Source organism: Pristiophorus japonicus, chromosome 4, assembly GCF_044704955.1.
Source record: "Pristiophorus japonicus isolate sPriJap1 chromosome 4, sPriJap1.hap1, whole genome shotgun sequence".
In the NCBI taxonomy this organism is placed as follows: Eukaryota; Metazoa; Chordata; class Chondrichthyes; family Pristiophoridae; genus Pristiophorus; species Pristiophorus japonicus.
In genome coordinates, this window is record NC_091980.1 from 124,579,840 (window position 1) to 124,651,928 (window position 72,089).

Consider the following 72,089-nt stretch of genomic DNA (forward strand, 5'->3'; position numbering starts at 1 on the left):
CAAGGCCACCTCCTTAAGTACTCTGGGATGCAGTCCATCAGGCCCTGGGGATTTATCAGCCTTCAATCCCATCAATTTACCCAACACAATTTCCCGACTAATAAGGATTTCCCTCAGTTCCTCCTCCTTACTAGACCCTCCGACCCCTTTTATATCCGGAAGGTTGTTTGTGTCCTCCTCAGTGAATACCGAACCAAAGTACTTGTTCAATTGGTCCGCCATTTCTTTATTCCCCGTTATGACTTACCCTGATTCTGACTGCAGGGGACCTACGTTTGTCTTTACTAACCTTTTTCTCTTTACATATCTATAGAAACTTTTGCAATCCTTCTTAATGTTCCCTGCAAGCTTCTTCTCGTACTCCATTTTCCCTGCCCTAATCAAACCCTTTGTCCTCCTCTGCTGAGTTCTAAATTTCTCCCAGTCCCCGGGTTCGCTGCTATTTCTGGCCAATTTGTATGCCACTTCCTTGGCTTTAATGCTATCCCTGATTTCCCTTGATAGCCACGGTTGAGCCACCTTCCCTTTTTTATTTTTACGCCAAACAGGAATGTACAATTATTGTAGTTCATCCATGCGGTCTCTAAATGTCTGCCATTGCCCATCCACAGTCAACCCCTTCAGTATCATTCACCAATCTATCCTAGCCAATTCACGCCTCATACCTTCAAAGTTACCCTTCTTTAAGTTCTGGACCATGGTCTCTGAATTAACTGTTTCATTCTCCATCCTAATGCAGAATTCCACCATATTATGGTCACTCTTCCCCAAGGGGCCTCGCACAACGAGATTGCGAATTAATCCTCTCTCATTACACAACACCCAGTCTAAGATGGCCTCCCCCCTAGTTGGTTCCTCGACATATTGGTCTAGAAAAACATCCCTTATGCACTCCAGGAAATCCTGCTCCACCGTATTGCTTCCAGTTTGGTTAACCCAATCTATGTGCATATTAAAGTCACCCATTATAACTGCTGCACCTTTATTGCACGCACCCCTAATTTCATGTTTGATGCCCTCCCCAACATCACTACTATTGTTTGGAGGTCTGTACACAACTCCCACTAACGTTTTTTGCCCTTTGGTATTCTGCAGCTCGACCCATATAGATTCCACATCATCCAAGCTAATGTCCTTCCGAACTATTGCCTTAATTTGCTCCTTAACCAGCAATGCTACCCCACCTCCTTTTCCTTTTATTCTATCTTTCCTGAATTTGAATACCCCTGGATGTTGAGTTCCCAGCCCTGATCATCCTGGAGCCACGTCTCCGTAATCCCAATCACATCATATTTGTTAACATCTATTTGCACAGTTAATTCATCCACCTTATTGTGGATACTCCTTGCATTAAGACACAAAGCTTTCAGGCTTGTTTTTTTAACTCCCTTTGTCCTTTTAGAATTTTGCTGTGCAGTGGCCCTTTTTGTTCTTTGCCTTGGGTTTCTCTGCCCTCCACTTTTCCTCATCTCCTTTCTGTCTTTTGCTTTTGCCTCCTTTTTGTTTCCCTCTGTCTCCCTGCATTGGTTCCCATCCCCCTGCCATATTAGTTTAAATCCTCCCCAACAGCACTAGCAAACACTCCCCCTAGGACATTGGTTCCGGTCCTGCCCAGGTGCAGACCGTCCGGTTTGTACTGGTTCCACCTCCCCCAGAACCAGTTCCAATGCCCCAGGAATTTGAATCCCTCCCTGCTGCACCACTGCTCAAGCCACGTATTCATCTGCGCTATCCTGCGATTCCTACTCTGACTATCACGTGGCACTGGTAGCAATCCCGAGATTACTACTTTTGAGGTCCTACTTTTTAATTTAGCTCCTAGCTCCTTAAATTCGTTTCGTAGGACCTCATCCCTTTTTTTACCTATGTCGTTGGTACCAATGTGCACCACTACAACTGGCTGTTCTCTCTCCCTTTTTAGAATGTCCTGCACCCGCTCCGAGACATCCTTGACCCTTGCACCAGGGAGGCAACATACCATCCTGGAGTCTCGGTTGCGGCCGCAGAAACGCCTATCTATTCCCCTCACCATTGAATCCCCAATCACTATTGCTCTCCCACTCTTTTTCCTGCCCTCCTGTGCAGCAGAGCCAGCCATGGTGCCGTGAACTTGGCTGCTGCTGCCCTCCCCTGATGAGTCATCCCCCTCAACAGTACCCAAAGCAGTGTATCTGTTTTGCAGGGGGATGACCACATGGGACTCCTGCACTACCTTCCTTGCACTGCTCTTCCTGTTGGTCTTCCATTCCCTATCTGGCTGTGGACCCTTTCCCTGCGGTACGACCAACTCGCTACACGTGATACTCACGTCATTCTCAGCATCGTGGATGCTCCAGAGTGAATCCACCCTCAGCTCCAACTCCGCAACGCGGACCATCAGGAGCTTGAAGTGGATACACTTCCTGCAGATATAGTCGTCAGGGACACTGGTGTCGTCCCTGAGTTCCCACATGGTACAGGAGGAGCATAACACCCGACCGAGCTCTCCTGCCATGACTTAACCCTTAGATACACTTAAATTGGCAACAACAATATTAAAAGTTACTCACTGATATAGGAGAAAAAAGAAAAACTGCTCACCAATCCAGCCAATCACTTACCCTCTTGGCTGTGACGTCACCTTTTGATTTCTTTCTACTTCTTTTTGCCTTCTCCCTGTAGCTGCACAAGTACGCCTTTTATAGGCCTCTCAACGCACCTCCTCGACGCTGCTCCCGACTGCCGCCGACGCTGATTCTCCAACCATCAACATCCTGAGGGTCACCATTGACCAGAAACTCTACTGGTCCAGCCACGTAAATACTGTTGCAACGGCGAGTGTCTCACCCCAATGTCTTTCCACCATCTACAAGGCACAAGTCTCAGGAGTGTGATGGAATGCTGTCCACTTGCCTGGATGAGTGCAGCTCCAACAACACTCAAGAAGCTCGACACCATCCAGGACAAAGCAGCCCGTTTGTTTGGCACCCCATCCATCACCTTAAATATTCACTTCCTCGACCACTGGTGCACCGTGGCTGCAGTGTGTACCATCGACGATGCACTGCAGCAACTCGCCAAGGCTTCTTCTGCAACACTTCCCAACCCCCCGATCACTACCACCTAGAAGGACAAGGACAGAAGATGCATGGGAACGCCATCACCTGCGTATTCCCCTCCAAGCTACACACCATCCTGACTTGGAAGTACATCGCAGTTCCTTCATTGTCGCTGGGTCAAAATCCTGGAACTCCCTCCCTCCCTAACAGCACTGTGGGAGTTCCTTCACCACAAGGACTGCCGAGGTTCAAGAAGGCAGCTCACCACTACCTTCTCAAAGGCAATGAGGGATGGGCAATAAATGCTGGCCTTGCCAGTGACACCCACATCCCGTGAACACATTTAAAAAAAAGGCCTTCCTTCTGAATTCAAGGGTTCTGGTCAGACTAGTTGTTCTTAGCCATGGGTGCTCGAGTTACTATCCCCTTGGCATGCCGTATGACAGGGCAATGGAGCAAAAGCAGCAAAGAAGAAAGAAAGATTTGGATTTATATAGCGCCTTTCATGATTACTGGATGTCTCAAAGCGCTTTACAGCCAATAAAAAACTTTCGGAGTGTAGTCACTGTTGTAATGTAGGAAATGTGGCAGCCAACTTGAACAAAAGCAAGCTCCCATCAACACCAATGTGATAATGACCAGATAATCTATTTTTTTGTTATGTTGTTTGAGGAATAAATATCAATTAGGACACTGGGAATAAATCCCCTGCTTTTCTTCAAGATAGTATCATGGAATCTTTTACATCCACTTGAGAGAGCAGACAGGGTTTTGGTTCAACATCTCATCTGAAAGACAGCATCTCCAACAGTGCAGCACTCCCTCAGCACTGCATTGGCACCTAGATTTTTCTTTTGTTCAAGTTCCTGGAGTGAGACTTGAACTAACAGCCTTCAGACCCAGAGAGGAGAGTGCTACCCACTGAGCCACAGCTGACACAGGAGCTGGAGCAGAAGCAGCAAAGAAGAGGACAAACTGCTCACAGAGGAAGCAGAAGGCCTCTCAGCAGGAGGCGTTACCCACCTCGGGTCTTCCAAGTGCAATTCTCCTACCTCAACCTGAGCCAGGAGCAGTGTGTGAGGCATCTGCGATTTATCAAGGAGGTGCTCACAGAACTCTGTCACCTCTTGCAACCAGACCTGCAGCCTCACACCAGGGCCAGGGCAAGGACAGTTTGATATTAATTTGGCTCCAACAGATTAAAAGAAAAGAACTCAGGCTGGAATTAGCCCCATAAAAAACGGGTGAGTTTGGAGCGTGGGGGCATTTAAATGGTTAAAAATGGGATTCCCGACCTGATCCCACTTCCAATCCGCCCACTTCTGGTTTTAACGGAGGCGGGGTGAGGGGTGGGTGAGCAACCCGCTCCCAGGGGGTGATACAATAATTTAAATTATATAATGAGACTGGAAGCCTCTTTTTTCACCTCTATTTTGAATGTAACTGCATATGAACAAGTACTTTGGTTCGGTATTCACTAAGGAGGATACAAACAACCTTCCGGATATAAAAGGGGTCAGAGGGTCTAGTAAGGAGGGGGAACTGAGGGAAATCTTTATTAGTCGGGAAATTGTTTTGGGGAAATTGATGGGATTGAAGGCCGATAAATCCCCAGGGCCTGATGGACTGCATCCTAGAGTACTTAAGGAGGTGGCCTTGGAAATAGCGGATGCATTGACAGTCATTTTCCAACATTCCATTGACTCTGGATCAGTTCCTATGGAGTGGAGGGTAGCCAATGTAACCCCACTTTTTAAAAAAGGAGGGAGAGAGAAAACAGGGAATTATAGACCGGTCAGCCTGACCTCAGTAGTGGGTAAAATGATGGAATCAATTATTAAGGATGTCATAGCAGTGCATCTGGAAAATGGTGACATGATAGGTCCAAGTCAGCATGGATTTGTGAAAGGGAAATCATGCTTGACAAATCTTCTGGAATTTTTTGAGGATGTTTCCAGTAAAGTGGACAAAGGAGAACCAGTTGATGTGGTATATTTGGACTTTCAGAAGGCTTTCGACAAGGTCCCACACAAGAGATTAATGTGCAAAGTTAAAGCACATGGGATTGGGGGTAGTGTGCTGACGTGGATTGAGAACTGGTTGTCAGACAGGAAGCAAAGAGTAGGAGTAAACGGGTACTTTTCAGAATGGCAGGCAGTGACTAGTGGAGTGCCGCAAGGTTCTGTGCTGGAGCCCCAGCTGTTTACATTGTACATTAATGATTTAGACGAGGGGATTAAATGCAGTATCTCCAAATTTGCGGATGATACTAAGTTGGGTGGCAGTGTGAGCTGCGAGGAGGATGCTATTAGGCTGCAGAGTGACTTGGATAGGTTAGGTGAGTGGGCAAATGCATGGCAGATGAAGTATAATGTGGATAAATGTGAGGTTATCCACTTTGGTGGTAAAAACAGAGAGACAGACTATTATCTGAATGGTGACAGATTAGGAAAAGGGAAGGTGCAACGAGACCTGGGTGTCATGGTACATCAGTCATTGAAGGTTGGCATGCAGGTACAGCAGGCGGTTAAGAAAGCAAATGGCATGTTGGCCTTCATAGCGAGGGGATTTGAATACAGGGGCAGGGAGGTGTTGCTACAGTTGTACAGGGCCTTGGTGAGGCCACACCTGGAGTATTGTGTACAGTTTTGGTCTCCTAACTTGAGGAAGGACATTCTTGCTATTGAGGGAGTGCAGCGAAGGTTCACCAGACTGATTCCCGGGATGGCGGGACTGACCTATCAAGAAAGATTGGATCAACTGGGCTTGTATTCACTGGAGTTCAGAAGAATGAGAGGGGACCTCATAGAAACGTTTAAAATTCTGACGGGTTTAGACAGGTTAGATGCAGAAAGAATGTTCCCAATGTTGGGGAAGTCCAGAACCAGGGGTCACAGTCTGAGGATAAGGGGTAAGCCATTTAGGACCGAGATGAGGAGAAACTTCTTCACCCAGAGAGTGGTGAACCTGTGGAATTCTCTACCACAGAAAGTAGTTGAGGCCAATTCACTAAATATATTCAAAAGGGAGTTAGATGAAGTCCTTACTACTCGGGGGATCAAGGGTTATGGTGAGAAAGCAGGAAGGGGGTACTGAAGTTTCATGTTCAGCCATGAACTCATTGAATGGCGGTGCAGGCTAAAGGGCTGAATGGCCTGCTCCTGCACCTATTTTCTATGTTTCTATGTTTCTATGAATGGATTTCACACAATTCGTGCAAACCGGCAGTTAAACCTCCCCACGAGGCCTCCGATTGTCTCCCTCGTGGTCACTGACAGAAAACAAATGAAGTGTCAATCAATCATGGGTGGTATTTGGAGGAGCTTATTGTTGAAAATTCAAAGTTAAAAAGACTTTTAAAGCTCAGCAGAAGTTAGAGTTGGGGAGAGACACAGCGCCGCCATGATTTCTTCATCTTTGCCTGTCACCTCCTGGCGGTGCTATCTCAGCTGGTTTACTTCCTGACTGCTCACTAGCTCACAGTGCCATGCCTTGATGTAGGCTTTCAGATTGTCTGTGAAACAGATGACCTGGCTACAAGAGAAAGCCATGCTTTACTCCAATGGTGTCCATCCTCATGTGGCGGGAGAAATTGGAGTCATTTGCGCCTGATCTTTGTGACCGGGCACGATGCTGCTAACAACTCCCGCTAAATCCGACGGGAGTTTAGTGACGGCGCTCAGACATTGCGCCCTGCGATCGTGACATCATCGGCGTGCGCATCGCCTTGTCAACGCCCCAGACCCCAAATTGGGTTTCGCCTCCTGAAGCTGTGCCGGGTGATGACCGCAACAGCTTCAGGAGACGCATACCATGCGGCCAGCCTCTAGCGGGGCAAAATTTAAAGGGGAGGTGGCCGACTGCTCTGGTAAAAAATGTCTGCTTTTCTTTCCCGCACCAGTGCAACTTTAGACGTGGGGTTTGTGCCGCGATCGTTCAGCCCGGCACTCTGCTTGAATGCTGGGCTGATCACGCAGCACTCCCGCTCCCTGGTGGTCCAGGTAGGAACTTTCTTATTATGCAGAGTATGCAGCTTGGACCCTTCCCTTTAATTCAGGAAAGAGCCCCTCCTACGCGACGTGGTACGCAGCCCAGTGCGTAGTGCTGCGAGCTGTGCAACCTGTTACCGTCCCAGGAAGAAAGTGGAGCGCTTGGTTTAGGGGGCGGTAAAACCCAATTTACCGTGAGAGGTGAGCCTTCAGTGCCTGGTGCAAATTCTCACGCCTCACGAGTGCTAGCGCCCCAAAATGGGAGCTCAGCCGATTTTTAGGCCTGGAAATCCTCCAGACAAGCTTGAGCCGACCATGAGTATATAACATTCATTATGGGGTTAGTCTATAGTAGACATTTGGGCTCTGATATTCAACGGGAGGCAGAGTGCGGGGGGAAACCCGGCAAGGCCTGGGACATGACGGTTAATGGCAGGATTTCGTTATAATGTTTATCTTCCGTTTCCCATCTGGCAGCCAGCCAAATTAACAGGCTGGCAAAAATAGATCCTTGGGAGAATGATGATTGGAGGCGATGACATGGGTAACGGAAGGGAAAATATTGCAGGAGGTGTGCTGTTGGAATCATGTATAGGTTGGAACCAGTCATGAAGGTGGACAACAGCGAGGAGATGGAGGAGAACCCATAGATTCTTGTTATAGAAGGAACTGTAGAATTTACCAATATCTCGCAAAGATTCCAGGTACCTTTCCCCTGCGAGGAGAAGAATCCCTTTCTGGGCTTTTAAAATGAGTTTAAAGGGGCAGACGAAGCCTGCGGGGGATAAAAGGGGATGCATTCATGGAGACTCCCCCCCCCCACCCAGTGTTTAGACTCATAGGAAAGGGAATTCAAAATGGACCTAAATTACAGAAGCTTGAGATCCCCTAAACATCTATGGGAAGGAGCATATCAATTTTAAGATTCTACAACATTTTGGCTGCAAAAAAAAAGAGTTACCAAATACAGGAGGTGGGGCCAAATTCGTGTATTAAAGACCCCAGACTGTCTGGGGGAACTATTCACCCTCTAAGAGATAATCGAATTACCCAATCAAGCACAATGGAAATCATGGTCAAGAAACTGGACAATTCTAAAACAATGCAAAACCAGTGATAGCACATTCTCACACCCTAATTGAGTTACTGCTGACAAAGGAGACATTTGAAAATCAGTGGACAGAACAGTTCAAACAGAGCCCAAGAGATTTGATGGGAGATAACGGAGCCTTTTTTTTTAGAATATATCTATCCCCCAGTTTTTACAAGGAAAGACCAGCAAGGAGCAGCACGCAGACTAGCAGAACACAGAAACTAGCAGAAGACAGGAGAGAAGCAGAGCACAGACTGGAACACAGACACAGAAACAAGCAGCTGGAGCTGGGGAGTGAAGAAATGGAGCAGTGAAGGAAACTACTAGAACTCATCAAGAACTGACCGAGCACGCGGCCCACGAAACGGAAGGTTGTCAGCAACCAAATTGACAAACCCGGGCCACCACAACCAGCGAAACGACCAACCAAAACCAACTCAGCAAAAAATGAAGAATCGACCTTTATTTCCACTCTACAATCTACTTCGGAATGACCAACGGGTGAGAAATTACCAAAAGGGACTAACTAAAACTATTCCTATCCAAAGAAAGTGGGTACTTACCCCATACATCCAAAACGCAACTTACCGCATCAACGGACGCACCCCAACCGAAGACTACGCAGTCCGAAGTCCTCTCCTTCGACCGGGGTACGGCTCGCCTAGAAGGACAAGTGCAGCGAACCCCGAAACCACGATTCACTGGCAACTGTCAAAAGGGATTGGTGAGCATGACCCCTGAACCCACAGAGCTATAACTTAGTTAGTTAGGGGAATTAGGGGAGGGAGGCTGGGATAACTTGTGTAAATGGGTATCTGCATTCTCCTCTTTACCCCAGTTAGAGTTTAAGCTGTATTCTTTTCCCCACAGGCTGCAATTTGACGTTTTATTCAATGTGTTGTACCCCTCAGTGTGTATTGGTCTGTTTGTGTTATTAAAGGTGTGTCTTTTACTTATTTTAAACACAATAAAGCCATACCTGCTTCCTACCTTGAAACCGATTGTCTGTCCAAGTCTGTCACAGTTCCTTCATAATTCCAGTGTCTAGAACCAAGGGTGTGGGAGCGATTCGGAACCGCTCATATAAGGTCAGAAGGGAAAGCTGACCCCCTGCAAACCACCCCTTACAGAACTGAGGTCGATAGGTGGTGTTAACATACAGATCAGCCATGATCTAATTGAATAACAGAACAGCCAAATTAACAGGGTGGCCTGCTGTCGGCCAGGGAAACCAATAGCAGGACACCACAGCTGGAGACCGTTGGGGACGGTCATTGGCAATCGTGAGGGAGGGAACTATCGATTGGGGCTTGTGGGAGTAGGTCGCCAATCGGGGAGGGGGGGGCGGCGCGGTGCGTGAAAGAGAGAGGCCGCGATCAACAAAAGGGAGGCCGAAGCCTTCCTTGAGTGGCCGGGGGTGAGTTTCTCCTGGCTCACAAGGGGTGCTCTAAAAAGCACTTACCTTCTGGAGCCGGCAACTTCCGCCTCCATTTCGATGCCGGGTTTCCTAAATCCTGGGAAAACCCGGCTGACAGCTATTAAATTTAAATATAGCTCCCAACTAAACTGTGGGAATCTGATTTAAATATGTTAATGAAGTGTCTTGTCTCTCGAGAGCGACACACCCCCCCGCTGGCTACTCGCCGCTGTAAAAATGGCACTGGGCACGTACACGGCAGGCTGGGCATGCCTTCCCCATTTTTAAAATTTTAACTCCCCCTCCCCTCTCATGCCCATCATGGTAGGATTAACATTGAGACTTTGATTTCCAAAAGGTTATACATTCAGAAGCAGTTGTTTTGTTGAAGGAATTCTAAATAGTGCAACAATCCAAGATGTTGTTTAATTCTAATGTCCATTTTTCTAGTCATCATCATCATAGGCAGTCCCTCGGAGTCGAGGATGACTTGCTTCCTCTCTAAAAGTGAGTTCTCAAGTGGCTGAAGAGTCCAATGCGGGACCTACAATCTCTGTCACAAGTGGGGCAAATGGTAGTTGAAGGAACAGGTGGGTGGGATGCCTGGATTGCCATGTGCTCCTTCTGCTGTTGATACTTGGCTTCAGCTTGTTCTCAGCAAAGACTCGAGGTGTTCAGCGCCTTCCCGGATGAATTTCCTCCACTTTGGGCGGTCTTGGGCCAGGGATTCCCAGGTGTTAGTGGGAATGTTACATTTTTTCAAGGAAGCTTTAAGGATGTCCTTGAAGTGTTTCCTCTGCCCACCTGGGGCTCGCTTGCCGTGTAGGAGCTCCGAATAGAGCGCTTGTTTTGGGAGTCTCGTGTCAGGCATGCGGGCGATGTGGCCCATCCAGTGGAGCTGATCGAGCATGGTCAGTGCTTCGATGCTGGGGATATTGGCCTGAGTGAGGACACTGATGTAAAGTCCTGTCCCCTCAGTACAGATTCACACGAGGCATGTAGTGAAGTCAAGGTCACTCTGGACCTGCACCTTTATTTCACAGCTCTGGAATGCCGCACTTGCCTGAGACCTGCCCTTATATACCTGTCTCTTGCAAGTGCACCCCTGGTGGTAAGGTATGCTGGTGGTTACAGGTCATATCTTATTACAGTCATGTATAGCATGTTAGGATACAGTTATATATAATAATGTAAGATACATGACATCTGACATTGATGCGCCTATCCTGCCAATGGATTTGCAGGATCTTGCGGAGGCAGCGTTGGGTATACTTCTCCAGTGTTTTGAGGTGCCTGCTGACAATAGTCTATGTCTCTGAGCCACATAGGAGGACGGGTATCATGACTGCTCTGTAGACCATGAGCTTGGTGCCGGGTTTGAGGTCCCAGTCTTCAAACACTCTCTTCCTCAGGCATCTGATGGCTGCACTGACACACTGAAGGCAGTGTTGGACCTCGTCGTCGATGTCTGCCTTTGTTGTCAGTGGGCTCCCGAGGTATGGAAAATGGTCCACGTTACCCAAGGCCTCGTCGTGGATTTTGATAACTGAGGGGCAGTGTTGTGTGCCGGGGGTAAGTTGGTCGAGGATGTTTGTCTTACGGATGTTTAGTGTAAGGCCCACGCTCTCTTACGCCTCGGTGAAGGTATTGACGATGGCTTGGAGTTCGGCCTCATATAATAAAGTGTATAATAAATGATTGTTATAAGTGAAAGAAAGATCTGGGCGTACTAGTGCATAGATCTTTAAAGGTTCATGAGCAATGCAGTGAAGCAATAGCTGGAACAAATCAGATGTTGGGGTACATTGATAGGAGAATTGAGTATAAAACAAAGCAAAGTATTTTGTCCTTATACAAGACCTTGGTCAGGCCTCAGTTAGAATACTGTGTCCATTTTGGTCTCCTCGTGTGGTGGTAATATTGAGGCTTTGGAAAGGGTGCAGAGGAGGGCCACAAAATTACTTTCCAGTTTGAAATTTCTTTTTATCAAGATAGGCTAAAAGAGCTTTAGAGAAGGGCGGACTTGGGGGTGATTAAATCGAAGTTTATAAGATGATGAAGGGTCTTGGATCTAACCATCTTCAGTTTCTTCATCAATAACTTTTTCTCCATCACAATGTCAGAAGTGGGGATGTTCGCTGATGACAGCACAGTGTTCAGTTCCATTCGCAACTCCTCAGATAATGAACCAGTCCATGCCAGCATTCAGCAAGACCTGGATGACATTCAACTTGGGCTGATAAGTGGCAAATAACATTCACGCTACACAAGTACCAGGCAATGACTATCTCCAACAAGTGGGAGTCTAACCACCTCTCCTTGATATTCACCTGCATCCCTATCACCGAATTCCCCACCATCAACATCCTGGGGGTCAAAATTGACCAGAAACTTAACTGAATCAGTCTCATAAATCATAGGCAGTCCCTCGGAATTGAGGAAGACTTGCTTCCACTCTTAGCATAAGTTCTTAGGTGGCTGTACAGTCCAATACGAGAACCACAGTCTCTGTCACAAGTTGGACAGACAGTGGTTGAAGGAATGGGTTGGCGGAGAGTCTGGTTTGCCGCACGCTCCTTCCGCTGTCTGCGCTTGATTTCTGCATGCACTCAGCGATGAGACTCGAGGAGCTCAGCGCCCTCCCGGATGCATTTCCTCCACTTAGGGCGGTCTTTGGCCAGGGACTCCCAGGTGTCAGTGGGGCACTTTACCAGGGAAGCTTTGAGGGTATCCTTGTAACGTTTCCACTGCCCACCTTTGGCTCATTTGCCGTGGACGAGTTCCAAGTAGAGCACTTGCTTTGGGAGTCTCGTGTCTGGCATGTGAACTATGTGGCCTGCCCAGCAGAGCTGATTAAGTGTGGTCAGTGCTTCAATGCTGGTGATGTTGGCCTGGACGAGGACGCTAATGTGCATCTGTCATCCCAGGGTATTTGTAGGATCTTGCGGAGACATCGTTGGTGGTATTTCTCCAGCGACTTGAGTTGTCTACTGTACAAGATCCACGTCTCTGAGCCATACAGGAGGGCGGGTATTACTACGGCCCTGTAGACCATGAGCTTGGTGACAATTTTGAGGGCTTGGTCTTCAAACACTCTTTTCCCAAGGCAGCCGAAGGCTGCACTGGCGCACTGGAGGCGATGTTGGATCTCGTCGTCAATGCCTGCTCTTGTTAATAGGAGGCTCCCGTGATAAGGGAAGTGGTCCACGTTGTCCAGGGCCGTGCCATAGATCTTGATGTCTGGGGGGCAGTGCTGTGCGGCAAAAACAGGCTGGTGGAGGACCTTTGCCTTACTGATGTTTAGCATAAGGCCCATGCTTTTGTACACCTCAGTAAATACGTCAACTATGTTCTGGAGTTCAGCCTCTGTGTGCACAGACATACCGTCGTCCGCGTACTGTAGCTCGACGACAGAGGTTGGAGTGGTCTTGGACCTGGCCTGGAGACGGCGAAGGTTGAACAGCTTCCCACTGGTTCTGTCGTTTAATTCCACTCCAGCGGGGAGCTTGTCAACTGTGTCGTGGAGCATGGCAGCGAGGAAGATTGAGAAGAAAATATTGTGGCAACAAGAGCGGGTCAGAGACTGGGTATTCTGCAGTGAGTGTCTCACCTCCTGACACTCTGAAGCCTTTCCACCATCTACAAGGCACAAGACACGAGTGTGATGGAATACTCTCCACTTGTCTGGATGATTGCAGCTCCAACAACACTCGACACTATCCAGGACAAAGCTGCCCGCTTGATTGGCACCCCATCCACCACCTTCACTCCCTCCATCACTGGCGCACCGTGGCTGCAGTATGTACCATGTATAAGATGCACTGCAGCAACTCACCACGGCTTCTTCGACAGCACCTCCCACGTGACCTCTACCACCTCGAAGAACAAGGGCAGCAGGCGCATGGGATTACCATCACCTGCAAGTTCCCACACCAACCTGACTTCCTTCATCATTGCTGGGTAAAAGTCCTGGAACTCCCTCTCTAACAGCACTGTGGGAGTACTTTCACCACAAGGACTGCAGCGGTTCAAGAAGGTGGCTCATCACCACCTTCTCAAGGGCAATTAGGGATGGGCAATAAATGCTGGCCTTGCCAGTGAAGCCCACATCCCGGAACGACTTAAAAAAAAAGCTTTTGTTCGAGTTTAGAGTTTGTTCCAATTAAATAGGTTAGGGAGGATCAGGGATCACAATTTTAAGTTGTACAAGGCCAGATCTACGTTAGATGGCTGGAGGCGGTTCTTTTCCCAGAGAATAATGGACCTCTGAACCAGTCTATCAGCTCGTCTGGTGGACACTGATTCATTGAATTCCTTCAAGCGACAGCTGGATCTGTTTCTGGCTGGGGCAGAGATCACCTCGTACAATAGGTAGCACTGCATAGAATTAACAAGGCCAGAGTGATCTGGATTAGTTTGATCGCTTTTGGGAATCAGAGAGGAATTTGACAGATTTTTTTTCTCCCCAAATTGGCCTGGGTTATTATCTGTTTTCCTCCTTCTCCCAAGGAGATCAAATGGATGTGGGTAGGGTGGAGAGCGTATATATTGTGTGGGACAGGCTGGATGGTCGAGAGGGTCATTTCCTATTTGTCATTGTTCATATGTTTCCGAACCCATCTATTGAGTAACGAGAGTTCATTCTGGTCAGTCCTCTCTTCTCTGTGTGAATGTATTTACCTATTCCAGGGAGAGAAGGCATTATCTGATAATCTCATCATTCATTCGCCTCTAAAACTGGGAATTGTTGACACTCGCAACATTAAAGACTGCTGTCTTTCAGAAAATATCATCTGTGGCGAGAGTGGAAAAATTCTCTTGTTCCTACACGCTGCTGGAATCTTTCACCACGTGCTGGAATGTTGACATTTGTTTTGTGTGTGAAGGCCTTACAAGCAAATGAAAAATACATTTCTGCGCTCTGGGGGAATGACACCACCAAGCATTGAACAGAGAGACAAGGACACTGGTCACTGGGTGGGATGTCCCCTCCTGCAATCAGTTTGATCCACAGCTGCTTTGGGAAATAAATTTTAAAATATATGGAGGAGGAATAGCTCTTAAATGAAAGATGGGACTCCTATTTGCAACCAACAGCAGAGAGCGCTGTTAAGTTATTCTCTGATAGACCAATAAAAAAAATCTCCTTTTTTTCCTCCTATTTTTGGGGGTTGGGGAATGGGGAATGAGAGGGGTCGTGGGGATGGGCTGATTGTGGAACCCTCATATCCTGCAGAGCTAGGAGCAGCAGCCACATGCTGAGTGGGAGTGGTGCCAAGAGAGGGAGCAACCAGTAAAGAAAGAAAAAGAAAGAAAGCCTTGTATTTATATAGCGCCTTTCACAACCACCTATCTACTGAGTATCAAAGCCCTTTACAGCCAATGAAGTACATTCAGAGTGTAGTCACTGTTGTAATGTGAGAAACGCAGCAGCCAATTTGCGCACAGCAAGCTCCCACAAACAGCATTGTGATAACGACCAGATATTCTGTTTTTGTTTTGTGGATTGAGTAAAGGCGTGAGTGTTATGTATTAATGCTTGGGGGTCACCAGACATCAGAGGGCACCGCGGTCGGAGGTCATCGAGCTGTACACATGTGGCATGTGTGCTTGGTCACCTGTATATAAGCTGGGTGTCTTTATCACGCAGGCACTCTCGGGCTGGAAACTCTTTTGAGTTTACCTGAAAATAAACATAAACATTAAACCGTGCCACCCGCCTGGGTGACACAGCAGACATTTTCAAGGCCCCTTTTTTTTTTTCCTTTTTTTTTTGGTTTTTTTTTGGGGCGCTAAAATCAAATTTTTTCCAGTGCCCCCTATAAAAGGGGAGGGGGACACTAAAAGCACCAGCAATTAAAACAAATTAAACTTTAAAACGTAAAATCAAATTAAAATTTGGTTGCCGGGCGTGATGATGCTCTCGGGCTGGAATAAAGATGGATCAGGTTGCACATGAGTGCGTTTACAGTAACTAGACTCGTGAGTCATTACAGTGAGTGAAACCTGGGTAAATAGTGAGATTGTTTCCACTCGTGGGTGAATGGGAACAAGGCAATCTGAGTGTTACCAGTGTTATTGTTAGTTATGAGTGCAATTTCAGTGAGTTACTGGTGCAATCAAAATTCCTCCCAGCTCTGGTATTCTCTTTTTCCTGCCCTCTGCTTCCCTTTTCTCCTGCTCATGGGTGACCTCCTGGTTCTCGGAATTTCTCTCACAACAGGTGCTGGTACTTATACACAAGCAAAGATACTTAACTTATAGGAGGCCCAACCTCTATAAGATAACTGTATTTACATTTATACATATCACGTGATCAGACGGCACATGATCAGGCCTCACATGTTCAGACATCACGTGATCACACCTCCAGGAATGCCTCCAACCAGAGTTGGTAACTTAAACATTGCCCAGGTATCAAACAAAAACTCTTGGTACCGAATCGACATCAGCTCACTCATGTCCTAGTCTTTGGAAAGAATATAGTGAACACTTCTTAGACCATGTATAAAATATGTAGGGGGGTGGTGTGTGGGGTCAGTTTGCCTTCCTGACCAGAGCAGTTGCGAGTTGCTCCCACTCCCTGGTTCTCGAACTTGGATTTATTAATCAGGGTGTGATAAAGTACAGCGGACAACTGTTTTGTACAAAGAAGGTTTGGGTTTTATTCAAGAAAGTAAATAACACAAATACACTCCAATAAAACTGTAAAATCTTACAAAAAGGTTTTAAACAATGGGGAATACTTTATTACAGGTAATAAACACAACAGAAATACCTCCCACCTCCCACCTACTCTCTAACTAGGTCAAACTCTAGGGCTCCAGGGATTCATGCTCACCAGATCCTTCCTTTGACAGCTAGGGCTGTTTCGCGGTTTCAGGGTTCTTTGGTTATAGCCGGTTTGCCTTGCCGTATCCTGGACGTGGTAGAAGACCTCTGCTGCGTATTGAAGCCATTTGGGATGAGTCCGCTGATGCGGTTTGGATTTATCTCTGGTGAGTACCCAATTTCCTTTATTAGCAATAGGGTTTTAAGATCTTTAGCTAATTTTTACCCGCTGGATAGTCTAGGCACAAATTGTAGAGTGGAAAACTTGCGTGGACCCCGATTTTCTTGATGGTTGATTTTCCTGGTTGGTTTCGTCGGTCGCGATGGTCTGGTTGATGGCTGTTCCCAAGTCAGTTGGTGTTGATGTTCCACTGATTGGTTTTTGAAGTTCTTTTCTCCGATATCACGATGTTTCTTCCTGCATTTTCTCACCGTGTACTCTCAATCTTGATCCTGTTGTTCCGAAGTGATGGTCAGAACTGTTCTCCTATGATGGTCAGAACTATTCTCTTTTGGTACGGTAGGCCCTCAGTTATACCCTGAGAGGCTGTTTAACCTTCGCGCCAAATCTAACGTTGCTTTTATTTAAGTTTTGCTGCCCATTGATTTTAAGTGGTTTTCTTTGTATCAGTTTTGGCAGGCTAGCTAACTGAAACTTGATTAAATGTTTTAATCTGGCGTTGATAGATTTTGGGATCACGATACTCCTTATTTATGAGCAGATAAGCTCTTGCCCATTGTAATATCACTGCTTTGGCTTTGGGAAGTCTGGGCTGAGCCAGATATTTCTATGCATGTCGAAAAGGTGTTGGAATATTTGGATCCTGTGGGCGGGGGTGGGGTGGATAATGTTTCTTCCCTGGTCGATTGTTTAAATGCTAATGTTTTCTGGGAGCCTGACTGGTTAAACAGCTCCCCCAGACAAACTGATGAGCTACAATATCCAAATTCTAAAGGTAAAGGTTGATCCCATCTCTCTGTTTCTGCAGCTTTTCCCCACAGGCCCAAACATGCCTTTTAAAATCCCAAACTTGGTTACGACTTGTAGATTTCATCCATATGCATTTTAGGATCCCAAACTTTCTGTTTAATAGGCCCAAATTGAATTTCCTTTTTAGTAAGTCCAAACACAGGGGCGGGGTGGGGGGTCCACGAATTTTGGAATCTTACAAATACAAATCAGCTTCATTAAATCAGCTTCATTAAATCAGGTTTATTAACAGTAAAATGCAATAGCAGGAAGTCAGTATGACAGCTTTCACTTCATTACAGAACATTTAACACACACTACATCAGTTATACAAAAATAATGAAAAGGGCAACAGTTTAAGATCGTGATTTCCTCGGAGATGTACATACCGTGCCATCTTAACTTCACCGGAAGAGCTAGTGATTAGAACCTTAACGACTACACATAAATCCATGTGCACAGCCTTAACTAGCGACTACACATAAATCCAGGTGGGATAAATTTATGGCCGCCATAGCTGTAAGTTTTTTCTTTTAGTGCAGTATTAAAATTATTGACACACCTCAAATTTTATGCTAAACCTTTATAAATTACTTGTTAGGCTTCAGCTGGAGCCTTGCATCTAATTCTGGGCACCACTCTTTAGGAAGGATGTCAAGGTCCTTGGAAAGGGTGCAGTGGAGATTTACCGGAATGGTACATGGGATGAGGGTCTTCAGTTATGTGGAGAGACTAGAGAATCTGGGGTTGTTGTCCTTAGAGCAGAGAAAATTTAATAAAGTGTTGAAAATGATGAAAGGTTTTGATAGATGGAGAGAAATTGTTTCCACTGGCAGGAAAGTCAGTAACCAGAGGACTGAGATTTAACGTAATTGGCAAAAGAGCAGAGGGAAGAGATGAGGAGAATTTTTTTTACGGGCAAGTTGTTATGATCTGGAATGCACTGCCTGAAACAGTGGTGGAAGCAGATTCAATCGTAACTTTCAAAAGGGAATTGGATATATATTTCAAAAGGAAACTTTTGAAGTACTGTGAGAAAAGAGCAGGATAGTGAATCTTTCAAAGAGCCGGTACAGGTATGAGGACCGAATGCCTTTTTTCTGTGCTGTATGATTCCATGATTCATATGATCACCCCAAAACCACAGTTGGAATGCAGGCTGTTTTCTCCTATGAAATCTTCCTTCCAAGAACCTACACACAAGGACTACTTTTGACTGCGATAGGCCACTTTTGTGATACGTTGCCAAGTAATACCTGTCGGTACATTCAGTGACATCGAGAAAGGTGGTCTGTTTGATACTGGGTTCAAACTTTCTATGTGAATTTCAAAGTAATGCCTATATCGAATGAATTGTTCCTACTGAGTTTTTTGTTTCTTCTTCCCTACGATGTTGCAAAGCTTCTTCAAGGCGAGAACCATCAACATTGCAGCCACTAGTAACACGGACAGGAGCAAGGCAACCACATCTACACAATAGTACGCATACCAGGGGAGGCGGTAAAATTCGGAGCGTAAATGTGCCGCGCCTTTGTGCCGTGCGACATACTCAATCCAGAAAACGGCTCTCTGCAATGGAGACTCTGGTTGGTCCCTGTGGAGAGCAGAGAGCTTCTGCATGCTATCCCGATAAGAGGTGTTGTTTATGACTTCATTGAGAACCTGCAGTAGATCCGTTGACTGCATGGTCGCGGCATCAACCATTTTGGCTGCTCCGCGCACTTTAAGTCTAAGTAAATTATCGAACTGGTCGTAAAACAGAGGGATGCCAATGACTGGCACGCCATGGTAAATGGCTTCATAAATTCCATTTGTCCCACCATGGGCAATGAAGACTCGTGTCTTAGGATGTCCTAGCAGGTCATTCTGAGGGATCCACTTTGCTAGTAGTGTGTTATTCCCTATGTTGGGAGGAATCTCTCCATTGTGTCTCCAAATTACTTTCTGCGGTACCTGAGCGAAGGCCTCTGCTATTTTCATTGTAATATCCAATGGCAAAGAGTTGACAAGGCTCCCTAGAGACATGACGATAATCCCATGCTTCCCTGAGGTCTGGACAAACTCCTCAAGCCCCACGGGCAAAGGTTTTGGTGGTTTACACTGGAAGCCTCCAATGTACACAATATTTGGCATGGTAGGCCTCGGGAATTCGAATACAAAATCTACTCTCATCAGCCACACGTCTGCCTGGAGGAGAACCTTTTCAATGTCTGTGTCTGTGCCCAGATATCGCTGGCAGACTTCATTGTATATGGGGTGAATAAAAAATTCAGAAATGAATAGTTCGAGAAGATATTGTAAGACGTTTTGAACTCTTTGGAGAAAACTCATTTTGTCCGTCAAACAGGACCCAAGTAGAGGGATGTAGGAAAGTGGCGATGGGGCAACGAGGAAATGAGCTTCTCCCCTGGTGATCCAGCGAACATTGTACACCAAGGGAGCTTTCAAATAATAAGCGAGCATTGAACCGATACCAAGAGCTGGGTCCGCAAGAACTAAGTCAAAGTTTGCTTCTTCAAGCTGTTTTAATAATTCTTTGTCTTCAAACATTCTAGTAATGAACTCTCCAGCCCAAAGGTGCCATTCACGCAGGATAGATATCATCTGATGCTGGACCTGAATAAAAGCCCATGGTGTCAGGCCGTGCCTTAAAGCTGTCAGCACCTTTTGAAGAAAACGTTGTATTCCGCTTGAATCATCAAAGTTGGTAGTTCCGCCCTGCAATTGAATAGCGATCGATTGATAGAGATCAGGACTTTCTTTAATGTACCAAGCCAATGAGGAATAAAGCACAGTAATGTTGTGACCATGGTGCCTCAGTTCTTCAATTAGAATTTTCATGTTGATCCAGTGGCTTCCATCAACGGGTACAACCAATATCTTAGCTCCGTAAGTAACTGGGGAAGAGAGGGTAATGATGGAACCAAGAACACATGCAATCTGTAGTCTACACCTCCATCCACAATACTCCATTTCCATAGATATCCAGGTCCTGTCGGAGAATTTAATAGAAATATTAACGATGCAACATTAAATTGGCAAATATTAGATGTGATCTACTTAGCTCATTCGCTTACAATAAGGTTGTGATCTATTCAGGACTCTTCTCAATCAAACCACGCCTGAGACCCAGATTAGAGAAGCATTTGAAATTGCAATACTGCAGCACATTGGCCATTGAAATTCGATCGTGCAGTGCCCATTTTTCTAGAATGTGTCCAGGAGAGTTTTCTGGAGCAAAGTGTGTATTAGAATCGACAAGGGAACAGACCATAGTAGATTTAGTAATAAGTAATGAGCCAGAATTCATTAATAATCTGACAGCAGGGGAGCATATCGCAAGCAGTGACCACAACATGCTCGAGTTTGACGTTAAGTTTAAGAAGGTGAAAGATCACCTACAAACGTAAGTAATGCTAACTTCGAAGGAATGAGACGTAAGCTGAGCACGTTAACTTGAGTTGACCTATAAACAGGTAAACCTACAGAAAAATAGTGGGAGGTATTCAAAAAGGTATTTCATACAATACAAGATCGGTACAAAAGACTTGCATATATATAACGCCTTTAACAAACTCAGCACATCCTAAAGTGCTTTACAGCCAATGAATTACTATTGAAGTGTAGTCACTTTTGAAATGCAAGAAAGAACAAAAGCTAAAGAGCAAAAGTTCCACTTGTACGGTCAAGCAATACAGGGTCAATATATGAGCAAAGACAATCTAAAGTTAAAGGAAGTGACTTACACTTATGCCATAAAAGTGATAATCCAGCAGACTGTGTGAAATATCAAAAGCAACAAAAGCACACAAAGAATATATTAAAAGCTGCAAAAAGGATTATGAAAAAACTTGCAATTAATACTGAAGCTAACAGTAAAAGTTTTTATCAATATATTAAGAGTAAGAGAATGGCTAAGGGAGATGTGGGCCCATTAATGATCGATGCAGGTGTTACTGTAATTGACAATAAGTTAATGGCAGATTTATTAAAGCAGTACTTTGAATCCATTTTCATAGTAGAGGATTAAATACCAGTGATAGAAGGGAAACTAAAAATAAATCAAGGGGATGAACTTATTGGATTCAATATAAGTAAATAAAACTGTACTGCAGCAAGTAGTGGGACTGGGGATCGATAAATCTCAAGGACCAGATAGGTTCCACCCCAGGGTATTAAAAGAAGTACGGCGAGGAAATTACAGAAGTGTTAGTCATAATCTTCCAAAGCTCTTATGATTTGAGAATTGTGCCAATTGAGAATTGGATTCAAGAAAGATCAAGCGGAATATTTTTTACATGGTGAGAAACTAAGAACTGTGGAGGAGTGAAGAGACTTGGGAATCCAAGTTTATAAACCATTAAAAGTTAGTGGAGAGGTACAAAAGGCAATCAAAAATGCTAATGGAATATTTGCCTTTATCTCAAAGAGGCTAGAATACAAAGTGGAGGAAGTTGTGCTTCAGTTGTACTGAACTTTGGTCAGATTCCATGTGGAGTATTGCATTCAGTTTTAGGCACCGCAGCTCAGGAAGGGGGTGCAGCACAGATTCACCAGAATGATACCAGAGTTAAAAGAATTAAATTATGAGGGCAGGTCAACTAATCTTGGACTGTATTCCCTGAGCTTGATGGGCGGTCTGATTGAGATGTTAAATAGAGTTCTTTTACCACACGGACTGCAGCGGTTCAAGAAGGCGGCTCACCACCTCCTTCTAAAGGGCAATTAGGGATGGGCAATAATTGCTGGCCTTGCCAGTGATGCCCATATCCTGGAACTAATTTTTTAAAAATTGAGAGAAAAGATTCCTCTGTAGGGGGGAATTGAGAACATAGGGATATAATCTTAAAGTTAGAGCTCATCCATTCAGGAGCGAAATCTGGAAGCATTTTTCACACAAACAGTAGTACCAAGCTGGAATTCTCTCCCCAAAAGGCTGTGGATGTTGGCATCAATTGGAGTTTTCAAGACTGAGATACTTCAATTTTTGTTGGGTAAGGGTATGAATCGATAAGTAGCAAAGGCGGTTAAATGGAGGTGAGGTACAGATCAACCATGATCTAATTTAATGGCAGAGCAGACATGATGTGCTGAATGGTCTACTTCTATTCCTATGTTCTTAAGTTCCACCATGAAGTGCAACAACTGGTTTCCCCATGTATAATTTTTCTTTATCGTCCTCCTATGAGCTGTGATTTATCACTTCCACACCTGGGAGGCAATGCACTACCAGTCCTGGCTTCATGTCTGTATACCTTTCCATTTACTCTGAACAAATATTTTGTATCAGTCTTTATGGTAGAGGACACTAACAATATTCCAACAGTGGATAGCCAAGGAGCTATAGGGGGGAGGAACTTAACACAATCATAATCACTAAGGAGGTGATACTTAGTAAGATAATGGAACTAAAGGCAGATAAATCCCCTGGACCTGATGGCTTTCATCCTAGGGTCTTAAGAGAAGTAACGGCAGGGATTGTGGATGCATTGGTTGTAATTTACCAAAATTCCCTGAATTCTGGGGAGGTCCCAGAAGATTGGAAAACTGAAAATGTAATGCCCCTATTTAAAAAAGGAATCAGACAAAAAGCAGGAAACTATAGACCAGTTAGCCCAACATCTGTGGTGGGGAAAATGTTGGAGTCCATTATTAAAGAAGCAATAGACATTTGGAAAAGCAAAATTCGGTCAGCATGGATTTATGAAGGGGAAATCATGTTTGACAAATTTGCTGGAGTTCTTCGAGGATGTAAAGGGGAACCAGTGGATGTGGTGTATTTGGACTTCCAGAAGGCATTTGACATAAAAGGTTACTGCACAAGATAAAAGTTCACAGGGTTGGGGGTAATATATTAGCATGGATAGAGGATTGGCTAACTAACAGAAAACAGAGAGTCGGGATAAATGGTTAATTCTCTGTTTGGCAACCAGTAACTAGTGGGGTGCTGCAGGGATCAGTGCTGGGACCCCAACTATTTACAATCTATTTTAACAAATTGGGAGAAGGGACTGAGTGTAACATAGCCAAGTTTGCTGACCACACAAAGATGGGAGGAAAAGCAATGTGTGAGGAGGACACAAAAAATCTGCATAAGGACATAGACAGGCTAAGTGAGTGGGCAAAAATTTGGCAGATGGAGTATAATGTTCGAAAGTGTGAGGTCATGCAATTTGGCAGAAAAAAATCAAAGAGCAAGTTATTATTTAAATAGAGAAAGATTGCAAAGTGCTGCAGTACAGCAGGACCTGGAGGTACTTGTGTATGAAACAAAAAAGGATAGTATGCAGGTACAGCAATGATCAGGAAGGCCAATGGTATCTTGACTTTTATTGCAAAGGGGATGGAGTATAAAAGCAGGGAAGTCTTGCTACAGCTATATAAGGTATTGGTGAGGCCACACCTAGAATACTGCATGCAGATTTGGTTTCCATATTTACGAAAGGATATACTTGCTTTGGAGGCAGTTCAGAGAAGGTTCACTAGGTTGATTACAGGGATGAGGGGGTGACTTATGAGGAAAGGTTGAGTAGGTTGGGCCTCTACTCATTGGAATTCAGAAGAATGAGAGGTGATCTTATCGAAACGTATAAGATTATGAGGGGGCTTGACAAGATGGATGCAGAAAGGATGTTTCCACTGATTGGGAGACTAGAATTAGAGGGCATGATCTTAGAATAAGGGGCCTCCCATTTAAAACAGAGATGAGGAGAAATTTCTTCTCTCAGAGGGTTGTAAATCCGTTAAATTCGCTGCCTCAGAGAGCTGTGGAAGCTGGGACGTTGATTAAATTTAAGACAGAAATTGACAGTTTCTTAAACAATAAGGGGTTATGGGGAGCGGGTAGGGAAGTGGAGCTGAGTCCATGATCAGATCAGCTATGATCTTATTGAATGGCGGAGCAGGCTCAAGGGACCGTATGGCCTACTACTGTTCCTATTTCTTATGTTCTTATGTACATTCCATTCAGGCCGTGTACTTAATTCTTGTGGCCATCTTCCAAGTCCCAAAACCTCTTGCACAGAACCTTGAGCAAAGACACTCCCCGAAGAGACCCAAGCTTTACGCGTAAATGCAAACAACATTTGCAAACTGTGGGTAAGTGTCATGTGATCAGATGCCATGCAATTTGTTGTGTATGCAATAACTGTTAGACTGAGTATTGTTTAATTCCAAGAGGTATGAACTTGGCTCTGCTTTTTTAAGGCTCAAAATGCCTCATATACAAATGGCTGGCCTTTTATACTTGGGCTGCACACATATGCATGCAGCCCAATGGCCTCCAACAGTGACGCCATCTGGTGGCTAGTGATTCCAAAAGTACATACATGATATAATTAACTGTCATGTGGTCAAATCTCACGTGACCAGGCCTCCAGGAATATGTCCAACCCGAGGTACAAACCTCCCTCTCCCCTGAGTCAACACTCTTCTAGTCACTTGGTGACTCAGCCCGCCCTTCATCCTCCACTTACAAATCCAACAACATCATCATAGGCAGTCACTCGAAACAAGGATGACTTGCTTCCACGCTGTCATGTATCTTACATCATTATATATAACTGTATCCTAAGATGCTATACATGACTGTAATAAGATATGACCTGTAACCACCAGCATACCTTACCACCAGGGGTGCACTTGCAAGAGACAGGTATATAAAGACAGGTCTCAGGCAAGTGCAGCATTCCAGAGCTGTGAAAAAAAGGTGCAGGTCCAGAGTGACCTTGACTTCACTACATGCCTCGTGTGAATCTGGACTGAGCGGACAGGACTTTATAGTGGCGACGGGTTACGGGATTACAGAATCCACAGAATGGCGAACAACGGATCAGATGAAAAGTACAATGCGGGAGACAATTGGGAGGACTTTATAGAAAGGCTCCAGCAAAGCTTTGTAACCAAAGACTGGTTAGGCGACGATAAGGCAGACAAGAGAAGAGCCCATCTCTTGACCAGCTGTGGCTCGAAAACATACGCTTTAATGAAGGATCTGTTGGCACCCGAGAAACCAGCAAGCAAGTCGTTTGAAGAATTGAGCACACTGGTAAGAGACCACCTGAAGCCAGCGAGCAGTCTACACATGGCCAGACACAGGTTCTACAACTACAGATGCTGTGTGGGCCAGAGCATACCCGACTTTAAGGTGGAACTTCGGAGGTTGGCTAGTTTATGTGAATTCTCCGATGAACTGAGGAGAGAAATGCTGAGAGACTTTTTCATTGAAGGAATAGGCCACGCAGGCCTATTCCGAAAGCTCATAGAGACCAAGAACCTGACCTTCGAGGCAGCAGCACTGGTTACACAGACATTCTTGGTAGGGGAAGAAGAAACGAGGTTGACTTACAATGCAGGTACGACAACTAACAAAATATCGGAACAAGAAGTTCACAGCACTAAACAAGCTGCTACCCCCACACACAGACAAAACCGGTAGAACAGGCTCTCAACAGCAAGCAGAAGCCATCAAGGGCCACAGGAATGGCCGTTCACATCGCATCAACCCACAATGCGAGCAATCAACTACAAACTGAGAGAAGCTCAAGAGAGATCAGCCGACGCAGCTCATTCTTTGGGAACACTTTGAACAATGGAACAGGTCTGTGCTGGAGGTGTGGGGGTGGGCACTCGTCAAGGGGATGTCGATTTCAGCAGGCTGTTTGCAGAAATTGTGAATATACATGGCATTTGGCCCGTATATGAAAAAAAATGGCAGCTCGGCTGATATACGAATCAGATGGGTCGGAAAGCGGACCAGAAGATGGTGGGGACTGTACCCGGGACACCGATGTACAGCGGGTCAACACGATCAATGGCCGCTGCTCCTACAACAGGACGCCTCCTATCATGATGAGGGTACTACTCAACGGGATATCTGTCAACATGGAGCTGGATACGGGAGCGAGTCAATCTCTCATGGGCGCTCAACAATTTGAACAAATGTGGCTGCATAAAAGAGACAGACCAAAACTCACAAAGACCAAACTAAGGACCTATACCAAAAAAATCATACCAGTCCTCGGCAGCGCCGTGCTCTCTGTCACACACAAAGGGACAGTGAACCGACTTCCCCTGTGGATTGTCCCCGGAGATCCCCCAGCACTGCTGGGGAGAAGCTGGCTGGCAAAACTAAACTGGAACTAGGATGATGTCCATGCCATGTCATTAGAGGAACGGACCTCCTGCTCAACAGTGATAAAGTGATTTGAACATCTCTTTCAGCCAGGTGTGGGCACTTTCAAAGGGGCCAAAGTCAAAATCTACATCACACAGGATGCTAGACCGGTCCATCACAAGGCCAGAGCTGTACCCTATGTGATAAGGGAAAAGATTGAACACGAACTAGACAGGCTTCTGCAGGAAGGCATTATATCACCTATGGAATTTAGCGACTGGGCAAGTCCCATCGTCCCAGTCATGAAGCCTGATGGATCCGTACGAATCTGTGGGGACTACAAATCTACCATAAGCAGAGTCTCCCTACAGGACCAGTACCCGCTGCCCAGAGCGGAGGACTTATTTGCCACAATGGCTGGAGGTAAACTTTTCTCAAAATTAGACCTCACATCTGCGTATATGACGCAAGAATTGACCGAGGAATCCAAGCTACTCACCACCATCAACACACATCGAGGCCTTTTCATGTACAATCGATGCCCATTCGGCATCAGGTCGGCAGCTGCCATATTCCAGCGCAACATGGAGAGTCTGCTCAAGTCCATCCCGGGGACAGTTGTATTTCAAGACGACATACTTATCACGGGCAGGGACACCAACTCCCATCTCCGTAATTTGGAGGAAGTACTAAAGCGGTTGGATCGGGTAGGCCTACGAGTCAAGAAATCCAAGTGCCTGTTTCTCGCACCCGAGGTTGAATTTTTGGGCAGAAGGATTGCCGCTGATGGAATCTGCCCAACAGATTCCAAAACAGAAACAATTCGCCTGGTGCCCAGGCCCCGGAATGTCTCAGAACTGCGCGCCTTTCTCGGGCTACTCAATTACTTTGAGAACTTTATGCAGAACTTAAGCACGCTGCTGGAGCCTCTCCACGTGCTACTCAGGAAGGGGTGCGATTGGTTTTGGGGGGACGCCCAGGAATGCGCCTTCAATAAGGCACGCAACCTTCTGTGTTCCAACAGTGTTTTGACTTTCTTTGACCTAGGTATAAAGCTAGTTTTCACATGCGATGTGTCAGCGTATGGGGTCGGGTGCGTTTTGCAACATGTCAATAGTGCGGGCAAATTACAACCCATAGCTTATGCCTCCAGGTCACTTTCGCGGGCGGAGCGCGGGTACGGAATGGTAGAGAAGGAGGCGCTCGCATGCGTGTACGGTGTCAAAAAGATGCCTTTTCGGGGCCAAGTTCGCGTTAGAAACCGACCACAAGCCCCTCGCGTCCCTCCTATCTGAGAACAAGGCAATAAGCGCCAACGCCTTGGCGCGAATTCAACGGTGGGCACTCATGCTGGCGTCCTACGACTATACCATAAGGCACAGACCAGGCACAGACAACTGTGCCGTGGCGCTCAGCAGGCTACCCCTGGCGACCTCGGAAGGGTCTGATGAACAGGACTGTGAGATAGTCATGGCAATCAATGCCTTTGAGTCCACAGGTTCGCCCATGACGGCTCGCCAAATCAGAGCCTGGACGGCCAGCGACCCCACGTTATCCTTCGTGAAAAGATGTGTCCTAACCGGTGACTGGGCAGAGGCTCGCAATGCCTGCCCCGAGGAATTAAAACCCTTTCACAGGTGCATGCATGAGCTATCACTACAAGCAGACTGCCTGATGTGGGGCAGCCGAGTAGACATGCCTCTGCAAGGCAGAGGGGCATTTGTCCAGGAGCTCCACCGCGAGCACCCGGGGATCATTCTCATGAAGGCCATAGCCAGATCCCACGTCTGGTGGCCTGGTATTGATGCGGACTTGGAGCTCTGCGTCCGAAGGTGCACCATTTGTGCCCAACTCAGCAATGCCGCCAGGGAGGCTCCACTGAGCCCCTGGCCCTGGCCTACCAAACCGTGGTCGCGGGTGCACGTAGACTATGCGGGCCCATTCATGGGCAAAATGTTCCTCGTAGTTGTAGATGCATTTTCAAAGTGGATCGAATGCACCATTTTAAACTTGAGCACAACCTCCACCACTGTGGAGAGCCTCGCAACCATGTTTGCAACGCACGGAATCCCTGACATATTGGTCAGTGACAATGGTCCGTGCTTCACCAGCGCAGAATTCCAAGACTTTATAATTGACCACGGCATAAATCACATCAAGACGGCACCGTTGAAGCCGGCCTCCAACGGCCAGTCAGAGAGAGCAGTGCAAATCATTAAACAAGGCATGCTTAAATTCCAAGGTCCCACGCTGCAGGGTTGCCTGTCGCGACTGCTGCTGGCATACAGATCTCGTCCGCACTCACTGACTGGGATCCCCCCCGCGTAACTGTTGATGAAAAGGACTTTAAAAACAAGGTTTTCATTAATCCTCCCAGACATGCACAAAATCGTTGAGGCAAAGCGCCATAAGCTGACTGAGTACCATGACAGAAATTCGAGGGGGAGATGGAATGAGATAGGGGACAACGTGTTTGTACTAAACTATGGCAGGGGTCCCAAATGGCTTGCAGGGACAGTAAAGGGCAAGGAAGGAAACAGGCTACTGGTAGTACAAATGGACAATGGCAAAACCTGCCGGAGACATGTCGACCAAGTCAAAAGCAGATTTACCAACAACTCTGCGGAGCCAGAGGCAGACTACAATGTGGAACTTGCACCACACCTGGTGGACAGACAGAGGGAACAACCTGAGGAAAGGGCAATCCCAACAGACAGCCCAGGCGAGTCAACAACAATCACACCAATCGAAACAGACAGCCCAGGTGAGATACCAGCAACCACACCCAAAGAAAAACAGACACCAAGGCAAACAACTGAACCACAACTCAGACGCGAGAGCGTAGACCACCTGAGAGACTGAACCTATAAAGACAATAAGACCTTGGGGGAGGGTGATGTCATGTATCTTACATCATTATATATAACTGTATCCTAACATGCTATACGTGACTGTAATAAGACATGACCTGTAACCACCAGCATACCTTACCACCAGGGGTGCACTTGCAAAAGACAGGTATATAAGGACAGGTCTCAGACAAGTGCAGCATTCCAGAGCTGTGAAATAAAGGTGCAGGTCCAGAGTGACCTTGACTTCACTACATGCCTCGTGTGAATCTGTATTGAGGGGACAGGACTTTACACACGCCAAAAAAGGAGAGTGTTGGGTGGAAGATGCCTGTGCATGGATTTTTTTAATGTGTGATGACTGTTGCACACCAGCCACCACACGGGCTTGACAGAGCTAGAGCTTTGCCCAGTGGCAAGGATTAACCAAGACGACTGGAGACCTGCTCTGCTACATGGATCTAGCGTGCACACATATTGCCATGTGGGCTGGCTTATGCAACAGTATGACGCCTAGAAATGACCATGTTCAATGTGTTAACATGTTCATCCATGAGCCAGTGGTTACAAGTTTCTAATGTTTATTTCCAAAGTCAGAATAAGTTACAAGAGCTGTTCTATAAAACAAATTAAGTTCATTAACTTAGGTGGGCAAACCAAGTTGTAGTTTCTCCTATTTGATGACCCTGGTCCTTTAGGTTCAACTTAGAGCTAGCTCTAAAGGGATCAAATCTTCAGCAGAGCTAGTTACAACACTGCACTGAACTTTACCAACACAAAGTTTAACAAAAGATGACCTTCACTCATTTTAATCACAGGAATTATCCAAGTCAAGGCAGATGACATTATTTATTGGTATGGTTAAACAAAATCAGACATCTACTGCTGTCCTCAATAACCTTCAGTCTTTTCCTGTCTCTAAAGCATTTATTTCAAAATCCTTAACCTGATTTATATATCCCTGCATGGTCGTGCCCCACTCTTTATCCGTTAGCTCTTCCCGTCCTGATCCACCTAATACCCTTAATTCTGTCAGCTCTGGTTTATTGTGCATCTCCCGCTTTATCATTAGCAGCACAGCCTTCGCTTTCCTGCATTCTGGAATTTGTCCCCTAAACCTGTTTGCATTTCTAAATCCCACCATCAAAACCAGCCACCAAAAGCTAACTCCTGCTCAATGTCTATTCCTCCCCATCCTGTGAAGCACCTCTGTCTGGTTTTTTTTGAAGGCACTCTTTAAATGTAAATCCAACGTGCGCCCACAGAAATAAACCCAAATAAATCAAATATCGGCAAAAGTAAACCAGGGAACCCTAAAGCTGGCCACAAAGGAAATAACTTAATGGTTCCAACGACAAAAGAAAAACAAAAGGATGAAATTCACTACACCAATAAGAACATCTATTTTTTAAATTCAGCACAGCTGTTTATCTCTTTTACTCAACAGTTAAAGAATGATGCTTGCCTGCTCTGCCTCACTCCCTCTATTTTCTGAAGTCGAAGGGCTTCTGCAGGCCTGCAGGCTACAGAAACCAATATCGGTGCTGCAGCTGGGACCTTGAAATGGGAGACTTGAGTCCATACCAACAAACTTTGATTTTTCACGCCAAGATGCTTGTACTTGAAGCATCAGTTAGGTGTTGGGAGAGTGGTTGTATCCCACAAAATGATGCTGCTTCACCCTCACAACTTTGTATTTATATAGCGCCTTTAACGTAGTTAAGCGTCCCAAGGCGCTTCACAGAAGTGTTTTGAGACAAAACAAATACAAATACCGAGCCACATAAGAAGAAATTACGGCAGATGACCAAAAGCTTGGTCAAAGAGATAGGTTTTAAGGAGCATCTTAAAGATGGAAAGAGAGGCAGAGAGATAGAGAGAATTGGGGGAGGTGGTGGGGGGTGGGGGGAGGGGAGTTCCAGAGCTTGGGTCCTAGACAATTGAAGGCTGGGAACTCAACATCCAGGGCTATTCAATATTCAGGAAGGATAGACAGGAAGGAAAAGAAGGTGGGGTAGCATTACTGGTTAAAGAGGCAATAGTAAGGGAGGACATTAGCTTGGATGATGTGGAATCTATATGGGTAGAGCTGCGAAACACCAAAGGGCAGAAAATGTTAGTGGGGGGTTGTGTACAGACCACCAAAGAGTAGTAGGGAGGTTGGGGATGGCATCAAACAGGAAATGAGGGATGTGTGCAATAAGGGTTCAGCAGTTATCATGGGTGACTTTAATCTACATATAGATGGGGCTAACCAAATTGGTAGCGCTACTGTGAAGGAGGATTTCCTGGAGTGTATAAGGGATGGTTTTCGAGACCAATATATCGAGGAACCAATGAGAGAGCAGGCCATCCTAGACTGGGTCTTGTGTAATGAGAGAAGATTAATTAGCAATCTGGTCATGCAAGGCCCCTAGGGGAAGAGTGACCATAATATGGTAGAATTCTTCATTAAGATGGAGAGTAACACAGTTAATTCAGAGACTAGGGTCCTGAAATTAAAGAAAGGTAACTTCGATGGTATGAGACGTAAATTGGCTAGAATAGACTGGCGAATGACACTTAAAGGGCTGATGGTGGATAGACAATGGCAGAAATTTAAAAATCACATGGATGAACTATAACAATTGTACATTCCTGGGTGGCATAAAAATAAAAAGGGGAAGGTGGCTCAACCGTGGCTAACAAGGGAAATTTGGGTTAGTGTTAAATCCAAGGAAAAGGCATATAAATTGGCCAGAAAAAGCAGCAAACCTGAGGACTGGAGAAATTTAGAATCCAGTAGAGGAGGACTAAGGGTTTAATTAGGAGGGGGAAAATAGAGTACGAGAGTTAGCTTGCAGGTAACATAAAAACTGACTGCAAAAGCTTCTATAGATATGTGAAGAGAAAAAGATTAGTGAAGACTAATGTAGGTCTCTTGCAGTCAGAATCAGGTGAATTTATAATGGGGAACAAGGAAATGGCAGACCAATTGAACAAATACTTTGGTTCTGTCTTTACTAAGGAAGACACGGATAACCTCCCGAAAATAATAGGGAACCGAGAGTCTAGCAAGAAGGAGGAACTGAAGGAAATTCTTATTAGTCAGGAACTTGTGTTAGGGAAATTGATGGGATTGAAGGCCGATAAATTCCTAGGACTTAATAGTCTGCATCCCAGAGTACTTAAGGAAGTGGCCCTAGAAATAGTGTATGCATTGGCGATCATTTTCCAACAGTCTATAGACTCTGGATCAATTCCTATGGATTGGAGGGTAGCTAATGTAAAGCTAAAAAAAGAGGGAGAGAGAAAACGGAATTATAGACCAGTTAGCCTGACATCAGTAGTGGGGAAAATGTTGGAATCAGTTATTAAAGATGTAATAGCAGCACATTTGGAAAGCAGTGGCAGGTTCGGTCTAAGTCAACATGGATTTATGAAAGGGAAATCATGCTTGACAAATCTTCTAGAATGTTTTGAGGATGTAACTGGTAGAGTCGACAAGGGAGAACCAGTGAATGTGGTGTGTTTGGACTTTCAAAAGGCTTTTGTCAAGGTCCCACATAAGAGATTAGTGTGCAAAATTAAAGCACATGATATTGAGGGTAATGTATTGACGTGGATAGAGAACTGGTTGGCATGACAGGAAGCAAAGAATAGGAATAAGCGGGTCTTTTTCAGAATGGCAGGCATTGACTAGTGTGGTACCACAAGGTTCAGTGATGGGACCCCAGGTATTTACAATATACATTAATGATTTAGACGAAGGAACTGAATGTAATATCTCCAAGTTTGCGGATGACACTTAGCTGGGTGGCGGTGTGAGCTGTGAGGAAGATGCTAAGAGGCTGCAGGGTGACTTGGACAGGTTAGGTGAGTGGGCAAATGCATGGCAGATGCAGCATAATGTGGATAAATGTGAGGTTATCCATTTTGTTGGCAAAAATAGGAAGGAAGAATATTATCTGAATGGTGACAGATTAGGAAAAGGGGAGGTGCAACGAGACCTGGGTGTCATGGTACATCAGTCATTGAATGTTGGCATGCAGGTACAGCAGGCGGTGAAGAAGGCAAATGGCATGTTGGCCTTCATAGTGACAGGATTTACGTATAAGAGCAGGAAGGTCTTACTGCAGTTGTACAGGCCATACCTTGAATATTGTGTTTAGTTTTGGTCTCCTAATCTGAGGAAAGACATTCTTGCTATTGAGGGGATGCAGCGAAGGTTCACCAGACTGATTCCTGGGATGGCAGGACTGACATATGAAGAAAGACTGGATTGACTAGGCTTATATTCACTGGAATTTAGAAGAATGAGAGGGGATCTCATAGAAACATATAAAATTCTGATGGGATTGGACAGGTTAGAGGCAGGAAGAATGTTCCCGATGTTGGGGAAATCCAGAACCAGGGGTCACAGTCTAAGGATAAGGGGTAAGCCATTTAGGACCGAGCTGAGGAGAAACTTCTTCACTCAGACAATTGTGAACCTGTGGAATTCTCTACCACAGAAAGTTGTTGAGACCAGTTCATTAGCTATATTCAAAAGGGAATTAGATGTGACCCTTACGGCTAAAGGGATCAAGGGGTATGGAGAGAAAGCTAGAATGGAGTACTGAAGTTGCATAATCAGCCATGATCATATTGAATGGTGGTGCAGGCTCGAAAGGCCGAATGGCCTACTCCTGCACCTATTTTCTATGTTTCTATGTTTCTATGAAGGCACAACCACGAATGGTTGAACAGTTATAATCAGGATTGCTCAAGAGGGCAGAATTTGAGCAGCGCAGACATCTCGGGGATTGTGGGGCTGGAGGAGATTACAGAGATAGGGAGGTGTGAGGCAATAGAGTGATTTGTAAACAAAGATGAGATTTTGAAATCAAGGCATTGTTTAACCGGGAGCCAATGTAGATTGACGAGCACAGGAGTGATGGTGAGTGGGATGTTGTGAGTTAGGACAGGGGCTGCTGCGTTTTGGATGACCTCAAGGTTACATAGGGTAGAATGTGGGAGGCCAGCCAAGGGTGCATTGGAGTAGTCAAGTTTAGAGGTAACAAAGGCATGGATGAGGGTTTCAGCAGCAGATGTGCTGAGGCAGGCGTGGAGACAGGCAAAGTTACGGAGATAGAAATAGGCGATTTTAGTAATGCCGCCAATATGTGGCTGAAAGCTCATTTCAGGGTCAAATATGACACCAAGGTTGTGAACAGTCTGATTCAGCCTCAGACAGATGCTGGGGAGAGGGATGGAGTCAATGGCTCGGGAACACAGTTTCTAGTTGGGGACCAAAGACAATGGCTTCGGTCTTCCCATTAGATGATTGGAGGAAATTTCTGCTCATCCATTACTGGATGTTCGACAAGCAGTCTGACAATTTAGAGACCATGGAGAGGTCAAGAGACAGGGTTGTGAGGTACAGCAGGATGCCGTCAGCGTACATGTGGAAACTGACTCCATGTTTTCGGGTGATGTCGCCAAGGGGCTGCATAAAGATGAGAAATAGGAGGGGGCCAAGGATAGATCCTTGGGGGACACCATAGGTAACGATGCGGGAGTGGGAAGAGAAGCCATTACAGGAGATTTTCTGGCTACGTAAATCCTTTGTAAAAGAAGACCTTTTTGCTTTGCACACATCTGGTTTGCCTGAATTAGGGTCCTGCTTTCCTGTCCTGTACCTCATATAGCACAGTACAGCATGAGCAACTTCTTCAATCAAACAGTATATCATCTGCTTGTCTAAGCTTGTCCTATTTAGTTCAACGTTTTGTAATTATCCACCTTTAAACCACAGCAAATTATTTATTTGTTAAAAATCTGCCAAGCACCAGCATGAGCAGGCACAAACCAAAGTAAATATCATCAGTCTGAAGGAGCCATGTTCTCTAATTTGAACAGTAGTTTCCATAATCACACCAATTATATAATAATGGGACAGAATTTGCTGCCAAAATAATGGTGAGTTTAATGCACTTGCTGTTATAGTGTGTAAATCATCCAGAAACTCCTGGCAAGGAAGAGATTTATTAAATGTATTCATTTATGGGATGTGGGCGTGGCTGGCAAGACCAAAATTTATTGCTCATCCCTAATTGCCCTTGAGAAGGTGGAGGTGAGCCGCCTTCTTGAACCGACGCAGGCCGTGCAGTGAAAGAACCCACACAATGCAGTGATTTTCACCCAATAATGATGAAAGAACGGCGATATATTTCCAAATCAGGATGGTATGTGACTTGGAGGGGGGCTTGGAGGTGATGGTGTTCCCATGTGCCTACAGCCCTTGACCTTCTAGACGATAGAGGTCAGGGGTTTGGAAGGTGCTGTCGAAGAAGCCTTGGCGAGTTCCTGCAGTGCATTATGTATATGGTACACACTTCAGCCATGATGCACCGGTGATGGAGGGAATGAATGTTTCAGGTGGTGGAATAGGGTGCCAATCAAATGGGTGCTTTGTCCTGGATAGTGTTGAGCATCTTGAGTGTTGTTGGAGCTGCACTCATCCAGGCAAGCGGAGCCTATTCCATCACACTCCTGACTTGTGCCTGGTAGATGGTAGAAAAGCTTTAGGGAGTCCGGAGGTGAGACACTCGCTGCAGAATACCCAGCCTCTGGATGGGACTGGTTTGCCGCACGCTCCTTCCATTGCCTGCGCTTGGTTTCTGCACGCTCTCGGCGACGAGACTCGAGGTGCTCAGCTCCCTCCCAGATGCACTTCTTCCACTTAGGGTGGACTTTGGCCAGGGACTCCCAGGTGTTGGTGGGGGTGTTGCACTTTATCAAGGAGGTTTTGAGGGTGTTCTTGTAATGTTTCCTCTGCCCACCTTTGGCTCATTTGCCGTGAAGGAGTTCTGAGTAGAGCGCTTGCTTTGGGAGTCTCGTGTCTGGCATGCGGACAATGTGGCTTGCCCAGCGGAGCTGAGCAAGTGTGGTCCGTGCTTCAATGCTGGAGATGTTGGTCTGGCCGAAGACGCTAATGTTGGTGTGGATGTCCTCCCAGGGGATTTGTAGGAACTTGCGGAGACATCGTTGGTGGTATTTCCTCAGCGACTTGAGGTGTCTATTGTATATGGTCCATGTCTCTAAGCTGTACAGGAGGGCAGGTTTTACTACAGCCATGTAGACCATGAGCTTGGTGGCAGATTTGAGGGCCTGATCTTCGAACACTCTTTTCCTCATGCAGCCGAAGGCTGCACTGGCGCACTGGAGGCGGTGTTGCATCACGTCATCAATGTCTGCTCTTGTTGATAAGAGGCTCCCGAGGTATGGGAAATGGTCCACGTTGTCGAAGGCCACACCATGGATCTTGATGACTGGGGGGGCAGTGCTGTGCGGCGAGGACAAGCTGGTGGAGGACCTTTGTCTTACGGATGTTTAGCGTAAGGCCCATGCTTTTGTATGCCTCAGTAAATACATCGACTATGCCCTGGACTCCAGCTGCTGTACGGAACAGAGGAGGACGCTCCATAGTCCCTCGCGGTTGACAGTGTCAAAAGCCTTTGTAAGGTTGAAGAGGGCCATGTACAAGGGTCAGTGCTGTTCCCTGTATTTTTCTTGCAGCTGTCACGCTGTAAAAATCATGTCCGTTTTACCACGTAGAGGACGAAATCCGCACTGTGACTCCGGGAGGAGCTCCTCAGCCATAGGGAGAAGACGGTTGAGGGGGATTCGAGTGATGACTTTCCCACTGGCTGATAACAGGGAGATTTCTCTGTAGTTGCCGCAGTCGGACTTGTCTCCATTTTTAAAGATGGTCACGATTACTGTTTCTCTGAGATCTCCTGGCATGCTCTCCTCTTTCCAGATGAGGTCATGCATTCATGCCAATAGTGCCTCTCCGCCATACTTTAGTGCCTCAGCGGGGATTCCATCCACTTCTATTGCCTTGTTGTTCTTGAGCTGGCAGATAGCCTTTTCTACCTTGTGCAGGGCCTGGGTTTTGCTGAGATGGTGGCGTGAAGCATGCTGTGGGATGGAGTCGAAGACACTTGAGTCAAAGGCAGAGTCTCGATTAAGGAGATCTTCGAAGTGCTCCTTCCAGTGGGTCCTGACTGCCTCAGTGTCCTTGATGAGTGTCTCCCTGTTCTTGGCCAGCAGTGGGGTGGGACCTTGGATGCTTGGGCCATAGGTTGCCTTGATTGCGGTGAAGAAGCTTCGCACATCATGTCTGTCGGCAAGCTGCTGAAACTCCTGTGCTTTCTCCACCCACCATCTATTCTTTAGCTTGCAGGTTTTTTGTTGGACCTCGGCCTTAAGCTATCTGTAATGCTGCTTTGCTGTTCCCGAGTTGGGTTGTTGCTTTTGGTTCAGAAATGCCCTGCGCTTGCGATTTATTAGCTCTTGGATCTCCTGGTCCTTCTCATCATATTGGTGAGTGAGCGCTGCTTGATAACACTGTCGAATCCAACTTCCATCACTTTGCTGATAATTGAGAATACATTGATGAGGCGGCAATTGGCCGAATTGGATTTGTCCTGCTTTTCATGGACAGGACATACCTGGGCAATTTTCCACTTTGTCAGGCGGATAACGATGTTGTAGCTGTACTGCAACAGCTTGGCTAGAGGTGTGGCTAGTTCGAGCACAAATGTTCAGCACGACATCCGGAATATTATCGGGGCCCATAGCTTTTGCTGTATCCAGTACTCTCAGCCGTTTCTTGATATTACATAGAGTGAATTGAATTGGCTGATGACTGGCTTCTGTGATAGTGGGGACCTCAGGAGGAGGACGAGATTAATCATCCACTCGGCACTTCTGGCTGAAGATGGTTGCAAACTCGTGAGTTGTGATCCGCCATCCTTGAAGATGGAAATGTTCATTGACCCTGACTCCTCCCGTTAGTTGTTTAATTGTCCACCACCATTCACGACCGGATGTGGCAGGACGGAAGAGCTTTGATCTGATCTGTTTGTTGTGGGATCGCTTTGCTCTGTCTATAGCATGCTGCTTCCGCTGTTTAGAATGTTGTAGCTTCACTGGCATGGCAGCTCATTTTTAAGTACAACTGGTGCTGCTCCTGGCATGTTCTTCTACACTCCTCATTGAATCAGCGGTTGGTCCTCTGTCTTGATGGTAATGGTAGAGTAAGGGATATGCTGGGCCACGAATTTACAAATTGTGGTGGAATACAATTCTGCTGCTGCTGATGTCTCACAGTGCCTCATGGATGCCCAGTTTTGAGCTGTTCTGAATCTCTCCCATTTAGCACGGTGGTAGTGCCACACAACATGATGGAGGATGCCCTCAGTGTGAAGACAGGACTTTGTTTCCACAAGGACTGTGCGGTGGTCACTCCTACCAATGCTGTCATGGACTGATGCATCTGCGATAGGTAGATTGGTGCGGACGAGGTGTATGTTCTTTCACCACCTGCCGCAGGCCCATTGTGGCAGCTATTTCATAGAATCATAGAAATTTACAGCACGGAAGGAGACCATTTCGACCATCGTGTCCACGCCTGCCAACAAAGTGCTATTCAGCCTAATCCCACTTTCCAGCTCTTGGTCCATACCCCTGTAGGTTATGGCACTTTAAGTGCACATCCAAGTATCTTTTAAATGTGGTGAGGGTTTCTGCCTCGACCACCCTTTCAGGCAGTGTGTTCCAGACCCCCACCACCCTCTGGATGAAGAAATTTCCCCTCAAATCTCCTCTAAACCTCCTACCAATTACTTTAAATCTATGCCCGCTGGTTGTTAACCCCTCTGCCAAGGAAAACAGGTCCTTCCTATCCACTCTATCCATAATTTTATACACCTCAATAAGGTATTCCCTTAGCCTACTCTGTTCCAAAGAAAACAGACCCAGCTTCTCCAATCTTTCCTCATAGCCAAAATTCTCCAGTCCAGGCAACATTCTTGCAAATCTCCTCTGCACCTTTTCCAGTGCAATCACATCTTTCCTGTAATGTGGTGTCCTTCCGGTCTTGGCTTGCTCTGTGGTGCTACTGAGCCACTCTTGATGATGGACATCGAAGTCCCCCACCCAGAGTACATTCTGTGCCTTTACTGTCCTCAGTACATCTTCAAAGTGCTGTTCAACATGGAGGAGTATTGATTCATCAACTCAGGGAGGACGGTAGGTGGTAATCAGCAGGAGGTTTCTTTACCCATTTTTGAACCGATGCCATGAGACTTCATGGAGTCCGGAGACAATGTTGAGGACTCCGAGGGTCACTCCCTCCCAACTGTACACCACTGTGCTGCCACCTCTGTTGGGACATACCCAGGGATGGTGATGGAGGACCTGGGACATTGGCTGAAAGGTAGGATTCTATGAATATGACTATATCTAGCCTGTGGGACAGCTCTATCAATTTTGGCAGAATTCCCGTTCGTGAGGAGGACTTTTCAGGGTGTGCATTTGTTGTGTTTGAATCCAAAGCCGAGATAGGGTGCTCCGATTGGTTTTACTCGTACTCTTTTGTCGTACCGGTTTGGTACAACCGAATGGCTTGCTAGGCCATTTCAGACCAAACTGCTGTGCAATGTTCCCCTCTGGATCTTTGTTCTGCATGGCCGGTCTCTTTTAATGCGTGGTCCGTTTACATTTCTGCGCATGCGCGACATTCACAATGTAAAAGCCAGTGTGGGGCCTGCGCAGGACCTTTCTTCGGGAATATTAGGAACGTAGAGGGAACATTGGCCTGGAGTCACATATATGCCAGATGGCAGATGTCCTCCCTTAAAGGGCATTAGTGAATCAAATGGGTTTTTACGACAACCCAGTAGTTTCATGGCCACCATTACTGATTACTAGCTTTTTATTCCAGAATTTTAATTTCCCAGCTGCTGTGGTGGAGTTCGCATCTCTATGGTTGTGTGTGAATGCACAAAGTGTGGGAAGGAAGGTTGGTGAGCTGCAGGTGCAAATAACCACATGGGAACATGATGTTGTGGTGATAACAGAGACCTGGCTCAAAAAAGGGCAGGATTTGGTATTAAATATTCCTGGATATAAGATGTTCAGGAAAGAAAGGGAAGCAAAGAAAGGAGATGGGTTGGCAGTATTGATTATTTCAGTGCTGGAGAGAGAGAGGATGTCCTGGAGGGGTCAAGGACAGAATCTATTTGGTTAGAGTTGCCATTACACTATGATAGAGGTGCCATTACACTACTAGGTGTATTCTATAGGCCACCAACTAGTGGGAAGGATATAGGGGAGCAAATTTGCAGGGAAATTACAGAGAGCTTCAAGATCTAAAGAGTAGTGATAATGGGGAACTTCAACTATCCTAATATAGACCGGGATAGTAATAGTGTAAACGGCAGAGAGGGGGAAGGCTTCTGACGTGTGTTCAGGAGAACTTTCTTGATCTGTGCGTTACCAGCCCAATGAGGAATGAGGCATTGCTGGATTTGGTTCTGAGGAATGAGGTGGGTCAAGTAGAGCAAGTGTCAGTAGGGGAATATTTAGGGAACAGTGATCACAGTATCATAAAGTTTAGATTAGCTATGGAAAAGGACAGGGAGCAATCTAGAGCACAACTGTGATACCCCATGTATCGCAACATTTTACACTCCACCCCACTCAGAGCCATGCGATCTCCTGGGAGAGGCAAAAAAAACGATAAAAACCCAGGCCAATTGGGGAAAATCAGGGAAAAATCCTCCCTGACCCATCCAGGCAATCAAAACTAGTCCAGGAGATCACTCTGTCCATATTCAATTCCCATCGTAACTGCGCCAGCCAACAAGAGGTTATCCAGTCTAATCCCAATTACCAGCTCTAGGTCCGTAATCCTGCACGTTACGTCACTTCAAGTGCATATCCCAGCACATTTTAACTGTGTTGAGGGTTTCTGCCTCTACCACAATTCCAGACAGCGAGTTCCAGACCCTCACAACCCTCTGTGTGAAGAATCTTCCCCTCAAACCCTTCTAAATCTTCCACCAACCACCTTAAAACTATGCCCCCTCATAATTGACCCCTCCACTAGCTGAAATATGCCCTTGCTATCCACTATATCCAGGTCCCTCAAAATTTTATACACCTCAATGAGGTCTCCCCTCAGCCTTCTCTGTTCCAAGGAGAACAAACCCAGCCTATACAATCTGTCCTCATAGCTAAGATTCTCCATTCCAGGCAGCATCCTCATAAATCTCCTCTGCACCCTCTGTAGTGCAATCACATCCTTTCTATAATACGGCGACCAGAACTGCACAAAGTACTCCAGCTGTGGCCTAACCAGTGTATTAAGCATTACCTCCCTGCTCTTGTATTCTATGCCTCGGCCAATAAAGGCAAGCATTCCGTATGCCTTCTTAACCACCTTATCCACCTGGCCTGCTACTTTCAGGGATCTGTGGACATGCACTCCAAGATCCCTTTCTTCATCTACACTTCTAAGTGGCCTACTGTTTAATGTGAATACCCTTTCCTTATTAGCCCTCCCCAAGTGCATTACCTCGAGGTCGAGGTACATTCCCACGAGTGGAAAGGTAGGGCAACCAAAGTCAGAGCTTCCTGGATGACGAAGGAGATAGAGAGTAAGATGAAGCAGAAAAAGGGGCATATGACAGATGTCAGGTTGAGAATACAAGTGAGAACCAAACTGAAAGTAGAAAGTTCAGAGGAGAAGTGAAAAAGGAAATAAGAAGGGCAAAGAGAGAGTAAGAGAATAGATTGTTAGCTAACATAAAAGGGAGTCTAAAAGTCTAAAAGGCATATAAATAGTAAATGGGTAGTGAGAGGGGAGGTGGAGCCAATTAGTGACCAAAATGGAGGCCTACACATGGAGGCAGAGGGTATGGCTGAGGTACTAAATGAGTATTTTGCATCTGTCTTTACCAAAGAAGAAGATGCTGCCAAAGTCATAGTGAAAGAGGAAGTAGTTGAGATACTGGATGGGATCAAAATTGATAAAGAGGAAGTAGTAGAAAAGATGTCTGTATTTAAAGTAAATAAGTCACCAGGAACGGATGGCATGCATCCTAGGATGCTGAGGGAAGTAAAAGTGGAAATTGTGGAGATACTGACCATAATATTCTAGTCCTTCTCGGATACAGGGTTGGTGCCAGAGGACTGGAGAATTACAAATATTACACCCTTCTTCAAAAAAGGGTGTAAGGATAAACCCAGCAACTACAGGCCAGTCAGTTTAACCTCGGTACTGGGGAAGCTTTTAGAAACGATAATCTGGGACAAAAATAACAGTTACTTGGACAAGTGCGGATTAATTAAAGAAAGCCAGCACATATTTGTTCAAGGCAAATCATGTTTAACTAAATTGTTTGATTTTTTTGCCGAGGTAACATAGAGGGTTGATGAGGGAAATGCGGTTGATGTGATGTACATGGACTTCCAAAAGGTGTTTAATAAAGTGCCACATAATAGGCTTCCCAGCAAAGTTGAAACCCATGGAATAAAAGGGACAGAGGCTAAGTGACAAGAAACAAAGTGTAGTGGTGAACAGTTGTTTTTCAGACTGGAGGAAGGTTTACTCCAGTGGTGTTCCCCAGGGGTTGGTACCAGGATCATGCTTTTCTTGATATATATTCATGACGTAGACTTGGATGTACAGGGCACAATTTCAAAATTTGCAGATGAAATAAAACTTGGAAGTATAGTGAACAGTGACGAGGATAGTGATAGACTTCAAGAGAACATAGTCAGGCTGGTGTAGTGGGCAGACATGTCGTAGATGAAATTTAATGCAGAAAAGTATGAAGTGATACATTTTAGTAGGAAGAATGAGGAGAAGCAATATAAACTAAAGGGTACAATCCTAAAGGGAGTGCATGAACAGAGAAACCTGGGGGTATATGTGCAAAAATCATTGAAAGTGGCAGGGCAGGTTGAGAAAGCGCTTAAAAAGGCATACAAGGTCCTGGGCTTTATAAATAAATAGAGGCATAGAGTACAAAAGCAAGGAAGTTATGATGAGCCTGTATAAAACACTGGTTCAGCCTCAACTGGAGTATTGTGTCCAATTCTGGGCACCGCACTTTAGGAAGGATGTAAACGCCTCAGAGAGGGTGCAGAAAAGATTTATGTGAATGGTTCCAGGGATGAGAGATTTCAGTTACGTGGATGGACTGAAGAAGCTGGAGTTGTTCTTCTTCGAGCAGCGAAAGTTGAGAGAAGATTGATAGAGGTGTTCAAAATCATGTGGGGTCTAGACAGAGTAGATAGAGAAGGATTGTTCCCATTGGCAGAAGGGTCGAGAGAGGACACAGATTTAAGGTAATTAGCAGAAGAACCAAAGGCAACATGAGGAAAAACTTTTTACGCAGTGAGTGGTTGGATCTGGAATGCACTGCCTGAAAGGGTGGTGGAGGCAGATTCAATTATGGCTTTCCAAAGGGAATTGGACAAGTACCTGAAGGAAAAAATTTGCAATACTATGGGGAAGGGCGAGGGAGTGCGACTAGTTGAAGTGCTCTTGCAGAGAGCTGGCACAGGCTTGATGGGCTCCTTCTGTGCTGTAAACATTCTATGATTCTAAGGCCCCGAGATTGGTGGCCTTACCAGTCACTGCCTCCGACTGCTGCTGAGTTTTGTTGCCGTTTTCCACTCTCTCCCAGTTTCCACTTGGGCTGGTGCGGGCGGGAGGAGACCGCCGGGAATCGCCTGCTGACATCTTCTGGCGGCCAAATCACGTAAGTGGCCTTCGGCCCGCCGAGATGCCATATTTTTGCAGACGGGAGTCGGCGCCAGCAGGGGGAAGGGCCGCTGCGTGGAGGCTGTTCTAACCCCAACGGTAGGTATGAGGAACGGAAAAAAAAGGTTAGTGAACATCTTTAAAAATGTTTTTTACAGAGACTTACCTGGATGGGGTCCCCTGTAGGTGTTCTGGTGGGTTTTTTTTGGTAATGTTTTTTACTTTTAAGAGATCCCCCCTCCCTGGGCCCGACTCCATCCTCGGCGGCACTTGGGTGGCAAGCTCGGCAGTCCTTTGGATGGCAAATGGACAGGCCTTGCAGCTCATGAAATTCGGTTCCTATGATTCTATGATCTCCAGCCTAGGATTACTAGTTCAGTAACATAACCACTATGCTACCGTATCCGTATATATGAATGAGCCTGAAACTCCCTGTGAGTACCTTTTTAATTAGGAGATTTATGTTCCTGCAATTCCACGCAACCTTTCCAGCCCAGAAAAGGAACAATTGAAAACGGGAGCCTCATTTCTGTATGTAGTAAATTGTTCTTGGAGATTCTTGAAATTGAAAATGTAATTACATTCTTTTTCTCTCTTTTCTGTCTCATTTTTATCTCTCAATCTAATCTTTCTTTTCCTCTCTTTTTATTTCTCTTTCTGTACCTGATTTGAATCTAATTCACCCGATTTCCTTTGCCTTCATTCCTCTGTATCTTTCTCAATCTTTAAATATCATTGCTTAAGGAGATAGACTGTTGGTCCCGTTGTTCACCAAGGTCTCAGATACCCCTCACTCCTCAATTATCAGTTCACACTTCCAGCACATTGTGGCTCAAACAATTTTCAAGCTGAAGTGAGGGGAAAAGTCTAATTAATGGGGCACACTGCAAAATGCCCCGTATCCAGCACAATCTGGGCTATCAGCTATGTGTATTGATAGATTAAATTAACTAATCATGAAGGCAAATATTTCAGTGGTACTTCCTGCAATCAGTTCTGCGTGTTCAATGCTAAACTGGAGGCACCCTCAAAGCCTCCCTGATAAAGTGCAACATCCCCATTGACACCTGGGAGTCCCTGGCCAAAGACCGCCCTAAGTGGAGGAAGCACATCCAGGAGGGCGGCGAGCACCTTGAGTCTCGTACCCGAGAGCGTGCAGAAATCAAGCGCAGGCAGCAGAAAGAACATGCGGCAAACCAGCTTCACCCATCCCTTCCCTCAACGACTATCTGTCCCACCTGTGACAGAAACTGTGGTTCTCGTATTGGACTGTTCAGCCACCTAAGGACTCATGTTAAGAGTGGAAGCAAGTCTTCCTCGATTCCAAGGGACTGCTGATGATGATGATGATGGTGTTCAATATACCCTAACGTTCGCCCATTTCATGTTTGACTGGCAGGGCTTCAGGATGAGCGAGGCTAGGCTGAGGGGAAGTGGGGTGGGCTGGAGGTTTTGCTCCAGCTGCCAGCCTCGCCTCCACGGTCTTGTCCATTCCCGGGTGGCCTGGAGAGGGAGCACAGTCTCGTGGTCAAAAGTTATCCCTCAACTAACATCACTAAAACAGATCATCTAGTCATTATCTCATTGCTGTTTGTGGGAGCTTGCTGTACACAAAGTTGCTGCCGCCTTTCCTACATTACAACAGTGACTACACTTCAAAAAGTACTTCATTAGTTGTAAAGCGCTTTGGGGAGTGAGAGTAAAGGCAGCATTTAATTCTAATTTAATACAGTTAAATGACTTACCAAACAAGATCGAATAAGCCCACCGTTTGTGAAGTTGGCCACACAGTTGACAGCAGCTTGTGGTGCACTCAGTTCCAGGAGCTCACTGCAGAAGCAACTCTCTCCAATATATACACCCAGGCACCTCCCTGTCATCGAGGTCATGAAATCCTCCCAGACCAATAGAAGTGAGTCAAGGCTGAGGAGCTTTACAAGCTGTAAATGTCAAAACTAAATTGCAGAAGGTAAAGGACTATTTTCAACCGACTGTCACTCTAGCTCTGATGGCTGCTAAGCTACAAGGTCGCACTCATAGTCTACTCTGTGTCAAAAGACTTGCATTTATGTACAGCAACAACAACAATAGCTTGAATTTATATAGCGCCTTTAATGTAGTAAAATGTCCCAAGGAGTCATTATCAGACAAAATTTGACACTGAGCCAAGTACGGAGATATGAGGACAGGTGACCAAAAGCTTGGTCAAAAGAGGTAGGTTTTAAGGAGGAAAGGTTTAGGGAAGTAATTCCGGAGCTGAGGGCCTAAACAACTGAAGGCTTGGCTGCCAAAGATGGAGCGGTTAAAATTGGAGTTCTGCAAAAGGCCAGAATTGGAGGGTTGTAGGGCTGGAGGAGATTATAGAGATAGGGAGGGACGAGGCCATGGAAGGATTTGACAACAAGGATAATAATTTTTAAATCTAAGGCATTGCAGGACCAAGAGCCAAAATAAGTCAGAAAGCACAGGGGTGCTGGGTGAAGGGTACTTGGTGCGAGTTAGGATATGGGCAACCGAGTTTTGGATGACCTCAAGTTTACGATGGGTGCGAGGTGGGAGGTCTTTTTAACATTTCATCAGCGAGCTGTGGACGTCCCAATACCGCTCGACACGTCCCCGAGGATGTAGCATGCAAGCCTCCCATTAGGTAAGGCCTGTCATTGGGGGCATGGTCTTCGAGGGGGAAGATGGAGGGGGAGGGAGGTAGGAGGGAGCATTCAGTAACAGGCCGTAAGATTTTCATGGGGTCCAGAGGAGAACTCCTGGCCCTACAAAAAACATTTTTTTTAAAAAGCACAAAACGTACCTTTTTTTTTGGAGAGGCCACCAGCAGTCCCTTTAGGGGTTGTCATTGAGGCATCTCAGCACCTGGAGATTTGTTGACTGACATACATCATGCCTGCTTCATCTATTTCTCTTTGAAAGTTGCAGTCGAGGTCAGCAACAGTCGTAGGACCCCAATTTGCATATTTAAATGGCCATCCCACCTGGTTTGGGTGGGAGTGCCGGGCTCCCGCTTAAAGGCCCACCGGAAAGTTAAATCAGATGGGCAAATGGGAGTACAAGGTCCCCATCTGACTTCAATTGCTGCGCACTTATTTTTCAGACAGGAAAAGGGAAGTCAGCCGTTTACAGACTTCCCCCATATTCCCTCCTTGTTTCCTGATCCCTTTCTTCATCTCTTTACATATTTGCTATTATTTTCATCACTTGTATCACAGCAATATGTCCAATTTTAGTTCATTTCTAACCTCTTTAATTATCCATGATATGCTGAAGCTTGAAATAGTCTCCTTTTTAATGGTATGTATTTTTATTCTGCAACTTTGCAATCTCCTTTTCAAAAATATCCCATTTATCTACAATCCAGTGTACCAATTTCTCTTTCCATCTCGCCTCAACTAACTCACTCCCCACCTTTCTAAAATCAGCCCCTTCCAATCTGCTGTCTTTGTTTCTGTCGTAATTCTTTCCCCTTTGATTTGGACCTTAAACCTTATCATATTATGGTCAATACTCCCAAGATGTTTATTCATATTTAACTCATCTACCTTAACTAGACTTGCAACACCTCCCCCTTTGTAGGTCTACTAACATACTGCTTGAGGAAGGAGACTGGTAAACAGTTGTTCTGAACTACCTTGGAGGCAACAAATCATCTGGGACAATTGGCTTGAACTGCAAAAGACAGAGTCCACCCCTCTAATTATTAGTCTTCTAAAACTATGCATTCCTAGCTGGATTGTTTATCTTGCTCCCTTCCGCCATCTCCTGTTTGTTGATGTCATTGTCATCCATTAGCTGGTTCTGCCAGAGCCCTCATCTTGCCCAAAGGAAATGACTGTTTCAAACTTGTTGGAGGTGTAATTTGCTCTGGCTGTTTCTACTAGAGCATGTCCATCCTGACCTTCCCTCGCCTGTAGACCGCCGCTACTCCTTCCTCTGCACTGCCAGCTCCTTAGCTCTCAGTGGAATGACTACCCTTAGAAACCTCTCTCACTTCCTGATGTGTCGGATTATCGCCAACTCCGTCCTCAAATTCTGAAATCTATTTTCAGTTGGCGACACTTACTACAGATGTGTCAGTCCGAGTCAACATCTGCTACTTGAAACTCCCATAATTTATATTCTTCATCCAATTATACTTTCAATTAAACTGCTCTGCTCCTCCTTATCCCTCCCCACCCCCTTAAGGTGGTGGCCTTGGCAGTTTGTGCCACCTCCAACAACCTTTGCCTGCCTACTCAGTGGCAGATGTTCAATGACCTCACCAAGTTAGACAAGGTAACAGAAAGCACTCACACTTTGTATAAATGCCACGTTTAGAGGCAAGCTTCACATTTCCACCCGGCTTGTCCCACCTGTGCCCTCCCTACAAGGAGGACCAACCTGCAACTGTTCCTTCACTCATAGCCCAATGTGCAGGGAATCAGTGAATGATTCATATGATATGAAGTTGCTCATTTCTTGCACTTGTTATCCTCACCATTAATGAATGCTTACTGACCCTAGTCAGCTGTGGCTCAGTGGTAGCATGCTCCCCTCTAAATCAGAAAGTTGTAGGTTCAGAAACAGACTCCAGGGAATTGAGCATTCGTCTCGGCTGACACCCCAGGGCAGTACTGAGGGACTGTTGCACTGTCATTTGTGCTGTCTTATGGAGCTCCACCTGTGGACTCCTGTGGCACTGCAGCCAGTGCTGTTTATAATAAAGGGAACAGGTCACGTGACTGGGGTGAGTTCCGGTATGTTCTGCCATCTTAAGGCTGTGTGTGTTTCTGTGAGTTACTGAAAATATAACAATGGCGACGAAGATGGGTTTATCGGGGAAAAAAAGCAGAAATTTTTGTTGGTGGAGGATTCAGCCAGCCGACAGAGAGACTTTGAGAGCTTCTCTGTTTTGATTAACAGCTACAAAATCCAAGTTAAATTAAAAGCACACTTGTTTGAACTGCCAGAGTCCAGATGGCTGAGCCTATAAGAATAATAGGGCATTTGGGAGAGTTTCAACACAACCGTGAAAGTTTCAAAGTGTATGTGGAGCATCTAGAAATGTTTTTCACCGCAAATAATATCATCGAAGTCCTCAATGATGAAAACCATAACCGGGTGGTGTTGGAATGACAAAGGGCTATTTTCTTAACTGAAGCAGGGCCCGAGGTATATGCTACCGTGAAAAATGTGCTTGTGCCTGTCAAGCCAAAGGACACAACTCTTAAGCAGATTCAGCACTACAGCCCTGAGCCCCTGGAAATTGCTGAAAGCTATTGTTTCGGAATATGAAATCAATTAACCGAAGAAGGTATCAGTGAGTACCTTGTAGCAGTAACAAAGCTATCTATTCACTGTAATTTTGGAAACTTTCAGGACCGAGCATTGCGTGACCTTTTGTTTGTGGGATGAAAATTGATGCGATCAGAAGAAAGTTATTGACAACGCCTAACTTGACTTTTGATTTAGCGTGTCAGACAGCTATGTCAATGAACATGGCTGACCAATATTCCTAGAATTTCATACTATTTCCAGTCATCAGACAACCAAGGTGAATCACCTGCAGGTTAAAAGTAAAAGGCAGTTGGGCCCCAAAGTCTCAGAAACTGGCAATGGTAACAGAGCATTGAAGTCCTGCTATCGGTGGCTGGGACAATACATTGCTCAAAGTTGTTCCTATGTGAAGGCAGAGTGTTTCATCTGCAGGGAAACTGAGCATCTTGTGAAGACATGCCGACTGAAGGGAAAACCATCTTTCAAAGCTATGAGTAGAAATCCCCAGAAACTACATGGAAGAAAAACAACAGGACGAGGAGGTTTTAGAGCTAAACATCATCAGGAGCACGAGGTTAACTAACAGCGATTCGAAAAGTATCATAATCCACGTAGATGTTGCAGGATACCTCGACAAATTGCGTGATTTCCCATTGGAGAAATCCAAGATAGAGCTGCAAGGCTACTTGGGCGAGAACATTCCTGTGCTAGATCGTATCACCGTATCGGTGAAATACAAAATCAATTTCAGAGCTTGCCTCTATTAGTAGTGGCAGGAGACAAGCCTGCCTTACTAGGAAGAAATTGGTTGGGATCACTGAAGCTGGATTGGAGTGAGATTTTTCATGTTGAAACGAGATTTGTATCAAAGGATGATGTCATCAAGAATTATCCAAAGGTGTTCTGCGAAACAGGCAGTCCGATCCAAGGCTTCAAGGCGAGTGTCAGGGTACAGAAGGACGCTAGATCGGTTTATTGCAAGCCACGTTCCATACCATACGCACTCAAGGAGAAAGTTGAGCAAGAACTCAAAAGACTAGAGACCCATTGTTGTTGTACCTATGTCCGATGGTAAGGTAAGATTGTGTGGTGATTATAAAGTAACTGTAAACCAGGTTCAAGAGGGTAATGTCCCAATTCATTGCCGAATATAGAAGATTTGTTCACAACACTGACAGGTGGTCAGATCTTCTCAAAGTTGGATCTTACGAATGCCTACTTACAGCTTGAACTAGATGAAGAGTCCAATTCATGCTTGACTATAAATACTCATCTATATCAATTTAATAGGCTACCATTTTGAGTGTCTTCTGCCCCTGCCATATTCCAAGGGGTGATGAACCAGATTTTGCAAGGTATTGAAGGGGTAGTATGTTATTTAGATGACATAGTAATTTCAGCACCAAATAGGCAAATTCATAATAATATATTGAATGAAGTCCTCAAATGGCTAGAGAAGCATAGAGTATAAGTGTCTGCTCGCAAGTGTGAGTTATTTCAAAACTCAGTAGAGTACTTAGGGTACAGAGTAGACAAAGATAGTTTACATCCAGCTGATCAAAGTAATGCTGATGCTACCAAGGGAAAGCTGGATGCAATCAGAAATGCACCCACTCCCAAGAATGTCACTGAACTTCGATCATTTTTGGGTCTTTTAAACTATTATGGGACATTCCTACTAAATTTGGCTACAGTATTACATCCACTGAATGAACTATTGAAAAAACAGGTCCATTGGAAGTGGTCAGAAGAATGTGATGCAGCATTCAAGGAGTGTAAAAGCAAATTGGTAGAGAGCACCATGTTAGTTCACTATGACGTATCTAAGGCGATCAAGCTAGCATGTGATGCCTCTCTGTATGGAGTTGGGGCAGTGATCTCTCATGTATTACATAATGGGGAGGAGAGAACAATTGCTTTTGCTTCACGCACTATCAGTGCTAGTGAGCGTAATTATGCGTAAATCGAAAGGGAAGCTTTGGCATTAATTTTTGGGGTCAAGAAGTTCCACAAGAAGTCGTAAGTTTACCATTGTTACGGACCATAAGCTTCTGACAGCAATTCTCCATCCAAAGTCCCCAGTTCCAACATTAGCTGCAGCCCGAATGCAGAGATGAGCTTTGATTTTGGCAGCATATATATATGATATTGAATACAGACGATCAGCTGATCACAGTAATGCTGATGCTATGTCGAGATTGCCTTCCCCATCACAAGTTACACCCGATAGGGAAGAAGTGTTCTATTTTTCATATATTGATGAACTGCAGTCACAGCTGAAGAGATTGGTAGAGCAACTAAATGTGACCCAGTTATGTCAAAGGTGTATGATTATATTGCAAATGGCTGGCCAAACCAGGTAATAGACAAAGGTATTCATCCATTCTTCATCTGTAGGAATGAATTATCAGTCAATAAAGATTGAACCATGTGGGGTGCAAGAGTGGTTATACCAAATAAATTTAGATCCAAATGATTAGAAGACCTCCATGACCAGCACCTGGGAATGTGCTTGACCAAGAGGTTTGTACGCAGTTACTTATGGTAGCCATGTCTTGATAAAGATATAGAGTACATTGTCAGTCAGTGTGCGACATGTCAATTGGTAAGCAAGAACCCACCATCAATATCATTACAGCCATGGAAATGGCCTCCCAGGGTGTGGCAAAGGCTACATATTGATCTTGCTGAGATAGAAGGACAACAATTGTTCATTGTGATTGATAGCCATTCGAAATGGGTCGACGTGTTTCCAATGTGGAAAATAACAAAAGTAAAACATTAGACATTTTATGAAGATTTTTTTTTTCATTTGGGCTCCCCGAAGAAATTATTTCTGATAATGGACCACAATTTCATTCAGAAGAATTTGCACAGTTCACGAGCAAAAATGGTGTGGAACATACCAAGGTTCCACTGTACCACCCTGCTTCAAATGGTGCAGCAGAGTGTACTGTACAAATTGTAAAACGTGCCCGCATAAAACAGATATTGGATCCAAATCCAAAGAAACGACAGTTGTCATTGGACCACAAATTGGCTAATTTTCTAATTACATATCGTAATACTCCTCACACAACTACTGGTAGAACACCAGCAGAGTTGTTTCTCAAATGACAGCCACGAACCAGATTCTCGTTGTTAAAACCAAACTTGGCACAGTCCATAGAAAAGACACAATTAAGACAGAAAGAGAATCGTGATAGAGGTTGACTAAAAGAGAGAAGTGTGAGATTGAATCAGAAGGTGAGAGTGAAGAGCCCTCACCATAAATGGTTAAAGTGGTTACCAGGAAGAGTGGTGAAGATATGTGGTCCTTGCACATATTTGGTCAAGATGTTTGATCATGGACAGGGTAGGTTTGTTCACATTGATCATATTTTACTTACAGACGTGAAAGTAGTTGAAGGTGGGAATGATTCAATTATTTCTGACTCATCAGATAGTTTTGATATGCCAGTAGTATATCCTACAATCAATGCACTGGAAACAAATCCAAGAGAAAGTCAGAATTTAAGTCTGAGTCCAAGTCAGGCAGACAAACAGTCTGAAGTTTGAGAGAGTTCAAATGGAAATCAAGGGCATTCCTTGGAGGAAAGTTTTCCTCAGGATCAGCCTTGAATGAGTTTAAATTTGGCACCATGTTTGGAAGGTTCTGTTTGAGAGCGAAGATATCCTCTTCGAAACAGAAAACAAGTGGTTAAGCTTGATTTGTAAATATGGCAAAATAAGTTCATATCTTTTGTTACGTATAACCATGCAAGTTATGTATGATGATTATTTTGTTATAATTACTCCTTCATTAAGGAGGGAGAAGTATAATATATATAGCTCCACCTGTGGGCTCCTGTGGCACTACAGCCAGTGCTTTTTATAATAAAGGGAATAGGTCACCTGACTGGGGTGAGTTCCGATATGTTCTGCCATCTTAAGGCTGTGTGTGTTTCTGAAAATATAACAGATGTTAAACCGCGGCCCCGTCTTCCCTCTGAAAAAGATGTAAAAGATCCCATGGCACTATTCGAACAAGAGCAGGGGAGTTCTCCTCACTGTCCTGGCCAATGTTTATCCTTCAGTCAACATCAATAAAACAGATTATCTGGTCATTATCATAATGCTGTATGTGGGAGCTTGCTGTATGAAAATTGGCTGCCTCGTTTTCTACATTACAACAGTGATTACACTTCATAAGCACTTAATTGGTCATGGAGCGCTTTGGGGTGAAAAGCACTATATAAATGCAGGTCTTTCTTTCTTTTGCTTCTGGGAGCAGACCCCAGCCAGGGGAAGCATAGGCCTACATAGAGCTGAAGCCTCAAATATAAGTGGGTTCAGGTGAGACAAAAGGGGGAGAAAATCTGGCCTGGTTTTTTTCCTTAAATCTTCTATGCATAAATTCATACAAGGTGTTTACTGTCAGTTGGAGAATCAGATCTCCATTGCTCTTGACTTTCCATTTAGTTAAATCATTCTTTGGATTGAGGCCATTGCCGGCAAGGCTAGTATTTATTCCCTATCCCTAGTAGCCCTGGAGAAGGTGGTGGTGGGCCTTATTCTTGAACCATTGCAGTCTGTGTGGCGAAGGTACTCCCACAATCCTGTTAGGTAAGGAGTTCCAGGATTTTGTCCCAGTGACAATGAAAGAACGTCGATATATGTTCCCAGGTTGTAGCAAAGAAATCCCTCATAGCGTGAACTGGATACGATAATCTTCTAAACATCCTTGTGCATTTCTCCAATCTTTCAGAAGGTGGACTGATAAATTCTCTAGAGAGGCGAGGCAGTTATAAACCAAGAAACTGGGTTTATTTTACATATAATATATGAATGAGCAGAATATGGTTTTCAATAAATTTCAACCTATTCAATAACACTCCGTGTAACATAAAAAATAACAAATACCTTACACTATTCCCGTTTGTGGGTAGGTTGTGTTATTTCCACTGCAGACCTTAGTGGTAGGCGGGTTTGTTGTTCGCCCGGGGACAGCTCTAGGCCATTCTCACAAGGAACACGGACTTGCCTGAATTCTGCTTTCACAGTGAACACTAGTAAAAGGATTTGGGAAGATGTCTGAATTATAACATGGGCATCACTGACTTCATTTGGACAGTGTTCTCATGGAATCACCTTTGGGTGACTGAGAACGGAAAGGGAACGAGGGAAAAAACAATAATTAATAAAAAATAATATTGCTCAGAGCACTGGCACAAGAGTAAATCTCCAACATCATAGAATCATAGAATCCTACAACACAGAAGGAGGCTATTCCACCCATCGTGCCTGTGCCGGCTCTTTGAAACAGCGATCCAATTAGTCCCACTCCCTTGCACTCCCCATGGCCCTGCAATTTATTTTTCTTTTCAAGTATATATATATATATATATCTCCAACATCAACATTTGCTGACATTTGGAAACAAGAATTTAAAATATACTGTTTGATTTTTAAAAATCTTTGTTCCTCCTAAAATTAATCAAAAATAAATGGTTTGCAACTTTTACAAGTTTATTATAGAGAGTCCAAATCTGTCTGCATACATCCTCTGATTTTGCTTTACAAATAACTGTCATCCAGAAGTAACTTTGATAATTATGTTTACAAATATTATCTAAAACATTCCCATATTCCGTACACTTAGATTTGTTTTATGAGAAGCTTGTTTTCATGTCCAGGATCCACAATGCAGGACATCACCAAGTTTCATAAGAGTGAAAGAGATGATGAGGTGAATCAGTAAAGTAGTTAGGTTAGGTGACAGCAGGCTATTCAACCACAGGAAGTATCACAATTGAGCTCAATTCTCCTCCCAACATCCCCACATATGCACTTTCCAGTGGTGAGGGAAGTGGTTTTGGGGTCATTTGTTGGTAAAATATAGGCGCGAGAACCGGGATGATTGATTCCCCCTCCCCTTGCTCCTTAGTCCTGGGGAGCTGAGGCCAATAACAGCAGCGAAACCATTGCCCAGGCTGACACTCCACTGCAGTGCTGAGGAAGTGCTGCACTGTCAGAGGTGCCATCTTTCGGATGAGACATTAAAACGAGGTCCCGTCTGCCCTCTCAGGTGGATGTAAAAGATCTGTTCAATGAAGAGCAGGGGAGTTCTCACTGGTGCCCTGGTCAATATCCCTCAGCTAACATAATTAAAAAAGATTATCTGGTCATTATCTCATTGCTGTTTGTGGCATCTTACTGTGTGCAAATTGACTGCCATGTTTCCAACAGTGACTACACTTCAAAAGTACTTCATTGGCTGTAAAGCGCTTTGGGACGTCCTGAGATCATGAAAGGCACATGAATGCAAGCCTTTCTTGTTTTCCGCGACTTATCTCATGTATTTTCTTCTTGGCAGTTTCCAGCCTTGGCCTTGGCCCTTCATAGAAACATAGAGATTTACAGTGCAGAAGGAGGCCATTTTGGCCCATCGTGTCCGTGCCGGCCGTCAAAGAGCCACACGGCCCTTGGTCAGCAGCCCTGAAGATTACCTATGAACCTATGAACAATGAGCAATGGCGGAAATGTAAAGAGCACCCGGTCCAACCAGTCTACCCCACACAACTGCGACATCCCTTGCACCGAAACATTCTGCACCATCCCAACCGGAGCCATGTGATCTCCTGGGAGATGCAAAAAACAGATATCAACCCAGGCCAAAAGGGGAAAACAAATCTGGGAAAATTCCTCTCCGATCCATCCAGGCGATTGAAACTAGTCCAGGAGATCACCCTGGCTGTATTCAATTCGCTGCAGTACTTACCATCGTATCTGCGCCAGCCAACAAAAGGTTATCTAGTCTAATCCCAATTACCAGCTCTAGGTCCATAACCATGCAGGTTACGGCACTTCAAGTGCCCATCCAAGCACCATTTAAATGTGGTGAGGGTTTCTGCATCCACCACTCTTCCAAGGCTGTGAGTTCCAGACCTCCACAACCCTCTGCGTGAAGAAGCCTCCCCTCAACTCCTCCCTAAACCTTCCACCAACCACCTTAAACCTATGCCCCTTCATAATTGACCCCTCTACCAAGGGAAATAGGTCGTTGCTATCCACTATTTCCAGGCCCCTTCACTAAAGTTATCAAAACAGAAATAATTTCAATGTGAAGCCAGTCATCATTAACTCGGAGAAAGATTTTGCAATAGAAAGGGAGAGTTGTCTATCATCATGGTCCACATGGGAGTTAATGATATAAGCAAAGGTCTGAATTCCTGCAGGATGGATTTAGGAAACTTGGAAACAAGTTTAGGAGCAGGACTTCACTAGGGATAATCTCATGATTACTTCCCCAGCCATATGCTAGAACAGGAAAGGACAGGAAGATTAGGGAAAACATTGCATGGCTAATTGAGTTGTGACAGAGTGAGGGATGCCGCTTTGTTGGGCATTGGCACCAGTTCTGGGATTGATGGACTTTGACCAGGATGGGCAACATCTGAACAGGGACAGTGTTAATGTATTGGCATAGCAGTTAAATAGGGAAGTGATTTAGGGCTAGAAATTCAGTCGGTTAGTGCTCCGGGAAAAGGTCAGAACAGAGGCGCTAAAGGGGTTGGAGCTGCGAGCGCCGGCATTTGCACCGCTCGGCACATTCAGAGTGCTAGCAGCACTGAGCAGTATCGCCTGGGAGTGTTGTGCCAGTGTGCAATGTCCCGGTTTCGACAGCGATGCGATATTTGCTTGGAGCAGCACCCATAGCGCCCCGTAGTGACACCGACAGAAAAAGTTGGTGTGCAGAGCTGCCCCGGGTGCTAAGGGAAGGAATGATTGAAAAAGGTAAGTGAAATTGATATTTCTTTGATTTTATTTTGTGATTCACCTGTATTTGGGGGGAGTACTTTATTGGGAATGTTTTTTTGTGTTTTTTTGTTCCGATTGATTATTTGCAGGGAGGCCTCTCTTAGGGCACTCCAAGGCTGGCTCTTTAGCAATGGATTTTCAGTTGCTCACCCGGCCTAGTGCCCTAAGAGAGGTGTGGAACGCCTCCCTGAGCCCTCCACTCCACTCTCAGGACGCAGCAACTGATTTTTTGGCTGCCGTCGCAAACCATTCTCTGGCACAAAATTTTCCAACCCGCCGCCATTCGCGGACTAAGAAGCCACCAACTGAATTTCCAGCTAAATTAGGAAGGAAGTTACTGGGAAAATGAAACTAACCAGAATAATTAGGGGCCATAAATATAAGATTAGGGGACATAAATATACATTAGTCACTAATAAATTCAGTAAGTAATTCAGGAGGAATTCCTTTACCCAGGGAGTGGTTAGCATATGGAGCTCGCTACCAGGGAATAGTTGAGGTAAATAACATAGATGCAATTAAGGGGAAGCAAGATAACTACAAAAGGAAAGGACTAGACGGTTATGCTGATAGGGTTAGATGAAGAGTGGTGGGAGGAGACTCGTGTGGTGTATAAACACTGGCATAGACCAGTTGGGCCGAATATCCCATTTCTGTGCTGTACATTGCATGTAATTGTATGTAAAGGCTCCACAGCACACACCTATGTGGTCACAAAGGCAAAAAGCTGAGGCACTCTGTGTCGGTACAGCCTTGAATATGTTTTGGTAAAAGGCCAATGTAGTTCTGATAATTTAAACAGAAACATTATAAAACTACAGGAAATCTTGAAGCAGAAATGGAAAAATGGTAGGGATCATTCAGCATCTGTGGGGAGCAGATGAGTTAAATCAGAGCTGCCTCCTTGGTGCCAATGGAGGAGATTTTCCCAGTGATCTCCCATTACTGACATGTCCGTCAATGAATGTGAAAGGCCAGCGTTGCTGTAAATGACCGATGGCATTCTTTCACACAAGTGGAGAAATTCCTGAAATTCTCCAAATCCCAATGACTTGTTCTCTTTGAGCTTCCAGATGGCACTATCCCAGGAATGTTAGGTGCCCTTTAAATCAGATCTCGATGCCAGCAATCCAACTATTATTCCCACACATGTTTTATAATGTTTCCGTGTATGGATTGTTCTCCTGTGATTCTGACATACAATTGAATAAATAGACCACCTCCCAGCATAACACTAACGCCGTATTAGTGCTCTGTTAGTGCTGCCATAGTCCTGTGTTAGCACAGTGTTCGTCTTGTGTTCGTGCGGTGTTAGTGTAGAGTTAGTTATGTTTTAGTCTTGTGTTGGTGTGGTGTTTGTACTGTGTTAGTCAGGTGTTAGTGCTTTGTTAGTGCTGCATTAGTACTATGCTGCATTATCCCTGGCCAAAGACCGCCCTAAGTGGAGGAAGAGCATCCGGGAGGACGTTGAGCACCTCAAGTCTCGTCGCCGAGAGCATGCAGAAATCAAGCGCAGGCAGCGGAAGGAGCGTGCGGCAAACCAGATTCCTCACCCACCCTTTCCTTCAACGACTGTCTGTCCCACCTGTGACAGAGACTGTATTTCCCATATTGGACTGTTCAGTCATCTGATAACTCACTTTTAGAGTGGAAGCACGTCTTCCTCGATTTCGAGGGACTGCCTATGATGATGAATCCTGTGTTAGTGCTGTGTTCATGTTGTGTTTGTGCGGTTATATTGTAGAATTAGTTATGTTTTAGTCTTGTGTTAGTGTGGTGTTTGTACTGTGTAGTCTGGTATTAGTGTTGTTTTAGTCTTGTGTTCGTGTGGTGTTAGTCTTGTGCTAGTACTGTGCTAGTACAGTGTCAGTCCTAATTTGGTGTGCTGTTGGTGCAGTGTTAGTGTTGTGGTAGTTCTGTGCAAGCGCTGAGTTTGTCCTGCCTTAGTGATGCATTGACGCTGCATTAGTGCTGTGTTAACATTGTGGTCATCCTTTGTTAATCCTGTTAGTGCTGCATCAATGCTGTGTTATTGCTGTGTTAGCCCTGTGCTGGGGCTGCACTATTCCTCTGTTGGTCCTGTTTTAGTGCTGTGTTAGCCCTGTGCTGGTGCTGTGTCAGTGTGGAGTTAGCACTGCATTCGCACTGCATTGGTGCTGCATTAGTCCTGTGTTAGTGCTGTGTTGTTGCTGTGTTGATCCTATTTTAATGATGTGCTAGTGTGGTGTTAGCACTTTGTTAGCAGTGCTGCGTTAGTGCAGATTTAGTGCTGTGCTTAGGACATTGTTGAGTTTTGTACTGGGCCATGTAGAGAACTTCAGTTAAGAACTTCAATGCAGTCCTGTCATTCTCCAGCTTCACTGCATCTAATTGCATATTACATTCCTTTGGCAGTGTAAGTAATCACAGCCTTTATTTTATTCTCACCCTGCACATGGGGTGGATGTCTCACTATGTCTCCTGAAGGTGTTGGTAAGTGCCGTAGTTACGGTTAACATCCCACAGAATTATGCAATGGAAAAGCCGCAGAGTTGGAACTCTTGTACAGTCCCACTCAGTAGCGTTGATGCCATACATAGTATGCCACAAATGACATACTTCAGGCAAAGTGTTGCATGTGTATCGTCCTCCCACTTCTTGATTGGTGCAGCTATAGATCCTGCTAATTACATCGGGTGGTGTCACTAAATGTAGCTATAAAAATGTTGGAGATGGGGGAAAAGGCTGCTTGACTGACAGTCAAGAATCATCCAATTGGTTTCTGCAGAATACGCTTTTCAATTGGCACTGGAAGGCGGTGCCCCGCAAGTATGGGCACGTCGGGTGACCAATAGCGGGGCTGTGGGAAGGTCATGTGCCGATTCCTCCGGGAATATGTCTGACCAAAGTTGCCAACCCTACCGGATGGGCAACGCCGCTCACTTCACTGCTTTCCAGCCCAGGGAGTATAAATCAAGGCCTACCATCACGGGCTTTCAACGAGGCCTGAACTGTTGTTAACAAACCCTTAACAAGCAGGGGTTTCTTTTCAACAACTCTGCTTACCCACATTACAGACAGTCAGCAAAATGCAGTCTAGCTGGGATAAGAGAGGCCAAATCCGTCCACACACATACATTGACTGGTTTATTTACAGCTATTGTTTCATTTCAGTAAGACTCAGAATAAAGTAATTCAGTCCTGGTAATAAACAAATAACTTGGCTGTGATTTATTATTTTCCCAAATTACAACAATCTTTATCAGGAATCTCAAACATTTTTCTCTTGCCATAATTCTTGTTGCTATGCCAGAATACTTCAGAGGTAAAATGAATGGCTTTCGTCCTTTGAGTGAGTGGTTGGGCTTGGCAGGGTCACCATGACGTCACAAGTGGCCTGATTACACCTGATAATTAGGCCCAGACTGCTGCGGCCCACTGTCATGTGACCTTATCTCAGGAGCCTGAGATGTGTGAAGAGACAGCTCCAAAGAATACCATCCTCCCTACCTTTCTTCTTTCTGTCTCTTTCTCTGTTCCTTTCTATCTGTCTTTGTCTCTCCCGGTTGCTCTCTATTCTGTCTCTCTTTCCCCTTGCTCTCTCTCTCTAGTTCTTTCTTTCTGTCTCTCTGTTTCTCTTTCTCCATTTCTCTCCCTGTTACTCTCCATTGTTTCTCTTGCCCCGCCCCTCTCTCTCTTTCTATGTCGCTTTCTCTCCGTCTTTGTCTGTCTCTCTCCCTGTTTCTCTCTCGCTCCATATCTCTTGATCTATGTCGCTCTCTCATAGGAGCATCGTCCGTTTCCGGCCTTCACCCAACTTACCAGCAGGGGTCATTGGAGGGCCATCAGGAGCAGGAATCCCAGCTGACTTCTTGCCCTTGTAACACTGTAGTGCCCTTTGGGCTGTCATTTTCTGAGCAGCAGTGTCTCCTCCAAGGCCCCTCCAGGGCCTACACCATCCTGATTTGGACATGCATCGTTATTCCTTCACCAGTGTCAGCTGTGGCTCAGTGAGTAGCACACCCTCCTCTGAGTCAGAAGATTGTGGTTTCAAGTCCCACTCCAGGAACTTGAGCACATAAATCTAGGCTGACACTCCAGTGCAGTGCTGAGGGAGTGCTGCACTGTTGGAGGTGCTGCCTTTAGATGAGAGGTTAAACCAAACCCCATCTGCTCTCTCAGGTGGATGTAAAAGACCCCATGGCACTATTTCGATGACGAGTAGAGTAGTTATTATCCCTGGTGTCCTGGACAATTTATCCCTCAATCATCATAACAAAGACAGATAATCTAGTCAATATCACATTGCTGTTTGTGGGAGCTTGATGTGTGTGATTTGGCTGCCGTGTTTCCCACATTACAACAGTGACTACACTTCAAAAAGTACTTCATTGGCTGTAAAGTGCTTTGAGATGTCGTGAAAGGCGCTATATAAATGCAAGTCTTTCTTTCTTTCATTGTTGGGCCAGTATCGTGGAACTCCTTACTGAGCACCATCACCACATGAACTGCAGAGGTTTAAGGAGAAGGCCCACCTTGGGAAAACTGCGAACGAGCAATAAAAGCAGTCTTGCCAGCGACGCTCACATTGCCAGAAGGAATTTTTAAAAAGAAGCGATATACAGAACAGCTGAGAAGCATTTTACAGAGTCTGATGTGGATCAAAGTCCAATTATCTTACACAAAATAAATCTGTTGTTTTTCTGAATCTATTTTCGTACGACGCCATATACAGTTTGCTGTGCTTCATGCTTTGCTGCTTTTGGAACCTGCGGATTGTCCTTAAACTGTATACATGCGTAGAGTATGGTCTCTTCCGAATCATTTTTGCTGGCTCCTGCCTCCTCACTGATAGTCTTATACATGTCCAAGTTCTCATAATCAGCATTGTCGGTGGATTCAGTCACTTGAATGCCCTGCTGATAGGATGATAACATTATTTAGGTCTATAGAATTGAAATGTTACTCTTTAAAATGAAAGCTTGTCCGTCTTTGCCCCTGTCACAGCCGATCTGCTGCTGAAACCGTAATCGATGTTTTTGTAACCTCCAGACTCGACTATTCTAATGCTCTCCTGCCGGGCCTCCCACCTTCCACCCTCCGTAAACTTAAACTCATCCAAAATTCGCACGACGAACCATTTATCTACAATCCCTGTATTCACTGACCTACATTAGCCTCGATATTAAAATTAGCACCCTTGTGTTCAAATCCCTCTATGGCCTCGCTCCTCCCTATCTCTGTAATTTCTTCCAGCCCTACAACCCTCCGAGAACTCTCCGCCCACCTCTGGCCTCTTGTGCATACTTTACTTCCTTCACCCCACCATTGGTAGCTGTGACTTCAGCAATATGGGGCAGACAATATGGTGCCTCTTGCCCGTTCAGAGGGGGTGAAGCTGGACACTCGACACCAGTCTCTTCTGATGGTATATATGAGCTACCCACCTCAACTGGCCAGGCTCCAGCTAGCTTCCTGTATTGGTACATATCCATGAATGGACAGTGGTTTCTCTCTGACGTGTCCTGATTCTTGTGTGTGTCTCCCTATTACTGCTGTTAACTCCACTCTTGTTGTTATCACCTCATTAAATACACAAAAATCACACTGTTCACATGTAAATAGCCAGATATCTGATAAGTAAAGGCTTCAAAATGTACAATAAAACTCTCGATAACCTTACTCAAAAGAAATTAATTTTGTCTCTAAAACATAAAGGGAAATATTTAAAACGGTGATCAATAGAGTTCAGGAGAAATATATTCTGCTAAAAATCAAGAACAAACTAGCCAATAATGAAACATTATGGATGAATAAAGAGAAAAGTCTAAAATTTAAACCAAATGGAAAGGCATACACTAAGTACATAGCCAAAAGAGGAGAGGATGACAAAAGGGAACACAGTTGTTCACCATTTACATAAATGATTTGGACTCGGGATCGGAAGTACAATATCAAAATTTGCAGATGACACAAAATTGAGGGGTCATATATGTAACCACAATGTAACACCACTGTATTACTGTATATACTCAACCTAGATGCACACCTTGACCACAAGAGGTGAACTTGTGGGAGACACTCCTTACCCGATCACCCAGGTATAAAAAGGGAGGTCCCACGCAGGGCCATCATCTTTGGAATCCTGTGAATAAAGAAGTAAGGCCACAGAGTGACCTTGTCTCCAGAATGTGCCTCGTGTGGTTTCATACTGTAGAGTAAGGACTTTACATTGGCGACGAGAAACGGGAATTCACGACCCACGAGAATGGCCACCGGTAGCACAGAGGAACAGTGCTGTGTTGGGGAAGACTGGGACGAGTTTGTCGAGAGGCTTCAGCAAAGCTTCGTTACGAAGCAGTGGCCGACAAGCGAAGGAATCATCTTTTGACCGGCTGCGGATCACAGACTTACGCGCTCATGAATGACTTACTAGCGCCTGAAAAGCCGGCGGACAAAACCTTTGAAGAACTTAGCAAATTGATCGGGAAGCACCTCAAACCGACGAGTAGCATACATATGGCCCGACACAGATTCTATACCCACCGACGTCGTGAAGGACAGAGCATACCGGACTTCGTAGCGGACCTCCGGCGTTTGGCCAGCCTCTGTAAGTTCACAGATGCCTGCAGGGGGGAGATGCTAAGGGACTTCTTTATCGAGGGCATCGGTCATGCGGGAATTTTCCGCAAACTAATTGAGACCAAGGATTTGACCTTGGAAGCGGCGGCATTGTTAGCTCAAACTTTCATGGCGGGTGAGGAAGAGATGAAAATAATATACGCGCGCAATTATGCCTCTAACGCGGCGATGGATCAGGGAGTCAACATCATCAATGCGACTCAGAGCCCCGCAGACAGGCAGGGGCAGTCCGACAGTCCCCAGGCAACAATAGACCTCAGATTAGGACTTCAACAGAGACAATGGCAGGCTGAACGAACATTCATGCCATCACAGTGGACAATGCGGCCCGGGGTGGGGCCATTGACACCCACTAATAGGGTACTTAAGAGCAGTCAAAGGGACAGTCAGCACGGAATGCCTGGCCATAGTCCCTTTGTTCCAAACAATGGAAACTTTGACTCATGCTGGAGATGTGGGGGAAATCACTCAGCTAGATCTTGCAGATTTCAACAGTTTGTCTGCAGGAACTGCAATCTCAGTGGCCACTTTGCTCGAATGTGCAGGAAGTCTGCAACCAGACTAATATATGAGGCGGATGGACCAGAAGAGGGTTCTTTGAGGCAGGATGACTTTTGGGGCAAATCGATGGACGCCGAGGTTCAGCGAGTCCATGTGGCGAATATTCACAGTTCATACACCAAAATGCCACCAATGATGATGAGGGTTTTATTAAATGGTATCCCAGTATGCATGGAGCTGGAAACTGGGGCCAGCCAGTCACTCATCGGCGTTCAGCAATTTGAGAAACTATGGCCACGTAAAGCCAGTAGACCCAAATTAGCACGTGTTGAGACACAATTACGAACTTACACTAAAGAAATCATTCCGGTGCTAGGCAGTGCAATGTTGGCTGTCACACACAATGGGGTAGTGAATCGGCTGCTGCTCTGGATTGTCCCGGGCAATGGTCCCGCACTGTTGGGTAGAAGCTGGTTAGCCAGGATGAAGAGGAAATGGAGGGATGTTCACACAATGTCATCTGTGGAGCGAAGTTCATGCTCACAAGTCCTACAACAATTCGATTCGCTATTCCAATCTGGCGTCGGGACTTTCAAAGGCACTAAAGTAGTGATACACATCACCCCGGACGCCACGCCAGTGCACCACAAAGCCAGAGCGGTGCCGTATGGGATGCGGGAAAAAAATCGAGAGCGAATTGGACCGGCTGTTGAGAGAGGGCATCATCTCGTTTGTTGAATTCAGTGACTGGGCGAGCTCCATTGTTCCCGTGCTAAAAGCGGATGGCTCTATCAGAATCTGTGCCGACTTCAAGGCCACCATCAATCGGGTGTCCCTACAAGATCAATACCCGCTCCCGAGAGCAGAGGACCTCTTCGCCACGCTGGCAGGCAGTAAGCTGTTCACTAAGTTGGACCTCACTTCGGCCTATATGACTCAGGAACTGGCCGACGAATCTAAACTACTGACCACCATCACCACGCACAAGGGACGGTTCGCTTATAACAGGTGCCCGTTTGGCTTTCGATCAGCAGCCGTGATTTTTCAAAGAAACATGGAAAGCCTGCTTAAATCCATTCCTGGAACGATCGTATTCCAGGACGACATCCTCATCACGGGTCGAGACACCGAGGAACACCTCCACAACCTGGAGGAGGTGCTACGCCGACTGGACCGGGTAGGCCTGTGACTCAAGAAGTCTAAATGTTTGTTCTTAGCTCCTGAGGTTGAGTTTCTGGGCAGGAGGGTTGCTGCAGATGGGATTCGGCCCACCTAATCCAAAACAGAGGCGATTCATCAGCACCCAGGCCCTGCAACACATCGGAGTTGCGTTCATTCCTGGGACTGTTGAACTATTTCGGGAACTTTCTGCCGAACTTGAGCACGTTGTTGGAGCCGATACACGTGTTCCTGCGTAAGGGTTGCGATTGCTTTTGGGGGGACTGTCAGGAACGGGCTTTTGATCAGGCGTGAAACATACTTTGTTCAAACAAGTTGTTGACCCTGTACGACCCCTGTAAAAAATTGGTTCTGACATGTGATGCATCATCCTATGGGGTTGGGTGCGGTTGCAGCAGGGCAATGCTTGGGGTCAACTACAACCTGTGGCTTATGCCTCCAGATCGCGCTCTCAAGCAGAAAGGGGATATGGGATGGTCGAGAAGGAAGCGCTCGCATGTGTCTACGGCGTAAAAAAAATGCATCAGTACATCTTTGGTAGGAAGTTTGAATTAGAGACGGACCACAAGCCATTAACATCCCTGTTGTCAGACACAGCAAGGCTGTCAATGCCAACGCACCACCTCGCATACAGTGATGGGCTCTCACACTGGCTGCTTATGACTACTCCATCCGGCACTGGCCCGGCACTGAAAATTGCGCTGACACGCTCAGCAGGCTTCCACTGGCCACCACTGAGGGGGCAGCGGAGCAAAGCGCTGAGATGGTCATGGCTGTTGATGCCTTTGACAGCGCAGGCTCCCCCATCACAGCCCGCCAGATCAAAATCTGGACAAATCTGGAGATCCCTTCCTATCCCTGATTAAGAAATGTGTCCTGACTGGGGATTGGGCGCCCGCACACGAAGCATGCCCTGAGGAGGTCAGACTGTTCTACAGACGGATGGATGAGCTCTCCATCCAAGTCGACTGCCTACTATGGGGCAACTGGGTAGTTATGCCCCAGAAGGGCAGGGATGCATTCATCAGGGAACTCCACAGCGAGCACCCAGGCATCGTGCTGATGAAGGCCATTGCCCGGTCACACGTTTGGTGGCCTGGAATTGATTCAGACCTGGAGCACTGTGTTCGCAGGTGCACGACGTGTGCCCAGCTGGGTAATGCCCCCAGGGAGGCCCCGCTCAGCCCGTAGCCCTGGCCCACCAGGCCATGGTCACGCATTCATGTGGACTACGTGGGCTCGTTCATGGGAAAGATGTTCCTTATTGTGGTAAATGCGTATTCGAAATGGATCAAGTGCATCATTTTGAATTCATGCACATCATCCACCATCGTGGAAAGCCTATGTGCGATCTTTGCAACCCATGGCTTGCCGGACATCCTGGTTAGTGATAATGGCCCATGTTTCACAAGCTACGAATTCCGAGAGTTTAGGCATCAACCATGTCAGGACTGCGCCGTTCAAGCCGGCCTCCAATGGCCAGGTGGAACGTGCGGTCCAAATCATTAAGCAAGGGATGCCCAGGATTCAGGGACCCTCCCTACAATGCCGCCTATCGCGTCTCCTGCTGGCCTATAGATCCAGACATCACTCGCTCACGGGGGTCCTGCCCGCAGAGCTACTAATGAAACGGACACTCAAAACTCGGTTGTCCCTCATTCACCCAGTCCTGACCGACATAGTTGAGGGCAAGCGCAAGTCACAAAACTAGTACCATGACCGTAATTCGAGGAGGAGATGTATAGAAATAAATGATCCCGTATTTGTCCTCAATCACGCCATGGGGCCAAAATGGCTTGAGGGCACTGTAATTGACAAAGAGGGGAATAGGGTCATCATAGTAAAATTCAACAATGGCCAGATATGCCGTAAGCATTTGGACCAAGTAAAAAAAAGGTTCAGCATCGACACGGAGGAACCTGAAGAAGACCATGAGATGGAGCTCACACCACCGCCAGTGAACAAGCAACAAGAGCAATCAGAAGAATGCACAGTCCCTGCGGTCAGCCTGGATAGGCTGGAGTCACCACAGGTGACAGACACTCACGTCAGTGTCCAACAACCAGAGCCCCAACTGCGGCGCTCCACGAGGGAGCGTAGACCACCTGAAAGACTAAACCTATGACCCCAATAAGACTTTGGGGGGGAAGGTGATGTCATGTATGTAACCACAATGTAACACCACTGTATTACTGTAGATACTCAACCTGGATGCACATCTTGACCACAAGGGGTGAACTTGTGGGAGATACTCCTTACCTGATCACCCAGGTATAAAAAGGGAGGTCCCACGCAGGGTCATTGTCTTTGGAGTCCTGTGAATAAAGAAGTAAGGCCACAAAGTGACCTTGTCCCCAGAATGTGCCTCGTGTGGTTTCATACTGTAGAGTAAGGACTTTACAGGGAGTATAGTTAATACTGAGGAAGATTGCAGCAAAATACAAGAAGCCGTTAATAATTAGCAGAATGGGCGAGTAAGTGGCAAATCAATGTTACTATCGGTAAGTGTAAACTTGTGCATTCTGGTTGGAAGGATAAGTAACCCATTTACTTGGAAAATAAGAATTTAAATGGAATAGAGGCACAAAGGGATCTGGGGTACAGATACACAACCAATAATATAACAACGCTGGTTGATAAAGCTATAAACAATTTTCAAAGCACTCGGGTTCATTTCTAGAGGAATAGAATTGACAACCAGAGAAGCTATGTTAAAGTTGTATAGAACCTTGGTTAGACCACACTTGGAGTACTGTGCACAGTGCTGGTCTCCATAGTATAAAAAGGATAGAGAAGCACTGGTGAAAGTGCAAAAAAGATTTACAAGGACCGGAACGGAGAGGTCATAACTATCGTAAAAGAATGAACAGAAAGGAATTCTTTTCTCTCGAAAAGAATTGACCTTAATAGAGGTCTTTAAAATTATGAACAGGTTTGATGGGGTAGACATAGAGCAGATATTTTCACTTGTGGGGGAGACCAAAATCAGTGGTCATAAATATAAGATAGTCATGAATAAATCCAATAAGGCATTAAGGAGATATTTCTATACTTAGAGAAATTGGTGAAAATATGGAATTTGCTACCACATGGAGTGTTTGAAGCAATTAACATAGATGCATTTAAGGGGAAGCTAGATAAGTACATGAGGGAGAAAGGAATAGAAGGTTATGCTGATGGGGTGAGAAGAAATAAGGTGGGAGGAAGCGCATGTAGAGCATAAAAACGAGCATAGACCAGTTGGGCCGAATGGCCCGTTTCTGTGCTGTAAAATTCTATGTCATTTTACTTAAATGAATTTACCTGTGAGCCGCTATATAGGGTTTGTTCTGGGTTGCCTGTTGCTGGTTTCAGGCCCTCAGGTTTGTTGTCAAACCCTATGGAATCATACACCACGGCATCTGCCGAATCCATCCTGCGATCAGCCCATTTCTCACCGGGGCTCTCGATCGTGCACATGTTGCTATATACACAGCTCGTCTGGTTGGCCTGCCAACGAGACCGCGGTTACAAATCTTTTTTTTTAGAAAAGATCTTTTTCAAGCACTTGCACAATTGGAAAGACGATGGGGTGAATTTTAACTTGCAGGAGCATGTGGGTTTGGGAGCGGGTGGGGGTGGTTAAAAGCACGGAGATTGACAGCACGTCGGGAAGCTGACTCCAATCTGCCAACTTCCGCATTGAACTGAAGCGTGTTAAGCCGTGTGCAAGCAAACCCCGAGAGAGAGAGAGAGAGAGAGAGACGGGTTGGCAATTTAAAAATATTAATTGCTCAATTTCAGTGATATTAACATGGCTTTTGGAATTAACTATGTGTGTACGGGTTTCCTGGAACTCACCAATGAAAGCAAGGCGAGAACACAGCGGCAACTGAGGGGGTGAAGACATGACAGGGAAATGTATCAATAAGGGCTGAAACCTCACAGCTGCTTTCTTGCCTGATTGTGTGAAAGGCTTTGTGCACAGTAGTTGTGCTGAGAAGTGGCGTTCACAATTTTGGAGGTTAATATGTCTGATCTCCACTTCGGAGCTGTGATCTATCAGGGCAGCATTAGTCCGCTTAGTCTGTTTTATTTTGGACCTTAGATGAGGACCAAGATGATCAGCAGCATCAACAGCACCAGCAGGAACAACACCAGCAGGAGCAGCACCAGCAGGAACTGCACCAGCAGCAGGAACAGCACCAGCAGGAGCAGCACCAGCAGGAGCAGCACCAGCAGCAGGAACAGTACCAGCAGCAGGAACAGCACCAGCAGGAGCAGCACCAGCAGGAACAACACCAGCAACAGGAACAGCAGCAGCAGCAAGAACAGCACCAGCAGGAACCGCACCAGCAGGAACCCCACCAGCAGGAACTGCAACACCAGCAGGAACAGCAGCAACACCAGGAACAGCACCAGCAGGAACAGCAGCAGCAGTAGGAACAGCACCAGCAGAAACAGCACCAGCAGCAGGAGCAGCACCAGCAGGAGCAGCACCAGCAGGAACAGCACCAGCAGAAACAGCACCAGCAGCAGAAACAGCACCAGCAGGAAACGCACCAGCAGCAGGAGCAGCACCAGCAGGAACAGCACCAGCAGGAGCAGCACCAGCAGGAATAGCACCAGCATGAACAGCCCCAGCAGAAACAGCACCAGCCTACACCTCACAGACCTGCCGCTCCACAGGAGAGAGGAGATAAGCAGAGAGGTGCAGCTCGCAGGAGGCTACACCCGCAACACAGAATGTACAGGCAGAGGATTAACTTCCTCATCATGTCGCAACATCAGTGCCTCAGGAGGCTCAGGGCCACGTGAAATTTTCAGCCTGCTGGAGCAAGACCGGCTGCCAAGTGGATCTGGTGGCCACCAAAGTCACCACCGTCCTCAACTTCTTTGCCTCTGACTCCATCCAGGGCTCTGCCGGAGACGTATGCAGGATCTCACAGTCAGCCACCCACAAATGCTAAGACTGATGGCTTGTTTGCCAGGACAGGCATTTATGTCAACTTTGCCACACTTGATATCAGTGAGAATGAGCGAGTGCTCTGGTTTGCGGCTCTGGCTGACTTCCCATTATCATCTGTGAGGACTACTGAGGGTTGCAGGTGAAATTGGAGTGAGTTACACATGACCACTTCGATACCAAGCGTATAGCTGATTTTGCTGGTCTCCAGTCGTCTTGGTTAATCCTTGCCACTAGACCAAGACCTAGCTCTGTCAAGCCTGTGTTGTGGCTGGTGTGCAACGGCCACCACACGTTAAAAAAAATCCATGCACAGGCATCTTCCACCCTTCAGGATGTAGGTCGGGACCTGGCATATCAGGTCCTTCATTGAAAAACCTGTGAACTCATCCTTTTTGGTGTGGAAGCAAGTCATCCTCGATACGAGGGACTGCCTAAGAAGAAGATAGCTGATTTACAGTTTAGACCCTCTACAAATAATCCTCTCCAAGAAACAAACTAAGTTATCAGGAGAGCTAGTACCCAGTTTAGCAACACCGTCACAAACCTCTTGTGGGTCCTGCACCGCATTCTGGAGGACTTCTTGTGAATTACATTTAGGATTTTTTCCTGAAAAAAAAGGATGAATCTGTCAGCCATGGCTCGGTGGGTAACTCTCTTGTCTCTGTCAGAAGGTTGTGGGTTCAAGTCCCACTCCAGGGATTTAAGCACACAATCCAGGGGGTTGACACCCCAGTGCAGTACTGAGAGAGTGCTGCACTGTCAGAGGTGTCATCTTTCAGATGAGAGGTTAAACCAAGGCCCCATCTGCTCTCTCAGGTGGAAGTAAAAAATCTCATGGTAGGGGAGTTCTCCCTAGTGTCCTTTTGTGTGATATTTATCCCTCAACCAACATCAGTAAAGAAGAGTATTTGAGGTCATTATCACATTGCTGTGTGTGAGACCTTGGTGTGTGCAAATTGATGCCGCATTCAATGGCGAAAATACTTTGAAAGTACTTTATTGGCTGTAAAGCACTTTTGGACACCCTGAGGTCCTGAAAGGCGCGATATAAATGCTGGTTCCTTCTTTCTTATTAAGTTGTGGGTCATTCTCAGAAAGAAAGGTTATTGGTCATTAATGTTTGGACATTGCAGCTCATACCTCTGAAGTAAATGTTTACCTGTGAAGTGAAAACACAGCAGATATCCCATAGTGGACCAAGTGGTACAAAGACACGTTGGAAACCAATCTTAAGGTGTCTAATGTTATGGTTGAGTACTAAGAGGACATGGTACTGGACAGGCTTGATGGTGCATTGCTCTATGACTTGTGACTTTCACTTTGGAAGCAACTATCTGTTGAGATGAGCCAAAAGCTTTTTTTTTAATCGAAGTAACTATTTGTATTGTACTTTTTTTTGACAGACAGGTGTCCGTCCAGCTTCGCTTCCCTCACCCCCCTCCGGACTGCACATTTTTGACAGACATGCGACAAGCCCCGCTCCTGTCAAGCACCACCCACCCCTCTCGGCCCGAATCATTCCATGCACCTGGTGCCGGGAAGCAGGACTTGAGGCTCCGACTCTTTATCCGCAGGCCGGCCTGGGGTCGAGAGTGAGAAAGTCTGGGGGAGAGAGAGAGACTGGAGGAGAGCGAGAGACTGGGGGGAGAGAGAGACTGGGGGGAGAGAGAGACTGGGGGGAGAGAGAGACTGGGGGGAGAGAGAGACTGGAGGGGAGAGAGACTGGGGGGAGAGAGAGACTGGGGGGAGAGAGAGACTGGGGGGAGAGAGACTGGGGGGAGAGAGAGACTGGGGGGAGAGAGAGAGAGACTGGGGGTGGGAGGGAGAGACTGGGGGGAAAGAGAGACGGGGGAAAGAGAGACTGGGGGGAGAGAGAGAGGCTGGGTGGA

General features: G+C 45.8%; 1 pseudogene; it reads right to left on the reverse strand.

Moving 5' to 3' along the window:
- Positions 1-18,697: 18,697 nt before the first annotated feature.
- LOC139262163 (UDP-glucuronosyltransferase 2C1 pseudogene) lies at positions 18,698-20,311 on the reverse strand (annotated as a pseudogene).
- Between the last annotated feature and the right edge of the window lie 51,778 nt (positions 20,312-72,089).